Genomic DNA, 56,753 nt, shown 5'->3' with positions numbered 1-56,753 from the left:
TTGGGAGTAAGACAATCTGGGTTCAAGTTTCAGCTCCATCTTTTCCTTAATGGACAAGTCACTTAACCTTTCTGGGCCTCAGTTTCCCTACACATCAAATAGGCTAACCATAGTGTTTTGGAAAGTCTTGTTAAAAAAACAGGCATCGCCCATACACAACTCATAGACTGCTGCATCCCATATTACCTAGACTCATTTACAGGGTTACCCATTCATCCATCCCCATCTACCTATACCCTTCAATTCCAAGTAGCCTCACATCATTTATTCATTCCATCCATCCATCCGTCCATCAATCCATCTGTCCTTACTTTCTCTTTGCCAGACCCTAATTAGTCAGGATTGTTTTTCAATAAAGAAAATGAAACAAAGATTTAGAATACCAGGAGAAATCAATCAAAACCAATTCAACAAGTTGTTTTGTTTACTAGTCAAGATAATATTAAGTAATAATAATCAAATATTACCTGTGCTGGTTTATCAGACCCTTGCTGGTGAATGTGTGTGTGAGTTTTCAAAGTCTAAGATGTAGAGACCACTACTCACCCCAAATCTCTAGAGGGGAAGATCACCTCTAGCTAGACACATGGCATAGTCCCTAGAGAAGGACATCATACTTGGTAGAGGGTCAGCAAAAGGGAGGAAGACTCTCAATGAGGTGGATTGACATAGTGGCTGCAACAGTGGGCTCAAACATAGCAAGGATTGTGAGAATGGCGCAGGACCAGGCAGTGTTTCATTCTGTTGTACATAGGTTCACTATGAGTTGCAACCGACTCGAGGGCACCTAACAACAACAGCAAATAATCTAAGTCATTCTCAGCACTTTTTCTTTTTTTTCAAAAGATGGTAAATCTCCTTTACAGACCTGAAATGGAATTCCCTGGTATTATATCCTACCTACACATGTTATTAAACAAATTTCAATGCCCTTATCATGTCTCTGGATTCTCAGACACATTCTCTTGGAAATTGAATCCCTGAGGGAACCTGCAGGTTTTGGTAATAGGGCTTGGGTGGCTGGGCAATTCATCCTGTGTCCAAGAGAGACAGTGAGAATTCTGGAAAAACCAAATGAGTCATGCAGGTCAACCTTCTAGGTCTTGGATCTGCTCTATTGATGTGTTTTCTGGGACTAGAGACTCAGCTTTAGGCTGCCTTCTCTTTAACATTCCTAGCCTTCACCTCCTCCTTCCAATCTGACCCCACCCCCACCCACACACACACATACAAGCATTCATGACTTGTCTTTTACCTATCCTGTGGTGGTATTTACATGGTGGTGGTGGAGGACGGATAGTCTAGTCTTCCCATTTAGATAGGAAAGGAAGGAGCAAGTAGCTTTAGAACAGCCCCATCACCACCTCCACCTGCAATCAGGAGTGAAGGTGCTTAAAATAAAGTTTGGAAGCAAGTTAAAGAGGAAAAATGGCTGCAGAGAACTTGACTACAGAGAAATCCAGAGAAGGGCAGCTTATGTCAGACAACATGTGATAGAGATAGAGACCGAGACTGACAGAGATGAATAGAAAAGAGAGGTGAAGAGAAGAGAACCAAAGTCAGATGAAAATAGAGATGAGAGAGGGTGGGGAGGATTGAGATTCAATGAGTCAAAGATAAGGGCCCAGGTAGACACAGGCTTTTTTTTTTCCCCTAAAAAAAGGAAATACAAAGAAACAGAAAGAAGGAGATAGAACCAGAAGGAAAAATAAACAGAAAAAAAGTTTCATTGAGGACCAGATAGTGACTGAGAATGTGACACAGTTTTTAAAGAAGGAAACAGAAGAACTTAAGAGCTAGCTCTTTTTTCTTTTCCCTCTCTCACACACACACACCAAAAACATGACAGCAAGGACTCAGAGATAGAATTCAAAATAGAAAAAAAAAAAAAGGCAGAGATGGAGAATGACAGAGAGACAGAGGCAAAGAAACAGACACAGAGACAGAGACAAGGTCAGGGCTGAGTGAGAAAGTAAGAGAATGATTTGGACTCCATGGAGTGGGTACATGAAGTGCAAGATCGTTTTATGGCTACTCACACATCCCTCCTTATGGAACTAAGTGATGTTGTGATGCTGCCAAAGCTATCTGTACTTATTTATTATGCACCAGCTTTGTGCCAGGCACCAAGCTATGTGCTCGACAAGCAGAATATCTTCTGATCCAAACAACCACTTTACAAGGCAGGGCATGTGGTCAGAGGTGACTCAAGTAACCCTAACACATTGTTCTTAACCTAAGATGGCTAGATAGACTTGAAGGAGGTCTGTGAAATGCCCTGGAATGGTATGTACCATTGGACAATACCTTGCCTACCAGGAGAAATGCATTCAGATGTTTTGGAGTAATTGGAAGTAAAGTTCTCATGGCCATCTGGTTTGATACATCAATCTATGTATGATCATATTTGAGAAAATGTTTGTATTTCAGAGATATCTAGATGTCCCCCAATACCTGTTTCCCCCTTCTACCACAGTATTCGAATCATATCCAGACACATGGCTATCCAGAATACGACAATATTTCCCAGACTTCCTTTCAGCTGGGAGTGGCCATGTAACCAAGTTTTGGTCAATAGGATGTGAGTAGAGATGGTGTGTGTAACTTCCACATTATGCCCTTCAAAGGAGGGGGCAGGTTTTCCTCCTGAATATTTCCTGCTTCTGGTGGCTGGAATGATGATATGAAGGTGGAGAGGTAAACACCCTAAGGAAGGATGAGCAAAAATATGGAAGGAGCCTGAGTCTTTGACACCATTGAATGCAGATGCTGGAACTATCAAAAAAAAAAATTTTTTTTTTTAAATAACTATGATAAGTATATTAAAGGCTCTAATGCAAAAGGTAAACATCATGCAAGATCAGATAAGCAATTTCAGCAGAAGTGTAAATTACAAGAAGCAATTGAATGAAAATGCTAGAAATAAAAAACGAAGTAGCAGAAATCAATTTGACAGTTTCTCATAAATTTAAACATACATTTACCTACTGTACTCTTTGATATTTACTCAATAATTAAAAAACTTAATAACCAAAACAGGCAAAAAACCTCATTGCTCTCGAGTTGATTCAGACTCATAGTGACCCTATAGGACAGAGTAGAACTGTCCCATAGGGTTTCCAAGGAGCAGCTGGTGGATTCGAACTGCTGACCTTTTGCTTAGAAGGTGAAATTTGTATGTGAATATTTACACCACCTTTATTCATAGTCGTTAAAAGCTGGAAGCAGCCAATACATAGATAAGAGGATGATTTGGGCTCCATGGAGTGGATGCATGAAGTGGAATCAGGATTTTTTGACACCTAGTAACACATTCCTCCCTCTGGGACTAAGTGATACTGTGATGCTGCCAAGGCCATCTTTATTTATTTATGTACCAGCTTTGTGCCAGGCCCCAAGCTGAGTGCTTGCCAAACAGGGGTAAGAATTACCAACCTGTGGTACATCCGTACAATGGGATTCTCTTTGGCTATTAAAAGGAACAAGCTTTTGAATCTCTTAACAGCATGGATGATCCTTAAATGCATTAAACTAAGTGAAAGAAAGCAAACACCAAAGGCTAAATATTGTATGATTCCATTTATATCACATTCTTAAAAGGACAAAACTATAGGTGTGGAAAAAGAATTAGAAGTTGCCAGGAGTTAGGGGAGGGAGGAGTAGTTGACTACAAATGAGATTCACATGGAAAAATTTAGGGTCAAATAACTGTTATCTACTTTTTACCATACTGAAGGAGCCCTGGTGGCACAGTGGTTAAGAGCTGAGGCTGCTAACCAAAAGGTCTGCAGTTTGAATCCACCAGCCACCCCTTGGAAACCCTATGGGGTAGTTCTACTCTGTCCTGTAGGGTCACTTTGAGCTGGAATCGACTCAACAGCACTCAACAACAACGTATAAAATATTACAGCCAAGAAAACCCTATGGAACAGTTTTGCTCTGTAACACAGAGTTGCCATGAGTCGGGATCCACTCAGAGACAACTGATGCCAACAACATTACTAAAGAAAGAAGGAGTGAATAGATGTAGGGAAAGAATTCATAGCGTCTGACTTAGTAACTGACTGAGGGCTGGTGGGGAAACAGAAGGAAAACACCATGCAAAGAGCGAGGTTGATAGTTGATATTCAGCAGATGCATGTGTCCTTATGAAAGTTTGAGAGGAGGGCTGGGGTCCCAGAAAGCTACTTAGATGCAGCAGAAATAAATGCTTTTGGGCTTGCTGCCACTTTTGCTCATGTGATTCCTGATGGTCAGGAAACACAAAAAGGGCGAAGGCCCCACAAATCTCATTGGCACCAGGAGGAAGAAACCGTCCTTGGCCATGGGCCCTGGTTACAAAGACCCTGGGATTTAGTTTCTTCAGTAGCCTGAATACTTTTGGAGTAAGTTTCCTGGGGGTGGGTCCCACAAGGGCGTTTACCGAGGTTGTGAAGTTACAAAAGCTTCTAGTCACTGCCCTGAGCTCACCACTGAGCGCCGAGCTCTTGGGGCCATTCTCTTGTCTTCATTCCTACAGCACCTCCTGCACTCATGACCACACCCTCCAGTGTTGTCCTCTGAGAGCAGGTCTAAGGTTGCGGCTGAAAGCACACACTCTGGGGCCAGGTGGAACTGGGTTCAAGTCCTGCCTCAGCTACTTTCTTGCTGTGTGTGACCTTGAGCAAGACACGTCACTTCTTTGAGACTCAGTTTTCTGTAAAAAGAGAGTACCAGTAATAATACCTTCCTCACAAGATTGTTGTGTGGATTAAACATATTTAAAGTCATTAGTGTGGATCCCTGGTGGCAAAGTGGTTAAGAGCTCAGCTGCTAACCAAAAGGTCGGCAGTTTGAAGCCAGCGGGTGCTCCTTGGAAACTCTATGGAGCAGTTCTACTCTGTCCTCTAGGGTTGCTATGAGTCAGAATTGATTCGATGGGCTTAACAACAACAAAGTCATTAGCATGGTGCCATTATTATTATTCGACAACTGTTCTCTAACATAGGATCTTTACAAAAAAAAAAACCCAAACCCATTTGCCATCAAGTCGATTTCTACTCATAGCGACCCTATAGGACATTGTGGAACTGCCCTATAGGGTTTCCAAGGAGCAGCTGGTGGATTTGAACTGCCGACCTTTTGGGTAGCACCCAAGCTCTTAACGCTGTGTCACCAGGGCTCCATAGGTTCCTTAGCCCTTTGAAATATGTTCTCAGGGAAAAATTTATTATAAGAGGTGGGGAAGGGGCAATAGTTAGAGCAGGGAGGCTGAGTAGTCAGGCTGAGGGTAGACTGAGGCTGATGGCAATGGGTAGTGGATAGACTACAGCATGAACTTTCAATTGGGTGCTGGACCAACAAGGGAGGCAGGGAGAAGGAGGGGATTACCCATTCCTGAGCATTTCTTGTGTACCACACTGTGCTAAATTCTTTGGTTTGCTGTGGTGGAAAAACCACTAGTCTGTTTAAGTTTAAAAGCAGAGTTTTATTATGGTGAAAAAGCATTTTGCAAAATGGAAAACAGTGCCAGAACAATCTGAACAAAGTGCCCCAGAGGCTGCAGTAATACAGGAGCTTCTAAAGGAAAAAAAAAAAAAAAAAAGCAAACAGAAGGGTACAGCTAAAACATTTTTCATTGGTTGACATTTACGACGTTGCAGGTGGCAAAGTCTCAGCTAACGCCTTTGCAGGAGTTGGACTCCTTTGCAAGGTTGGCTCTCGGTGATAGATAGGATCTGGCTGACTATAAGTTTCCTGGAACATTTAAAATATACAGAACAGTGTAAAGGAATCAGAAAAAAAGTTTTTTAGGTGGTCTAAAGGAAACCTGGAGCCCTGGTAGTGCAGTGGTTAAGAGCTTGGCTGCTAACCAAAAGGTCGACAGTTCAAATCCACCAGCCGCTCCTTGGAAACCCTGTGGGGGCAGTTCTGTTCTGTCCTATAGGGGTGCTACAAGTCAGAGCCGACTCAATGACAACAGGTTTGGTTTGGTTTTTGGTTAAAGGAAACTTGGCTTAGCCACTGAATCACACATTTAACATCTTGTCTAACGCTTGAAAAAAAAAACAAAAATTTTTTTTTCTAATGCCTGTAAAGGTCTGAATTATCTTCTTCTGACATCGGCTATTTCTAAACACAAGCTTTTCCTTTAGCAGAGTAAGGTAGGTAAAATTGCATTTTTTCTGTAGAATTGCTTATTTCTAGGTCAGAGGCACAGTGGAAATTTTACAGGAGTGATAAACTGCATCATATCACAGAAGCTGCATTTAGAAATCTGAGATGGAGTCGCTTAGGACAAGAAGAGAGTTGGTCCAGACCCCAGCCAGAAGTTGCAGTCATGTCAATAGCTGTCGTTTTGGAATGCTCTTCCTCAAATTTCATGCCCTCATTGAATCTTCACGTGTTCGTGTGTCAGTCCCATTTTGCGCATGCACAGACAGAGACTTGCCCAACTCATATGGCTCTCAAGGGGCAGAGTTGGGATTGGTGTATCAGTTTGCACCTCCAGGAGCTATCTTCCACCAGGGGACAGTGACTTGCATAGGTCTCCTCTCCTCAGGCTGCCCTGGGGGTGGGGAGGGGCTGAGGGATGGGACAAGTTGGTATGTAACAGGGAGGGAGTAGGAAATGATGAGATATGTGGGTGGGATGTGGAGAAACCAAGTGCTGAAGTGTAGGTGTTGGGAGTCTGTAGTTGTTATCCTTGTTCTTGTTAGCTGCCGCAGAGGCAGTCTTTGACTCATGTGACCCTGTGAATACTGAAACGAAATACTGCCTGGTCCTGTGACATCTCCGGAGTCGGCTGCAAAATGGACCATTGTGATCCATAGGGTTTTCATTGTCTGATTTTCAGCGGTAGTTTGTCAGACCTTTCTCTTAGTCCATCTTAGTCTGGAAGTGCTGCTGTTACCTGTTCAACACCATTTTTCAACCTGTTCAACAATGTTGCTGTGTGCCATCAAGTTGATTCTGACTCATAGCAACCCTATAGGTCAGAGTAGAACTGCCCCGTAGGGTTTCCTAGGCTGTGATCTTTACGGAAGCAAACTGCCACATCGTTCTCCCTCCGAGTGGCTGGTGGGTTCAAACCACCAACCTCTTGGTTAGCAGTCCAGCACTTAACCATTGCGCCATGTGCAAGGCCTCCACTGACAGACGAGTGGTGGCTGTGCGTGAGACGCATTGGCTGGAAATCAAACCCTAGTCTCCCGTATGGAAGGCAAGAGTTCTACCACTGAACCACCAATGCACTGGTTGGGAGTATAAGCTGCTTAATATTTTTTTCTGGTGGGTAAGATGGTGATCTATGTGATTTCCTGAAGCACCATGGTGATCAAGACCCACTGGGAGGAGGTGGGAAGGAAAGCACTTCTTTCTTTGTAGGAACCCAGTACTGGGGAGGAGACCAGGCATTCTTCCTTCTGTTCTCAGGGGTCTTGGTTCTGGGAAACTGGATCCCCCAGGCCTCAACCTGGCTGATTTGAGTGACTTCCCAAAATTTCCACTGGCATCTTGGTTCCATAGCTTTGTGCCATTTCTGGGTGGTGGAAGAGAGCCCTGGCACCTGCCTACCTCTTATGGGAAGTCCACCCTTACTTCAACCTCTGACTCCCAGTCGACGCTCCTCACTCCTTCCTGTCCTGTACTGTTTATTCTGACTCTCCCCAGGCTAGGTGCAATGGGTAACTTTTATATGGTCTTTCTAGCCATGGCCTTGTAACTCTTGCCCAACTGATTGGCTGGACTGTTCAAATAAGGTTAATTATGGCCTACCAAGGGGATTGGTCAGTTTTGCCATCCCACTAGGCTTAAAATGAGCATCCCAGAAGCAGAAAGAGAAGATATCACCACCACCAAGAAAGAAGAGCCAGGAGTGGAGTGTGTCCTTTGGACCTAGGATTCCTGCACTGAGAAGCTCCTGGAACCAGGAGACTCAGAGAGAGAGAGCCGTAATACTGAAGATGACAAAAAGTGGTGGCAGAGAAACATGGCAGCAGAGACTGGCAGGAGAACACGCAGTGGGCTTCCCAACCCATGAAGTGAGAAAGCTGAGTGGCTTTGGGCAGGAGGCTTGCTGGAGGAGGAGAGTGCCTTTGGGCACTTGGTGGAGCTAGGTTTGCCAACCCATGGAGCTGGAGCTGAGCACCATCGGGCCAAGGCTTACTGGCAGAGTGGGATTCCTTGGGGGCACCTATCAGCAGAGCTAAAAGTGCTTTGTAACACTTGCCTGAGCAGGTAGAGGCTGCGGAGCCAGGGAGAGGCGTGCCCGCTGGCATGGCTGAGAAGAAGCTGTCCTGATGAAAGAACTGTATTCTCAGGGTTCCTGAACCTAAACTGTAACCTGTTACCTCCCTAATAGACGTCACAACTGTGAGTATGGTCTGTGAGTTCTGTGTGGCCATTGCAACGACTTATCAAACCCAGCAGAGAAGCAGAGTGCTGTGGAAGGAACGGTTAGTGTCAGAATTGGTAAAAAACGGCTGGAGGCAGTCTGACCTCTGCCTCAGAGGTATCAGCCTTGGGCTGTTGATCTTGATTCTCCATCCACCTCATGAAGTTCGAGGAGGTCAGACGCCTCTGTCATACAATTTGCACACCAGGTGAGGGGAGGGAGTGATATCTGATCTCTCCACTCAATCCTGGAAGAATGGAGCTGGGAGTTCTGTGAGGCCAGGTTGATGGACTAGGGAAATAAGAGGAGGCTAAGAAGGGCGAGAAGGAAGAAAATGTTCCCTCCTGGCCTCCTCCTCAACCCTCACCCCCCTGGGTTCATAACAATTACATAATCACTCCGCCTCACCCTCTCCCACAGGCAGCGAACCAGAATGAGGGGTATCTGGGCAATAAGCATAACAGAAGAGAGTAAGAGAAAGACTTCAGAGAGACAGAGCCAAAAAACAAGAGAAAGAAAGAGAGGCAGGGAGAGAGGGAAAGAAGAGGAAGGTGCAAAGAGATACAGACAGAAAAGAGAGATAAAAAGAGAGGGAGTCTCTACAAAGAGACATGAAAGAACCTAATGCCTAAAGCTAAGAGAAAGAAGCCAGTTTGGAAAGGCTACATCCTGTATGATCTCAACTACAGGACATGCTGGAAAAGGCTAAACTGGAGAGAGTAAAAAGACTCATGGTTGCCAGGGGTTGGGATGGGGGAATGAACCGGGGGGGGGGGTGAACACAGGATTTTTAGGGCTGTGGAACTATTCTGCAGGATGGTGTAATGGTATTATCCTGCATTTGTCAAAACTCACCACTGTACAACACGAAGAGTGAAAGGCTAATGTAAACTATCGACTTTAGATGATAATAATGTATCAACATTGGTCCATCAATTATAACAAATGTACCACACGAACATACGGTGTTAATACAGTAAAACTTGAAAAAGCCGGAACCTGTGTAAGGTGGAAAAATCTGCCAGAGAAGGAGAAAGCAAATATTTTCCACTCATAGAGAGCGATAGAAAAGTGCTAAGACTGCACCCTGTCGAAGGTGGAAATATTGCAAGACCTGGAAAAACAAGACAGCCCCATTGACTTCCGGCTCTCACGGGTTTCACTGTAATAGGAGAATCCGTGGGGGATGGGGAGAAGAAGATATGGGAATTCTCTGCACTTTCTGTGCAATTTTTCTGTAAGTTTCTCTAAAAAGAAAAAACAAACCCTTTGCCGTTGAGTCGATTCCAACACACAGCCTCCCTAAAGGGCAAAGTAGAATTGCCCCATAGGGTTCCCAAGGAGCAGCTGGATTGAAACTGCTGACCTTTTGGTTAGCAACCAATCTCTTAGCCACTGTGCCACCAGTTTCTCTAAAAGTGTCCTAAAAACGAAGTGTATTAAAGGAAAACAAAGGAGGAAAGAGGGAGGGAGAAGGAGAAGAAAGAGGGAGAGAATGAGTAATTGGGACCCAAAGAAACAGGGAGAAGGAGTCAGAGAAAGACACAGAGAGAGAGAGGCAGAGCCAGAGATGGAGAGACACATAAAGAGAAAGGAAGAGATGGACACTCGTTCAGAGATGTGTAGACAGAGACAAAGACTGAGAGAGAATCGGAGACAGGGAGAAATCTAGGGAAACAAGAAATAGAGATTTAGAGGAGAGAGCCAGAGAAACAGACTGAGACAGAGGCCAGAGAGAGGGACTAAGAGACAAAAGGAAAAGTAGAAACAAGTCAGCGAAGGAGCCAGAGACTTGCCTGGGGCAGAGAGAGATTGGCAGCAGGGAGGAGAGACCCATCCAATCAAAGGCGAAGGTGCCCTGGCTAAGACTTGCCAGCTTGGCCTGGAAAGTCTTGTGAACTGCCAGCATAGGCATTATTTTTCCAGCACCTCTTATTGCCAGGCCCTGACAGATCCGATCTCTTTTAATCCTGACAAGAAACCTCAGTGTTGAGGATGATTACAGCTATGGGTTATAGGGCACCACGAAAGGTCCCAGGCACACTCTAAGTACTTGGCACATAACACACCTAACCCTCACAGCAACCCTACCTGATAAGTGCTATGATTACCTCCATTTTACAGAGGAGGGAAACTGAGGCACACAGAGTGGTTAAGTCTCTTCTCAAAGTTGGATCCTAGCGACCGGGATTTAACCCCCTGGCAATCTGGCTCCAAAGCCTGGCATTTTAGCTCCTCTACACAGATGCAGGAGCCATCATGATGCAGGAGCCATCATGAAGTTGAGGATCAAAGAGAGTGGCCTGCAGAAGACACAGGGTCAGGGGTGCAGCCCTACACAGTGACAAGCCACCCCCATGCACTGGACAGAGCTCTGGAGACCTAGATTCCAGTCCAGCTTTGTCACTTTGTGCAAGTCACTTTATTTATGCCTCAGTTTCCACATTTGCAAAATAGAAATTGTAGTTCGTATGACTCTTCCCTCCTCACCAGAGTTTAAGGAAGATCAAAGATGACAGCGACATGCTAGTGCTATAAAGAACGCAGTAACTATTATTCTCTGTGTCCAGCTACTGCAGCCCACTCAGCTTTCCAGGCTCCACCCAGCTTCCCAGCCCGACTCTCACCTGGCTGTCTCCTCGTAACCCCATGACAGCCTCATAGGAAGGCGGGCAATCAGTAGGGTACAAGGGCGCTGGGCTGTCCATGGATCCATTGTAGGTGATGCTGGCAGGTTGAGGGAGAGTGTTAAAGCCTGGAAAGAAAACTCCTACCCCACCGAGATCCCTCCCCACCGGTCCAAACTCCAGCTACAGCCTCCTCCCTTGGTTTCCCCAGCAAGACCTGCCAGGCCTCACCTCTGTGCATCTGTTTCTGAGCTGCAGGTATACTCCAGGGGATAGTAGGGTGGTGGGGGCACAGGGGGTACAAATTCCTCCAAGTCCAGCATGGTGTGTAGAAAAGGGGCTGGGGGTGAGGATGCACAGCCCAGAGGCCCCAGGGGCCCGGAGACTGAGCGCTCAGGGGCCAGCTGCTGCAGGGCAAGCAGATCAGAGTGAAACCTTGGTGGCCTAGTGGTTAAGTGCTACAGCTGCTAACCAAAAGGTCAGCAGTTCGAATCCACCAGGCACTCCTTGGAAACTCTATGGGGCAGTTCTACTCTGTCCTGTAGGGTCGCTATGAGCCAGAATCGACTCGACGGCAATGGGTTTGGTTTGGTTTTTGGGTTTACTCTCAAGAGCTACCACCCGTCTGTCAGTTTGTTGTGCTGTGGTGGCTTTCGTGTTGCTCTGATGCTGGAAGCTATGCTGCTGATATTTCAAATACCAGCAGGGTCACCCATAGTGGACAGGTTTCAGCAGAGCTTCCAGGCTAAGGCAGACTAGGAAGAAAGGCCTGGTGATCTACTTTCAAAAGTTAGCCAGTGAAAACCTTATGGATCACAACGGAACATTGTCCAACTAACTGCTTTGGACTCATCATCAGGAGGGATCGATCGCTGGAGGAAGACATCATGTTTAGTGAAGTAGAGGGTCAGCGAGGGAGAGAGAGATCCTCAGAGAGACGGATTGGCACAATAGACATGCCGGTGACTGTGAGGATGGCGCAGGACCAGGCAAAATTCCATTCTGTTGTACATAAGGTTGCCATGAGACAGCAACTGTCTACCTACTCCCGAGAGAGATCTGGGGACTCTAGGGATGTGGCCCCCAAATTTGGAGAAGTGGGGGCTTTAGCCTGGAGTCCATGGGTCACCAAAACGAGCCTTGTGAATGCCCCAAAATGGTCACACAACACAGGGCCAGGTCATACCCCGAGAAGCTGTGTACAAGTACTGTAGGCCCCTGGAAGGTACAGCTCTTTTTAATTTTATCGTGGTAAAATACATATAAATTTTTTCATCTTAGTCATTTTTAAGTGAACAATTAGACATTAGTTGCATGTACAGTGTTGTACAACCACCAACACTATCTATTTCCAAACGTTTTTCATCAACCCAAACAGGACCTCTGTACCCATTGTCTTTGCCATCTAGTGCTGCTGTAACAGAAGTACCGCAAGTGGATGGCTTTAACAAAGAGAAGTTTGTTTTCTCACAGCAAAGTAGGCTCAATGTCCAAATTCAGGGTGTCAGCTCCAGGGGAAGGCTTTCTCTCTCTGTGGGCTCTCAAGGAATGTCCTGGTCCTCAATCTTCCCCTAGTTGAGGAGCTTCTCAGGCACAGGGACCCCAGGTCCAAAGGATGTGCTCTGCTCCTGGCACTGCTTTCTTGGTGGTATGAGTTCTCTGACTCTGCTTGCTTCCCTTTCCTTTTATCTCTTAAGAGATAAAAGGTGGTGCAGGCCACACCCAGGGAAACTCCCATTACTTTGGATTAGGGAGGTGACCTGAGTAAGGGTGGTGTTAAAATCCCACCCTAATCCTCTTAACATTAAATTACAATCACAAAATGGAGGACCACCACACAATACTGGGAATCATGGCCTAAACAAGTTGATACACACATTTTTGGGGGGACACGATTCAATCCATGAAACCCACTAAGCAATAACTCTCTACTCCCCATTCCCTGCACCCACCCCTGCCCCAAGCCCCTGATAACCTCTAAAATACTTTGGTTTCTATAAATTTGCCTCTTCTAGATATTTTATATAAAAAACCAAACCAACCTCGTTGCTATTGAGTCCATATTGACTCATAGGGATTATGCAATATCTATACAAATATTATACAATATTTGTCTTATTTATTCCGCTTGTTTATTCTACAAAAAAAAAAAAAAAAATCTAGCTCTTATTTATTCCACAGACATTTATTGTAATCCATAGTATATATCAGGTACTGCCCTAGGAGCTGGAAAGTCCTCAGAGACCAAAGCAAACAACCACCAAAATAAGTAAATGAGAATCCTTACCCTCACACAGCCGCTGTTTTAGTAGGAAGGGAAGTCATCAGAACAAATGTCTGATAACTCTTGGAGTTTGTCAAGCCTGCGCTGGCCTCAAGGGCTTTGCCCTTGCTGTTTGTTCTCCTGGGAATGCTTTTCTCCAGACCTTCCCATGACCGACTCTCAAAAGTCACCTTCTCAAAGAAGCCCTCCCTGACTACCCAATCTAAAGTAACCCGCACCAGTCAGTATCCATCACGTTTCCTTGTTTAAACTTCTTCATGGTATTTAGCACTAGCTGAGATCAACTTGGAACCCTGGTGGCACAGTGGTTAAGTGATACGGCTGTTAATCAAAAGGTCAGCAGTTTCAATCCACCAGCCGCTCCTTGGAAACCCTACGGAGCAGTTCTACTCTGTCCTATAGGGTCGCTATGAGTTGGAATCTACTCTGCAGCAACGGGTTTTGGGTGTTTTGAGATCATCTTGCTCATCCAATGTACTGCTGGCTTTTAGTCATCTCTCGTGCTTGAATTTACAAAATTTATTCAGGGAGGAGCCTTGGTTTTCTTGTTCTTTGCTATAGGCCCTGTGCTGACTGTACCTGCCATGTAGTATGTGCTCACTAAACCTTTGTTGAGCCAACGTGGGAAAGAGTTTGACAGTTCTTTAAAAAGCTCAACATAGATCTATGACCCAGCAGTCCTACTCCCAAAAGAGTTGAAAGCAGAAAAACAGATACTTGTATACCAATGTTCATGACAACATGATTCACAGTAGTCAAAAGGTGGAAACAACCCAAGTGTCTATCAACAGACGAATGGATATACAAAATGTGGCATGTCCATACAATGGAATATTATTCAGCCATAAAAAGGAATGAACTTCTGATACATACTGCAACATGAATGGACCTTGAAAACATTATGCTGAGTGAAATAAGTCAAACATACAAAAAAACAAATATTGTGTGATCCCACTTACGTGAGATATTTAGAATGGGCAAATGCATAGAGACCAAAGTTTATTAGTGGTTGCCAGGTGTAGGTGGGAGTAGGAGATGGGGATTTATTGCTTAAAGGGTGTTGAGTTTCATTTAAAACCCGCTGCCATCGATTCCAACTCATAGCGACCCTGTAGGGTCTTCAAGAGATGGCTGGTGGATTCGAACTGCTGACATTTTGGTTATCAGCGGAGCTCTTAACCACTGCCCTACCTATCTGGGGTGATGAAAAACTTCTGGCAAACTTTTTGTTATATATGTTTGGGATGGTTAAGATTATGTGTCCACTTGGCTGGGCCATGATTCTCAGTGTCTATATGTGATCACCCCCATGATGGGATCTGTGAGTAGCCAATGAGTTGAAGGGAGTTTCTCTGGGCACGTGGCCTGAATCCAAATATAAGTGGACATTCTGGCTTTCGCCTCCTCTGGATCCTGTGGCTGCCTCCTGTTCGTCTGACCTCCGGTTCTTGGAACTTGAGCTAGCAGCATATCTGCCAATCACAGGATTCCTCAGTCTTCACAGCCTGTGAGCAAGAGCCCTGCTCTCTGACCTGCCAATCTTGGGTTCACCGGCCCCTGTGGCTACATGCATCAGAGAAGACTCTATCTTAATTCACAGACTTGGGAAGTTCCAGCCTCCACAATCGCGTGAGCCATTTCCTTGATATAAATCTCTCTCTCTCTCTATATATAGGGCCGCTATGAGTGTTTTATGAGTCAGAATCGACTCGATAGCAAAGGGTTATATATACATTTATACACTTTACTGTTTTGCTTCTCTATAGAACCCAGCCTAAGACAATATTTTACCACAATAAAATAAACAAAACCTTTGTTCTTCAGTAATGATGACTAACTCACGCAGTACTCATAGCCCCGTAGGCTTTCCAAGGCTGTAAATCTTTAGGGAAACAGACTGCCACAACTTTCTCCCGTGGAGCAGCTGTTGGGTTCCAACAGACCTTTTGGTTAGCAGACAAGAGAGTGCTTAACCATTGCGCCACCACGGGTCCTTTATATAAGGAAAGTGGGAGAGTAAAGGAGAGAAGAGAAGAGACAGCCAGGAGGGGAAGGACACCAGGCACACGTGTCAGAAGTCCAAAGGCAGGAAAGACAAGAAGACAGGGAGGAAGGTAGAGAGAGGAGGGAGAGGCTGGCTCCCCAAATCCTAGCTAGATCCCTCTGCCTGCACCTCTCCCATCCAGGCCCTAATTCTGGACTATCCGTGTTTGAGGACAGGTTTGTGACAGCCACCGGACTGTGTGCTCTGGGAGGGCAAGGTCCCAGGCTGTCGCAGCCATTGTTGTGTCCCCTGCCCCTTGAGAGGCTGCTAAGTAAATATTTGCTAAAGGACAGCTTAAAAAGACAACAGGCTACTGCAGTAGTCCAGGTTCAAGATGATGAAACCAGAGCTGAGGCCGGAGAGAGTGCCCAGGGGAGGGTGACTGAGCCCTCTCTCTGCTTCTTCCTCCCCGCCCCCCACCCACATGCTGTCCCTCTCCCCAGCCCCACCCTCAATCAGCTCCTGCCTGACCTGGATGGGCATCGGATTTCTCAACCTCAGTTCTGGTTCATGTTGTTCAAACAGTTTCCTTTCCAAACAAAACAAGCTGCAACCTTGGCAGGGTCTATGCCTGCGGGGCGATGGATCACTTTCATGTGGCCTTTCTCACCATGGTCTTCTAACTCCCACCCAAGTGATTGGGTGGGACTGTGCAGATAGGGTAATTGTGGCCCACCAAAGAGATTGATCAGTTTTGCTTGAGGTGAGCCATGCCAGGACAGATAGGATCCCACCACCACCAAGGAAGAACAGCCAGGAGGAGAGAGTGCCGTGGAAGGGATGGTTGGTATCAGAATTGGTAAAGATGGCAGAGTGAGGAGAGGAGGCATGTCTGACGTTCTCCCTATAGGAATCAGCCTTGGGCTGTTGATCTTATTCTGCTTCCCCCTCATGAAGTTAAAGGAGGTCAGATACCACCCCAGGCTGTTTTCACAATACCCTTCTCCGCTCCACCCTCAGAAGAAGAAGAGTTGATTTGTGGGAATGGTGGAGTGAGCAGGACAGGGCCCCCTGGCCAGGTGACTCTGTAGGGTCAAGGCTTGGAGTGGGTGCTGTGGTCCTGGAGGTGGTAACCCTGGGCTTGTATGCCCCCTGTGGGAGAAGCATTGAAACTGTACTGTTCAGCTGGGAGGTAAGAAAGCCTGCTGGGAGATTGTTAATGGGGAGCTCCAGAGATGGCAGCCCCGCCAATCTCTGGCTGAGAGAATCTGCCCTGAGGGCATCACCGTATTTGCTGTTCTTCCGTAATGTTCCAAAAGGTCCATACCAGACCTCGCGTTCTGGCTGTCAGGCAGTTAGAATCTTGAGATCTCAATCTCTCTTTCTCTTCCCTTCCCTCTGCCTCTCATTCTCTCACCCTCTCTCTACCTCTCACATCTGTCTTATTCTCTCTCCCTGTCTTTTCCATTCTTCTTCTCTGTGTGACTCTCATTTTCTCTTTTCTCTACCTCTCTTCTCATCTGAGCAACCCCTTTCCTCCTCTTCTCCCTCTTTCTGTCTCTACATCTCTTTCCCCTCCTATCTCCATCTCTCTCTCCTCTCTCTCTTTCTTCTGTCTCTGCTAGCTCTCTCTCTTTGCTGTTCTTTATTATTTATTTATTGTGCTTTAAGTGAAAGTTTACAATTCAAGTCAGTTTCTCATACAAAATCTTATACATACATTGTTATGTGACTCTAGCTGCTCTCCCCCTAATGTGACAGCACACTCCTTCTCTCCACCCTGTATTTCCCATGTCTATTCAACCAGCTCCAGTCCCCCTCTGCCTTCTCATCTTCCCTCCAGGCAGGAGCTGCCCACATAGCCTCACGTGTCTACTTGAGCTAAGAGGCACACTCCTTGCCAGTATCATTTTATGTCTTATACTCCAGTCTAATTTTTGTCTGAAGAGTTGGCTTTGAGAATGGTTTTAGTTTTGGCTAACAGAGAGTCTAGGGGCCATGACCCCTGGGGTCCGTCTCTTTGCTGCTCTTTAAATCACTCTCTATTTCTCTCCCTCCTCACCCTCTTTTTTTCTCTGTTTATCCTCTTTTTCTCAGGGCCTATCTTCCTCCTTGATTACTGAGTGAAAGAGGCTTTGGGTATCCAATTTGTCAGCTGTGGTTATTTTAGTGAGGAAGTAGGGGAGGGAGAAGCTGGCAGGTGAGTGGTAGGTGAGTAACCTTATGCTATAACTGCAATAGAACCCAATAAAATTTTTTAATATAACTTATTTTTTATTGTGGTAAAATATTTTTAATAGAAAATTTACCATTTTAACCTTTTTAAAGTATACAACTCAATGGCATTAAGTATATTCACAATGTTGTACAAGCATCACCACTATAGACTTCTAGAAATTTTTCACCATTTCAGATGGAAACTCCATACCCATTAAGCAGTCACTCCTCACTCCCCCTTTCCCAAGCCCCTGGCAAACACTAATCTACTTTCTGTCTCGATGGATTTGCCTATTCTGGACCTTTCATATGAATAGAATCATATGATATGTAACCTTTTTGTCTGGCTTTTTTCACTTAGTGTAATGTTTTTGATGTAATGTTTCATCCATGTTGTAGCATGTGTCAGTTCTTCATTTCTTTATGAGGCTGTACAGTGTTGCATTGTATGGTGTCTTAGGCTGGTTCTCTAGAGAAGCAAAACCAGTAAAGCGTATAAATACATACGTATATAGAGAGAGAGATTTATATCAAGGAAACAGCTCACGCAACTGTAGAGGGTGGAACATCCCAAGTCTGTGGATCATGATAGAAGCTTCTTCTGATTCACATAGCCGCAGGGGCTGGTGAACCCAAGATTGGCAGGTTGAAGAGCAGGGCTTTTGTCATGGGCCGTGAAGATCTCCGAATTCGAAGATCAGCAGGCAGGACTGCAAGCCTTGTCTTGATTCACGTAGCTGCAGGGGCTGGCAAACCCAAGATTGGCAGGTTGGAGAGCAGGACTCTTGCTCACAGGCTGTGTAGATTGATGAATCCCAAGATTGGCTCGAGTCCCAAGAACCGGAGGTCAGATGAACAGGAGGCAGCTGCAGGATCTAGAGAGGGCAAAAGCCGGAACGTCCACTTATATTCAGATACAGGCTACGGGCCTGAGAGAACTCCCTTTGAACCAACTGGCTACTCATAGCAGATCCTATCATGAGGGTACTCACATATAAACACAGAATCATGGCCCAGCCAAGATGACACATAATCTTAACCACCACATATGGGTATGCCAAATTTTGTTTATCCGTTCATCAGTTGATGGACATTGTTGTTGTCAAATTATTGTTTCATGGATAGTGCATGTTATGGATTGAATTTTGTCTCCCCTTCCCCAAATATGTGTTCTAGATCCTAACCCCTACAGTGGTTATAGGTGCCCTGATGCTGCAGTGCCTAAGAGCTCCAGCTGCTAACCAAAAAGTTAGTAGTTTGAATCCACCAGCTGCTCCTTGGAAACACTTTGAGGCAGTTCTACTGTGTTCTATAGGGTCTCTATGAGTCAGAATTGGCTTGATAGCAATAGGGTTTTTTATAGTGGTTATAATCCCATTTGGGAATAGGTTTTCTTTGTTGTGTTAATGAGCCAGTATTAGTATAAAGTGTGTCTTAGTCAATTTCTTTTGAGATATAAAAGAGTATATTAAACAAGCATCAAGGAAGCAGAGATGGGGAAGATAGATGCCAAGCATAAGAAGATTGCTGAGGAAAAGAAGCTGAAAGGACCTTCTTCCAGAGTCAACAGAGAAAGCCGTCCCCTAGAGCTGGCACCTGAATTCAGACTTCCAACCTCCTAAACTGTGAGAAAATAAATTTCTATTCATTAAAGCCACCCATTTGTGGTATTTCTTTTATAGCATCATCAGATAACTAACATCAAGCTTCTGTTGGGGTGATGAGAAAGTTTTAGAAACAGTGGGGAAGGTTGCATAATGTTGTGAACGTAACCAGTGTCATTGAATTGTACACTTAAAAATGGTTAAAATGGCAACTATCATGCTATGTATATATATTTGACCACAATAAAAAAAAATTTTTAAGTTAACCATGCTGTATTAACACGCATATATTCCAACAAGAGAATATTCCATTTCCTTAGTTATCTAGTGCTGCTATAACAGAAATACTACAAGTGGATGGCTTTAACAAAGACAAATTTATTCTCTCACAGTCTAGGAGGCTGGAAGTCTGAATTCAGGGTGCCAGCTACCCGGGAAAACTTTCTCTCTCTGCTGGCTCTAGGTGAAGGTCTTTGTCATCAATCTTCCCCTGGTCTAGGAGTTTCTCAGTGCAGGGACCCTGGGTCCAAAGGATGCACTCCCCTCCTGGTTCTTCATTCTCGGTGGCCTGAGGTCCCCCTGTCTCTCTACTCACTACTCTCATATCTCAAAAGAGATTGACTTAAAATACAATCTAATCTTGAGTCCTGCTTCATTAACATAACTGCCTCTAATCCCGCCTCATTAACATCAAAGAGGTAGGATTTACAACACACAGAAAAATCACATCAGTTGACAAAATGGTGGACAATCACATAATACTGGGAATCATGGCCTAGCCGAATTGACGCATGTTTTTGAGGGACACAATTCAATCCACAGGACCTGCTATTGTGTGTGTGTTTAGATGTACATTCAGGACATGCCTACCATGTGCTGTCTGTGATGTATCTGTCACTTTGTTCTGTGCCATCTCTGCTTCGTACAACATAGAAGAAGCCATAGAAGGAAATCGGAGGCATGATTCTAAGATTTGATGCAGTTTCAAATGCTTTTAAGACCACTGTGTTGGTTAATGTTATGTGTCTACTCAGCTGGACTATGGTGCTCAGTTTGGTCAAATACTAGTCCAGACGTTATGCAAGTGTTCTGTAGATGTGATTAACAGTTATAATCAGTTGACTCTAAATAAAGAAGATTGCTCTCAATAGTGGGAATGGGCCTCATCCAATCAGTTGAAGACCAGAAGAGCAGAAACTGAGGTTTCTGGAAGAAGAAAGAATTCTGCCTCAAGACTATAACATAGATATCCTGCCTGAATTTCCAGACTGCTGACCTGCCATATAATTTCAGACTCAAGACTGCAACATCAAGTGGTTCCTGAGTTTCCAGCCTGCCCTACAAATACTGGACTTGCCGACCCCCACAATCATGTGAGCTGATTCCTTAAAATAAATCTTTATGTACTCAAGTAAGCCCAAGTGAGCTGTGCCAAGAACATCCCACCCATACTGTTTTCCTGTCGGATCCTGGGTGATATAAACAAACTGTAAAGCCGTACGAAATATGAAACGGCTGAGACTAGGTGAACTGGGTAGCTATGATACAGGTGAAACTTGAGCATCAACATGCAAAGAAATGTGCTGGACGGACACAGCTACATTGCACCTGTGTGACCCGCAAACCCAAACCCATTGCTGTCTAGTCTATTCTGACTCATAGCGACCCTATAGGACACAGTAGAACTGCCCTATAGAGTTTCCAAGGAGTGGCTGGTGGATTTGAACTGCCAGCCTTTTGGTTAGCAGCCATAGAACTTAACCATTACGCCACCAGGGTTTCCACAAGCATGGTACACCACTTTTATTTTCCAGTTAATCACTTGAGGCTTCACACGCCTGTGTCTGTCCCAAACTGCCCAAGAATCCAGGGGCTTATTTGGTCCAAAGATGTCAATTTTGACTCCAGAAGGCAGGTAGAGAGAGAGTGGCACAGTCTCCTGGGTTCACATATGCCTTCACTTCCAGATGATGTTTAAATTGGGTACTGCCCCACCCACTCCATTGGCATGGCAATGCCCTCTCTTGTTGCATCCAGCAGAGCATAGATGACACACTCACAGGGTTGAACAAAAGGGAGGTTAATGGAAGGCCTATCTACAGAGGGGGACAGTGGTGGCTCAGTGGTAGAATTCTTACCTTCCGTAAGGGAGACCTGGGTTCATTCCCAGTCAATGTGCCTGAAGCACAGACACCACCAGTCTATCCTCGGAGGCTTGCTTGTTGCTATGGTGCTGATCAGGTTTCAGCAGAGCTTCCAGACTAAAGCAGACGAGGAAGAAAAGTCTGGTGCTCTACTTCCAAATATCAACCAATGAAAGCCTTATGGAGCACAAGAGTCCAGTCCTGGGGTCACATGGGTTGGGGCCAACTCAGTAGCAGCTAACAACAACAACATCTACAGAGGTGTAGGCAGGGTCAAGGGAACCATCAAGGGATGGTAATAGTGAGAAGCTGTTCTCACCTCTAAGCCTGAAGGGACAAGAGGAACATGAGCTATTACCGGATCCATGGAAAAGAAGCTATGGACCAATGGCTGGACAGGAATGCAGCCATTGCCAAAAACATGGTGAGGCAGAAAGGAACCTCTCTCTTATTCTGGGGCCTTCTGTTGGTTGAACCCAACCAGAAGTCAAAAAACAACGGATCCTTCAGGTTCATAGAAGTCAACCCCACCCTACCCCAGAGCCCAGAGTTGGGCAGAAAATGGGGCTGGGGGAGGGGGCCAAGAGAATATCCAGCACACTTCACCAAATGTCTAGACAGAGTGTTTTGGTACAACACTTTGCCTCCATAGGTCAAACTCATATCCTCTGCCACTGTTTCTCAAAGCATGCTCACCATGCAACAGCAATGATTGGGTTGGTAATTAACTCAGGCCCATCCTGGATCATCACCCTTTCGATGAATTCAAAATCAACTGATTTGGGACCTTAATTACCACTTCTCCTTTGTCATATTCTACTGGCTCAAAGCAGGTCACAGGTTCTGCTAACACTCTGTTGAGAAAGAGAAAAGAAGTCCCTGGTACCAAGGAACTGGTGTGGTACTCTCCGCTAGGCTGTGGTGTTGCTGTGAGATAGCCTGGCACTCACAGCTAGGTCTTAGTGCTCTCTTGTTGAACATAAACAGTTTCATAGAACATCAACTTCAGACAGGGCCATAGACAAAATCAAGACTATGTCGTGATCATGCCTGAGCACAGACAAAACATGAACATTGTCCAAGCCACAAAGTACCAAATATCCTCTCTCTCAGCTAGTATGAGTGGCTGCCGCTTCTTTTGTAATTACAGCTTTAACCTCTGTGGAGTCTACCTTCTCTATAAATAAATTACATGTGGAGGAAGGTACTTCTCCTCAATCTTCCCCTGGACTAGGAGCTTCTCCTCACAAGAACCCCAGGTCCAAAGGATACTCTCTGCTTTTGGTGTTTCTTTCTTGGTGGTATGAGGTCCCCTCACTCTCTGCTTGCTTCTCTTTCCTTTCATCTCTTGTAAGATAAAAGGTGGTGCAGGCCACACCCCAGGGAAACTCCCTTTACATTGGATCAGGGGTGTGACCTGAGCAAAGGTGTTACGTCCCACCCTAATCCTCTTCAACCACAGGCAGAGATTATGATTTATAACACATAGGAAAATCACAAAATGGAGGACAACCACACAGTACTGGGAATCGTGGCCTAACCAAGTTGACACATATTTTGGGGGAATACAATTCAATCCATGACAGTGCCCAATAACATACATTTATAAATGTTTTTATGCATTTGTGTTTTAAGTCATGTAGGTTATAACAACTAGAGTTATAAACCAAAAATACAATAAGCTAGGCCTTTATATTTGCCCATAAAATTATCTTTACCAGAGATCTTTATTTCTTCATATAGCTTCAAGTTACTGTCTAGTGTCCTGTTACAATCCGAAGGACTCTCTGTAGCATATTTTCTGGGGCAGATATACTAGTAATAAAACCCCTTAGCTGCTGTTTATCTGATAATGTCTTAATTTCTCCCTCATATTTCTAGGACAGCTTTCAGGAAAGGCCTGCTGCTTTTACACCCTGCATGAATTCTGAGATAGGCAAAATGGAGATGAGCACCTTGTGTCAGTCCTTCAGGTAACCCCCAGATAGATTGGAACAGACACACAATAGTTTGTGAATAAGATCTCTGTTTCCCTATCTAAAGTATGAGAAAACATTCCTCCCTGGGAATGTAGGCTGCCGCAGCTTTTTTTTTTTTTTTTAATAATTTTATTGTGCTTTAAGTGAAAGTTTACAAATCAAGTCAGTCTCTCACATAAAAACCCATATACACCTTGCTACACATTCCCAATTACTCTCCCCCTAATGAGACGCTGTCTCCCTCCACTCTCTCCTTTCCTATCGTTTTCGCCAGCTTCTAGCCCCCTGCACCCTCTCATCTCCCCTCCAGGAAAGAGATGCCAATATAGTCTGAAGTGTCCACCTGATCCAAGAGGCTCGCTCCTCACCAGCATCCCTCTCCAACCCACTGTCCAGTGCAATCCATGTCTGAAGAGTTGGCTTCAGGAATGCTTCCTATGCTGGAGCAACAGAAGGTCTGGGGGCCATGACCACCGGAATCCTTCCAGTCTCAGTCAGACCATTAAGTCTGGTCTTATGAGAATTTGGGGTCTGCATCCCACTGCTCTCCCGCTCCCTCAGGGGTTCTCTGTTGTGTTCCCTTTCAGGGCAGTCATCGGTTGTGGCCAGGCACCATCTAGTTCTTCTGGTCTCAGGATGATGTAGACTCTGGTTCAATGTGGCCCTTTCTGTCTCCTGGGCTCGTAATCACCTTGTGTCCTTGGTGTTCTTCATTCTCCTTTGATCCAGGTGGGTTGAGACCAATTGATGCATCTTAGATGGCTGCTTGCTAGCATTTAAGACCCTAGATGCCACTCTTCAAAGTGGGATGCAGAATGTTTTGTTAATAGGTTTTATTATGCCAATTGACTTAGATGTCCCCTGAAACCATGGTCCCCAGACCCCTGCCCCTGCTACACTGGCCTTCGAAGCATTCAGTTTATTCAGGGAACTTCTTTGCTTTTGGTTTAGTCCAGTTGTGCTCACCTCCCCTGTATTGTGTGCTGTCTTTCCCTTCACCTAAAGTAGCTCTCATCTACTAATTAGTGAATGCCTCTCTCCCACCCTCCCCCCTCTCGTAACCACAAAAGAGTATTTTCTTCTCAGTTTAAACTATTTCTCAAGTTCTTATAATAGTGCTCTTATACAATATTTGTCCTTTTGCAACTGACTAGTTTCACTCAGCATAATGCCTTACAGGTTCCTCTGTGTTACCAAATGTTTCACAGATTCCTCACTGTTCTTTATCTATGCGTAGTATCCCATTGTGTGAATATACCATAATTTATTTATCCACTCCTCTGTTGATGGGCACCTTGGTTGCTTCCACCTTTTGGCTATTGTAAACAGAGCTGCAATAAACATGGGTGTGCATGTATCTGTTCGTGTAAAGGCTCTTATTTCTCTAGGATATATTCCAAGGAGTGGGATTGCTGGATCGTATGGTAGTTCTATTTCTAGCTTTTTAAGGAAGCACCAAATTGATTTCCAAAGTCGTTGTACCATTTGACATTCCCACAAGCAGCGTAGAAGTGTTCCAATCTCTCCACAGTCTCTCCAACGTTTATTCTTTTGTTTTTTTGGATTAATGCCAGCCTTGTTGGAGTGAGATGAAATCTCATTGTAGTTTTGATCTGCATTTCTCTAATGGATAATGATTGTGAACATTTCCTCATATATCTGTTAGCTACCTGAATGTCTTCTTTAGTGAAGTGTCTATTCATATCTTTTGCCCTTTTTTAATTGGGTTATTTGTCTTTTTGCAATTGAGTTTTTGCAGTATCATGTAGATTTTAGAGATCAGGCGCTGATCGGAAATGTCAAAGCTAAAAACTTTTTCCCAGTCTGTAGGTAGTCTTTTTACTCTTTTGGTGAAGTCTTTGGTGAAGTGTTTGATTTTTAGGAGCTCCCAGTTATCTAGTTTTTCTTCTGCATTCTTTATAATGTTTTCTATACTGTTTATGCCATGTATTAGGGCTTCTAACTTTGTCCCTATTTTTTCTTCCGTTGTCTTTATCATTTTAGATTTTATATTTAGGTCTTTGATCCATTTTGAGTTAGTTTTTGTGCATGGAGTGAGGTATGGGTCTTGCTTCACTTTTTTGCAGAAGGATATCCAGTCATGCCAGCACCATTTGTTAAAAAGACTGTCTTTTCCCCATTTAACTGATTTGGGGCCTTTGTCAAATATCAACTGCTCATATGTGGATGCATTTATATCTGGATTCTCGATTCTGTCCCATTGGTCCATGTATCTGTTGTTGTACCAGACCAGGCTGTTTTGACTACTGTGGTGGTATAATAGGTTCTAAAATCAGGTAAAGTAAGGCCTCTCACTTTGTTCTTCTTTTTCAGTAATGCCTTATTTATCTGGGGCCTCTTTCCCTTCCATATGAAATTGGTGATTTTTTCTCCATCTCATTAAAGAATGTCGTTGGGATTTGGATTGGAATTGCATTAAATGTACAGATGGCTTTTGGTAGAATAGACATTTTTATAGTGTTAAGTCTTCCTATCCATGAGCAAGGTATGTTCTTCCACTTTTGTAAGTCTCTTTTGGTTTCTTGCAGAAGTGTACTGTAATTTTCTTCGTATAAGTCTTTTACATCTCTGGCACGATTTATTCCTAAGTATTTTATCTTCTTGGGGGCCACTGTAAATGGCATTGATTTGGTGATTTCCTCTTCAATGTTCTTTTTGTTGGTGTAGAGGAATCCAACTGATTTTTGTATGTTTATCTTGTATCCCGATACTCTGCTGAACTGTTCTATTAGTTTCAGTAGTTTTCTGGAGGATTCCTTGGGGTTTTCTGTGTATAAGATCATGTCATCTGCAAATAGAGATACTTTTACATCTTCCTTGCCAATCTGGATGCCCTTTATTTCTTTATATAGCCTAATTGCTCTGGCTAGGACTTCCAGCACAATGTTGAATAAGAGTGGTGATAAAGGGCATCCTTGTCTGGCTCCCTATCTGCATGGGAATGTTTTCAGGCTCTGTCCATTTAGGGTGATGTTGCTGTTGGCTTTGTATAAATGCCCTTTATTATGCTGAGAAATTTTCCTTCTATTCCTGTTTTGCTGAGAGTTTTTATCATGAATGAGTGTTGAACTTTGTCAAATGCCTTTTCTGCATCAATTGATAAAATCCTGTGATTCTCGTCTTTTGTTTTATTTATGTGGTGAATTAGATTAATTGTTTTTCTAATGTTGAACCATCCCTGCATACCTGGTATGAATCCCACTTGGTCATGGTGAAATTTTTTTGCTATGTTGTTGAATTCTATTGGCTAGGATTTTGTTGAGGATTTTTGCATCTACATTCATGAGGGATATAGGTCTATAATTTTCTTGTGGTGTCTTTCCCTGGTTTTGGTATCAGGGATATGGTGGCTTCATAGAATGAGTTTGGCAGTATTCCGTCCTTTTCTATGCTCTGAAATACCTATAGTAGTAGTAGTGTTAACTCTTCTCTGAAAGTTTGGTAGAACTCTGCAGTGAAGCCCTCTGGACCAGGGCTTTTTTTTTTTGTTGGGAGTTTTTTTTCTTTTTTTTTCAATCTCTTCTTTTGTTATGGGTCTATTTAGTTGTTCTACCTCTGTTTGTGTTAGTTTAGGTAGGTAGTGTGTTTCTAGGAATTCATCCATTTCTTCTAGGTTTTCAAATTTGAGTATAGTTTTTCATGGTAATCTGATATGATTCTTTTAATTTCAGTTGGGTCTGTTGTAATATCGCCCATCTCATTTCTTATTTGGGTTATTTGCTTCCTAATCTGTTTTTCTTTTGTCAGTTTGGCCAATGGTTTATCAATTTTGTTGAGTTTTTCAGAAAACCAGCTTTTGGTCTTGTTAATTCTTTCAATTCCTTTTCTGTTTCCTATTTCATTTAGTTCAGCTCTAATTTTTATTATTTGTTTTCTTCTGGTGACTGTGGGTTTCTTTTGTTGCTCTCTTTCTATTTGTTCAAGTTGTAGGGATAATTCTTTGATTTTGGCCCTTTCTTCCTTTTGGATGTGTGCATTTATTGATATAAATTGGCCTCTGAGAACCGCTTTTGCTGTGTCCCAAAGGTTCTCATAGAAATTGTTTTCGTTCTCACTGGATTCTATGAATTTCTTTATTCCATCCTTATTGTCTTCTATAATCCAGTCTTTTTTGAGCAGGGTATTGTTCAGTTTCCAAGTGTTTGATTTCTTTTCCCTACTTTTCCTGTTATTGATTTCTACTTTTATGGCCTTATGGTCAGAGAAGATGCTTTGTAATATTTCAAAGTTTTGGATTCTGCTAAGGCTTGCTTTATGACCTAATATGTAGTCTATTCTAGAGAATGTTCCATGTGCACTAGAAAAGAAAGTATACTTGGTTGCTGTTGGGTGGAGTGTTCTGTATATGCCTAAGAGGTCAAGTTGGTTGATTATGAATTTAGATCTTCTGTGTCTTTATTGAGCTTCTTTCTGGATGTCCTATCCCTCACCGAAAGTGGTGTGTTGAAGTCTCCTACTATTATTGTGGAGCTGTCTATCTCACTTTTCAATGCTGTTAGAGTTTGTTTTACTTGTCTTGCAGCCCTGTCATGGGGTGCATAAATATTTAATATGGTCATTTCTTCTTGGTGTATTGTCCCTTTAATCATTAGATAGTGTCCTTCCTTATCCTTTCTGATGGATTTAACTTTAAAGTCTATTTTGTCAGAAATTAATATTGCCACTCCTGCTCTTTTTTTGGTGGTTGTTTGCTTGATATATTTTTTCCATCCTTTGAGTTTTAGTTTGGTTGTGTCTCTAAGTCTAGGGTGTGTCTCTTATAGCCAGCATATACACAGATCTTGTTTTTTAATCCATTGTGCCACTCTCTGTCTCTTTATTGGTGCATGTAGTCCATTTACATTCAGGGTAATTATGGATAGGTATGAATTTAGTGCTATCATTTTGATGTCTTTTTTTGTGTGTTGATAGTTTCTTTTTCCCACTTGATTTTATGTGCTGAGTAGATTTTCTTTGCATATTTTCCTTTCCTCATATTTGTTGTTGTTCATTTTCTTTCTGCGGAGTCTGTATTTTTCCCTTGTATTTTATTTTGATGAGTAGGATAGTTTGACTCCTGTGTGGTTACCTTATTATTTACCCCTATTTTTCTAAATTTATAACCAAGAGTGGGCAAGACCAAGGTGGCCTCTGGGCTGGAGGGCAATTTGGGCTGCATCCTGTTGACTGCAGCCTCAGTGGAAAAGGGAGGGGCCCAAAGAACTGCCTCTTGCATGGTGGTAGACTATATAATCATTCACAAATATTCATGGCACATCTCTGGGTGGATTAAACAGCTCAGTGCTGAACTTGAATGTTGGACTTGCTTTGACCAATGGAAAGAAACAAAAAACAGAAAAACGAAACCAGTTCCCGTCAAGTCAACTCCAACACGTGGTGACTCCGTGTGTGTCAGAGTAGACCTGTGCTTCGTAAGGTTTTCAATGGCTGATTTTTCAGAAGTAGAGCACCAATCCTTTCTTCCAAGGCACCTCCAAGTGGACTTGAACCTCCAACCATTCAGTTAGCAGCCAAGTGCATTAACCATTTGCACCACCCAGGGACTCATGGAAGTGAAGGCTAAATTGCTGTGCTGCTTTCCCTGTTTCTGCCTGAGTCAGGATGGAGCCCCATCAGCCTGAGTCTGTAGGTGATTGTGATGAATGTTGTCCGCCTGCTGCCCTGCATGGAAATGTTGCATGTGCATGAAATGAACCTCTTGTCTTTAAGCTGCTGACATATTCAGGCTGTTTGCTCTTGAACCCTAACCTGCCCTAACGAGCACAGACCATGACTCCCTAGGGAGGCTTGGTCAGATCCCCTGCCTTCCCTGGGCCTCTCTTATTCCAGCTTTAGTAAGGAGTGTGTGATTCAACACTAAGACAGCTATTATTTCTAAGAGGTCAAAAGAGAAAAACAATTCTAGCATCTTGACAGGAGCTGAAAAGATACTTAAGACAACTCAATACCCAATCCTGATTTAAAAAAGAAGAACCTGTTGTAAAATGGGGGAGGGGGGGGATTTTTTTCCTAATTTGAATTAAAATTGAAAAAAGGGTGTGGTAGAATAACCTAAAAATATCTGGAAAAGACAGATAGCCAGCATTAAGTTTAGTAGAGAAAATGGAAAATAGTCTCCCTAAAGCGAGGAATAAGGAAAGATTGCTCACTAACACTACCATTATTTAAAATAATACTGGAAGTACTAGGTCAGGGTCTTAGAGGAAAATTGACACAAGGATTTAGTGAAAAAAGGGATTAGGTTAAAATATCATCATTTGAAGAGGCTAAGACCAATTATCTAGAAAACCCAAGTGAATCAATGAAAAACTGTTAGTAATTAAAGCATTACCTGGAAGTTGCCCAGTCACAACAGAAATACACAAAAAATCTGGCCACCTAAGATACAACTGGTGAAGAATATTGAATATACATGGACTGCCAAAAGAAAGAAAAAATCTGTCTTGGAAGAAGTATAACCAGAATGCTCCTTAGAAGCAAGGATGGCAAGACTGCGTCTCACATACTTTGGACACATTATCAGGAGAGATCAGTCCCTGGAGAAGGGCATCATGCTTGGTAGAGTAGAGGGCCAGCGAAAAATAGGAAGACTCTCAACAAGATGGATTGACACAGTGGCCACGACGATGGGCTCAAGCTTAGCAACTATTATGAGGATAGCACAGGAGCAGGCAGTGTTTGGTCCTGTTGTACATAGGGTCCCAATGAGTTAGAACCGACTTGATGGCACCTAACAACACCAAGATACAATTATTGGTCTCTTCCCATCTGGAGCAAAGGAAAGTGAATGAAACCAAAGACTCAAGGAAGAAATTAGTCAACAGGACTAATGGCCCATGTGAACCACAGCCTCTCCTAACCTGAGACTGTAAGAACTAGATGGTGCCCAGCTACTACTACCGAGCATTCTGACCAAGAACACAATAAAAGGTCCTGGTTAGAATGGGAGAAAGATGTAGAACAAAATTCAAATTCATAAAAAAGACCAGAATTTACTGAACTGATAGAGGCCAGGGGAATCCCAAGACTATCACCCTAAAATACCCTTTTAACCTGGAACTGAGGCCACTCCTAGGGGTTACCTTTCAGCCAAATAATAGATTGGCCTATAAACAACAACACCCATGAGGAATGTGCTCCTTTAAACAATTAACTATTTGAAACCAAACAGTCAACATTTACACAAAAGCAAAGATGAGAAGGCAAGGAAGGGTAGGGAAACTGGATGGACTGAAACAAGTCAGGCGGGATGGAAATAGTGAGTGCTGACACATAGCAGGGATTGTAGCCAATGTCACGGAACAATTTGTGTACGACTTGTTGAATGTGAATCTAATTTGCTGTGTAAACGTTCACCTAAAACACAATTAAAATGTTCAAAAATAAATAAATGAAATAAATACACAAAAATCAATGGTTTTCTAATAAACTAATTGAAACAATTAAAAATATGTTACAAGAGGTTCTGTAAACAATAGCAACAACCCCTTCCCATGTATCTTAGGAACAAATTTAGCAAGAAAAATGTAAAACCTAGTAGAAAAATGGAAGCAAATACACCCTCAAACAATATGAGTCAACTCAATGGAGAAACACACTATTTTTTGTCTGGGATACCTCAAATTGTAAAGTTGTCAAGGCGATCCAAATTAATCTACAAATTTAAATTAATCCTAATAAAATCCCAGTGGGCCTTCGAGACCTTGAAAAAATGATTCTAAAGTACATTTGGAGAAAAAATGCCTCAGACGATGTTAGATGAGCCATGAAGATATCGGATAAAGAAGAGCAACAGAAGGAGACTAACAACAACAACAAAAAACCCTAGCCATTGAGTCAATTCCTACCCATAGCGACCCTAGAGGACACAATAAAACTGCCCCATAAGGTTTTCAAGGAGCAGCTGATGGATTCGAACTGCGCCACCAGGGCTCCAGAGGAAGACTAAAACCTGTTGCCATCCAGTTGATTCTGACTCATAATGACCCTATAGGACAGAGTAGAACTGCCCCATAGGGTTTCCAAGGAGCAGCTGGTGAGTTTGAACAGCTGATCTTTTGGTTAGCAGCCGAACTCTTAACCACTACACCACTAGGGCTCCAGAGGAAGACTAAAACTAAAAAATTTAAAAACTAGCCCCTGTAAAATATTAAAACATATTATACAGGTATAATAATGCCAAAGCATTATGGTATAGCCAGAAGAGACCAACAGATCCATGGATAAACCAGAAATAGACCCCAGGAGATTTAAGAATTTAGTATATCATAAATCTCAAATCAGTGGGGAAAAGATGAATTGTTTGATACATGATTTAAACAGGGCATCTTCACTATTCTGTGAGTGAATACTCCTCAAATTTTTGTGCTCCTTTGCCTCATCCTTGGATTTAAACAACTGGCTAGCAGAAAAAAAGTAAGCAAATTAAATTTTCTTGTGTTCCCGTCCCTTCCTTTTCTTTTCTCCTTCCTACCTTTCTTTCATCTAGTTTCCTACCTATCATCTGCCGACTCACCTATCAACTACCTCTGTGTGTGTGCACATATTAATAAAAATTTTGGAAGGATGCACTCCAAAATATTAACAGGTCTGTTTCTGTGTGGTGAATCTCACTTCCAACTTTATTTCAAGTATAAAAGTTAGCAGGGAGAGGTAAAAAAAAAAAAAAAAAAAAAACCAACAAAGTTATTTTCATTTTGAAAGGAAAAAAGAAGGGGCTGCCTTTCTCATTTGTTTGTATATAACAGATGCTCAGTAATGGATCATTTATCTGTGCTCTGTGTATGTGTGTGTGTCTGTTTTTCACTTCATCTATCATCAACTTAGTTTCTATCTTTCTCCCCTCTTTCCTTCCCTTTCAGACTATCTTTGTCTATGTAGATGTCTTGCTTACTGTTTCCTTCAGAATCCTTGGTGTTTTTTAAAAAAAAATGTTCACCCTGCATTTGAGGTGCACAAAAGGAGAATATCACAGGCAGAAGAGGGGATGAGCACTTGTTCCTTGTGGGGAAGGACAGAGCTTACCCACAGAGAATGGGATGAAGGATTCCTGCTTCCTGAAGTTGCTGTCCCCATCCAGGAAGTGGCCAGGGTGGAAGGCGTCTGGTTTCTCAAAGTGCCTTTGGTCAGGGAGGACGGAACTCATGATAGCGTACGTGGTAGTGCCCTACAAGGACATCAAAGTTGAGGGAACTCAAGTGGCCATCAATATGGAGTGGCTGAATCAATTATGGTGCGTCCACAACTGACAATCACAGCACCCACTCTGTAGCTCTACAGTTGGTAGACAAAATATTGAAATAATTCTTCTCACTGGGTTAATAGTTGTGTCCCAAACCTTCTAGATACCTCCAACCATCCGCCATGATCTTTCTTCCCCAAGGCCCTCTGGACTTGTCCACTATTTCTCAACTGTAAGGTTCATATCTGGATCAGCAGAGGCCTCCAAGAACCCAAGTCCAGCACTAGGGCTGAAATTTAACCTGATGGGTTGGTGCCCATGGGGTGATTAGATACTGTGACTATCACCCCTAGGTACATCCATATTCAGGAATACTATGCAACTATGAAAAAATGAGTTAAAGATACGCCTATGAGGTACTGTTACATTAAAAAAGGAAAGCCCCCCAACATATACAGAGACACACACACAGAGCAATAAAAAACAAGTGGCAAAGTGTGTTGGTATGAACATATAGACAGTTGGGGAAGGAGACATGCCACACTGTAAGCGCAAGTTGCAAAGTGATAGAAATCGTGTGAACTATTTCTTGGATATATGTAGACATATGCTTTACATGTTAATATGAAATTAAAGTGTGAAAGGAGAAACATGAGACTGTGAACACCTTCTCATGAAGGAGGGAGGTAGGGGAGATGATTAAACAGATTTTTTTAAAAAAAAAAAAAAGCTTATTGTATAGCATGGGGCCCTGGTGGCTCACTGGTTAAGCATTTGGCTGCTAACCAAAAGGTCAGCAGATGAGCCCACCAGCCACTCCTCAGAAACCCTATGGGACCGTTCTACTCTGTCCTATAGGGTCATTATCAGTCAGAATCGACTCAATGGCAACAGATTTATTGCATAACAAGTTTCAATAAATACGCAGTACTTTTTAAGTAAAAGAAAAATCTAATATGCCTATGAATTGTGGTGTTGGCAAAGGACATTGAACGTACCATAGACTGCCAGAAGAATGAACAAATCTGTCTTGGAAGTACAGCTAGAATGCTCCTTAGAAGCAAGGATGGAACGACTTCACCTTATGTACTTTGGACATGTTATCAGGAGGAATCAGTCCCTGGAGGAGGACATCATGTTTGGTAAAGTAGAGGGTCAGCGAAAAAGAGGAAGACCCTCAACAAGATGGGTCAAACATAGCAATGACTGTGAGGATGGTGCAGCACTGGGCAGTGTTTCATTCTGTTGTGCATAGTGTCGCTATGAGCTGGAACCAAGTTGACGGCACCTAACAACAACAACAATAGAGGTAAAATAAATAAATAAATAAGATAGAATAGATCGGAGAGGGCTTTTCTGTATTTCCAAAATCTTCCACCCTCCACAGAAATCTGAATGTAAAAATTCTGATTGTAGTCCAAGGACCAGAGACATGAACCCTAAGACTACAGGCGGCCAGAACCTCTGTCCAAGATTCTGTTTCCCTGCAGGTCTCACCTTAGGGAAATGGGTGTCCCTGAGGACACAGTGGTAGATGCCAGTGGGGGTGAGGTCACTGTATCTGTGAATCTCATGGATGACGGCATTTGTGTAAGAAATTTTGTCCCTGTCTTCAAGGGCTGGGAGGCAGTGTGGGCCAAGCACCCTGTCGATCTCTGCGTGGACCTTCTCTGGGGGGTAAGGGCAGGGTTTCATCAGTGAATGCCTATAACACTAGACTCAATCAAGGGACCCATGAAAGGACCTGCAAGAGGGAGTGGGGAGGGTTTTATGAACTCTAATAAAAGCTTGGGTTGTTGCTCCTTCTCAGTGAAGAGAGAGGGAAGTAAAGCCAATGCTTTCTTTATGGGGAAGTCTCGCATGATGTCTCCACTTCAGGGAGGTACACTTGGGGTAGAGGTGTTGCACAATGAGATCAAACTGTTGTGGTTCACTGGGTTTTCACTGGCTGATTTTTTGGAAGTAGGTCACCAGGCCTTTCCTCCTAGTCTGTCTTAGTCTGGAAGCTCCACTGAAACCTGTTCAGCAACATAGCAGCACGGAAGCCTCCACTGACAGATGGGTGTTGACTGCACTTGACGAATGGGGGGAAGTTTATTCAACACTTAAGGTCAACTTTTCCTCTTTCATTCTCTTTCTCCCTACCTCCTTTCCTTCTTTCCTCCCTCCCTCCCTCCCTCCCTTTTTCCTTTGTTTCCCTTCCTCCCTCTTTCCCCCTCTTCCCTTCATCCCTTTCTCTCTCCCTCCCTCCCTTTTTACACTAAGACTGAGTCATGGCTGGGATTGGTGTCAGATCCTGTTCACTAACTGGCTCTGTGATCTTGGATAAGTCACTTCCCCACTCCGGGCCTTCAATTTCTTACCTGTAAAATAGATGAGAGTTTCTCAAAAATCTGGTCTGCATACCACCAGCATGAGAACCAACGGAGGGGTTTCTAAATTTGTTGTAAACCAGCAATATACTCAAAATAGTCAAGTTCTTTGTCCATTTCAAAGTGCATGGTCAAGAGCCATGTGCTTTTGTAGACTACAAAATGCTTTTTGAATAGTGATGGTTTGTAAACTGTAAGGCACTTTGCAGTTGCCAAGTCCTCCGCAAATGATAAAATACTTCAAGCACACAAAAGCCCCTTCTAAAATGAAGGGTGCTTCCTTGAATGAAAATTATTTTGTAAACTGTGAAGTGTCTTATCAGCTTCAAAGGGCTGTGTCAGTGGCACAGGTTTATTATAAATTACAAATCTCTGCAGGGTTTTTATTTTTCAGACACGCCAAGACGGAGTTTTCTGTCTCACCCATCAATCTACCTACCACCTTCCACCATAGCCACAGAGACCCTCCCTCCTCCCCTGGCCAACCCACCAGAAGCCCAGCTCACCTAAGACGTCAGGGTTCTTGACAAGGAGTAGAAGCCCATGGCACAGGGTGGTGCTGCAGGTCTCAGTGCCAGCTAAGAAGAGTGAGAGGACGGTGTGGACGAGATTCTTATGGTGGAACTCACTCTTAAGAATGGAGCATTCCTGGGGGTGATGTGTCTTCTTTTCAACCTACCCCCATGTTTCTCTGTGCCAGTTTTCTTTTTCTTTTTCTCTATTCAAGGCCAATAGAGTGGCCAAATGCGTGAGCTGTGGAGCCAAACTGCTTGGGTTCAAACCCAGGCCCTACAGTTTCTTAGCTGTGTGTCTTTGGGCAAAAAACTTAACCCCTCTGTGCTTTAGTTTCCTCATCTGGAGTAGTTTTAATAAAATGTATATAAGTGCTCAATAAACATCAGCGATTAATATCTTTATTTTATAATTGTTGTTATCCCTCTCTGTCCTTGGGTGTTTTTGCCCTCCTGATTGGCCCTTGCAGCAACTATCCGGGAGTGATATTAAAAGTATTTAATTAGTGTGGCACTTCCCAGAGGCAGTGGTGTTTTAGTGGTAGAATTCTCGCCTTTCATACGGGAGACCCAGGATTGATTCCCAGCCAATGCACCTCACGCGCAGCCACCACCCGTATGTCGGTAGAGGCTTGTGTGTTGCCGTGATGCTGAACAGATATCAGTAGAGCTTCAGACTAAGACTAGAAAGAAAGGCCTGGGGATCTACTTCTGAAAATCAACCAATGAAAACCATATGGATCACAAAGGTCCTATCTGCAACCAATCATGGGGATAGCACAGAACCACGCAGCTTTTGTTTAGTTACACATAGGATCGCCATGAGTTAGCAGACTCCATGGCAGCTAGCAACAACAACATGGCACTTCCCAAACCAGTTAAAAAAGACATGGGCCTCCAACCAATCAGAATAGGCACGGGCCTCCAACCAGCCAGAATGGGAAGAAGAAGAGAGGAAATCAGGGTCTCAGAGGCCCCTTGCTGGGTCAGATGTTAATTCTTTAGTTGCTGCCTCTTAGCTGGCATTGGGTGGGGCCTGGTTTGTCTGAGGAAGGAAGGGGTAGATGGAAATCTTGGGCCAGTGGCTGTTTATCAATCCCTAAAGAGGTATTTCAATACATCAATGGAGGTATAACAATACATACATCATACCCAAACATACTAACTCAATATCAGTGCTGTGTCCATCACTCTCTTTCCCACCTACCCCCAATCCAGCTTGGCCCTTGCCTTGTCCATGCAGAGCAAGAAGGAATCAATGAAGTCATGGGGGGGCACTGAGGCCCAGGGATTTCTGGTTCTTCTTGATGTTCTCTGTGATAAAATCATTCAGTTCTTCAATGATGCTGTACAAAAGTTTGTGGGTGCCAGGAAAGTGTTTCAAAATGGCAGAGAAGAGCTCAAACACCTAGAGGAGTAAGCAAGGCTTCAGAGTCTGTTCTACCCTCTCTAGACTGCGAGTCCAGGGCTTCCACTATGAGGTTGTGCCCTGCACAAGGGAGCAACATCCAAGGGGCACCATTCACTCTGTAGGCTTGGGGAATGTGCCTCCCAGCTGAGCGTGCACGCACGTATGCACATGTGCACAAACACACCCAATGGTACACTTTCCAATCACCCTCTTAAATCCACTGAATTTTCTTCTCTTACCCTTCCACCCTTTTCAGAAGCCCAATTCTTATCCCCAACCTGACTCATCTAGAAAGGTGTAGGGAGTGAAGTGCGCTCTGGAGTCTGGGGACATGAGTGTGTGTACAACTATGAAAAAATGAATTAGAACATAGGCATTAACCTGAAGATATGTCCACAACATACTGTTAAATAAAAAAAGGAAAGCCCCTCCCCATTCACACAGTAATAAAAACAAGTGGCAAAATATGTTGGTATGAAGGGGAAATATCAAACTGTAAAGGCCTTCTCATGAAGGAGGGAGGTAGGGGAGATGAGGCTAGGGGAGTGTGTGTGTGTGTGTGTGTGTGTGTGTAAAAACATGAACACATGTGTGCATGTAACTGGGACTTGGAAAGCTCCCCTGGCAGAGCTATTGGGGTTGCGTAATAATAAACTAACTTAAACACGGTTTTTCCTTGAAGTAGGGGCACAATTTTCTAATTTCCACAAAGGCACTACATAAGCTAGCAGCAATCTTTTGGGTGTTATTGTTCCTCTGATGCAGGGAAGACACTAAAATAAGCTCCTTCCCTTTCAGAAAAAATGAATTCTTTGTGCTCTCTTCATTCCATGCTCAGGACAGGCAGAACCTGGCTCCTTACCAGGGCCCGCCCATCTGATTCCAGACTCACCTGGCTGTAGAAAGAGCTGAGGAGGGCAAAGGCATTGCTCAATAAATGTAGCAGTCGTAAGAACTTGGGGTCCTGGTAATGAAAGCGCTCACCAAAGATGATGGAACAGATGATGTTGGCTGTGATGGAGTGAAAGAGGACAGTGGGTCCAGATAGGCCCCTGGGGATGAGAGGTCTGTTATAGGGGGCTCAATGCCCCCTGCACTGGACTTGCTGGTAACTCTGATCTGACTGGTACCATCTTATTTTATTTTATTGGTTTCCCTGTATCTGAGCTTTTCTCTCTGGGCACCTCCTTCCCTGTGTCTCTTGTCAATTACTCAGTCTTTGTCTTGGTGCGATTTTGTGTGTGTCTGACTTTCTCTGGCCTTGTCTCTCTTTCTTTGAGACTCGGTCCCTTCTTTTCAATTCTTCTTTGTCTCTTTATGCCCCCTCTTTCTTTCGGTCCCTGTTTCCTCTACTTCGGAAACCCTGATGGCACAGTGGTTAAGTGCTACAGCTGCTAACAAAAAGGTCGGCAGTTCGAACCCACCAGGCGCTCCTTGGAAATTCTATGGGGCAGTTCTACTCTGTCCTATAGAGTTGCTATGAGTCGGAATCGACTCAACGGTAAAGGGTTTTTTTCTCCTCTGCCTCTTTGACATTTTGTGTCTCCCCATGACTCTGTTCTATCTTTACCATTTTATTTCTCAATCTTCTCCTTCAAATTTCTGTTTCTAGGTCATTCTTTGTGTTCTTTCAGTTCCTTCCACACCTGCCTTCCTTACCCCCCTCCCTCCTAGTCTTTGTTTGTTTCTCCATTCTCTTTTTCAGTCTCTGCCTCACTTTCCTCTCTTTCCCTGAACCCATCTCCTCATCTGTCTCTGTCCCTGTGTCTCTCTGTCAGTCGTGTTTTCTTTCTCCCTCTCTCTGTCCCCACCTTGCAGACCCCCCATTTGCCCCTCCAGCACTCTGCCCCAGCCCCACATTCTGGGGCTCACCCTGGGTCTTCTGCAGCTCCTCTACCAGACACTTTGCCTCCTCCCTGATCTGCTTCTCAATGCTCTGTATCCCCATCCCAAAGTCCTTCATGGTAGCCACAGAGAATAGTTGAAGGACTTTCCAAGGCTTTCCATTGGCGAAGGCCATCCTTGGTTTGGTGGGAGGGGGTTTGTGGAGGGAAGGTTGGGAGGGCAGATTGCATACTCCCTTGCCCTCTCTCCAGCATCCGCCCCTGCCGCTACTCACCTGTTTCCTGGAAGATGGGTTCAAGGATGGAGATATGCCCTCAGCCTAAGAAAGCCTCGGCCTCGTCCACCAGGGCCTCCCAAATTGCCTCAAACCAGAACAGGGTGACAGCTGGCCGAGGCCACAAGTAGAGGGTGAACACACCCCCATATTTCTCCCGCAGCTGTGGGGACAGGATGTAGATCTGTCTCTAACTCAAGAGAAGGGCTGATCTTCCACTTCTCACATCTGGGCCACACCTTCATGTTCAGCTCCATCAGGGAAGAATAAGGGCTTCCACTTGCTGGCCTCAATCAAGCCTCCCACTCACAGTCTTGCCCCAAGTATTCTCATCTCTCAGCACTCCCAAGAACCCACCTAGTTTTGAATTTTAAGAATTACAGAGAGTTCCACACCTGATCTCCAGCTATTTCTTCCCCAACTCACCACTCCAACTCGAAGCCTAGGGTCTACCAGAATTTCCTTCTGCAACCTACCTTGCCTCATAAAAATTCCAGAAGCTTCACTAGTGAGCACACTGGACCAGGTTGTGGCTGGAAGAAGTCCCACCCAAAATTAGACTCCCAACTGCCTTGCTCCCTGTTTCCCACCCACCCACCTCCTGCCTTTCCATTCCGTCCTTCCCCCATCTCACCTTCTGGAAGGACTTGAGAAGGACTTTGTGGCCTACTAGTAAAATGTTCCCCAGGAAAGGCAGTGGCGGGGGTCCAGGTGGGAGGTGGCTCCTGGAGGTGGGGCGTTCCCAGGCCCAGAGTAACAGGAGGCCAGTGAGAATTAAGAGGAGCAAGAAAATGGAGAGCACCATGGTCCTCAACGTGCCTGCCTTCCATGCCTCTTAAAGGCAGGCTGCCCAGTTTGTTGTTTTGTTCCCGTGGTTTGGGGGAGAGGCCATGCCAGATGTCTACCTTGGCAGAGCTCCTGGGGACTCTCCAGAGGTTACAGGATCCCCAACGTGGCAGGAGCTGTGGAAACCAGGAAGTTTAGCGTCTCCGGGTCGGGGTCCAAAGCCGGCTTCCCACTGGCTGGCTAGAGGCATCTCAATGGGCCGTGCCATTGACTGAAAAGCATTTCCCTCAGGAAAGAGTGGATGCAAGCTGGTGGAATGTGTGGAGGTTGGGCTTAAGGTGATTTCCCTGTACAGGTGGCTGGCTCTCAGGCAGTTTTGTCAAAGGGTGGCATGGTGGTATGAGATCCTAACTGGCAGGCAGAATTGGGGGCATCCTGTGCCCACTGGGAAACAAGGGTTTATTTCGGGCATCCGAAGAGAGTGAGACATGGAGAAGGAGGCAAGGTCTAATGGGACCTTGGCCTTGTGGGGGACTGATTTAGCCAATTGTTCATTGATTCATTCATTCCTCAGCAAATATTTTGAACACCTGTCTTATATCATGCGTTGCTCCACGTGTTGAGCGTACAGGGACGAATGAAACAATAGCACTGAGGTGAGAAAGAGGTTTTTTCAGGTCCCTGTGGACCTGACAATAAATGAGTCCCATGCAAAATGCGAACAGATTGCCACCTGGCTCCGGTATGTCAGGCTTTGGATGTTTATTTGAATCTCAGGGGATTTGAAGAGAGCATCAGAGAGGACAGGGCACCCGAATCCCACAAAGGAGAGGGTATGGGTTGAGGAGGGCCTTTCATGGAGGGAAGAAGTAGACAGCTAAGAATGAGGGTAGGGGAGGAAGATTCCCAGGTCAAGACGTTGCAAGGAAGAGTGGGTTCTAGAGCCAGACAGGCAGCCTGTGAATCTTACTCCTCTGATCACTAGTGATGTGCCCTTGGACAACTGACGCCATCTCCTGGCCTCTGTTTACTCATCTGTAAAATGGGCATGTTCATTGCACCCACCACACAGGGCGAATGAGAGGAGAATTGGAGTGAGCTCATGTATGCAGAGCCTTTTAGCACAGCTTATGGAGTACAGGAGTTAACAAATGGAGGCTGTGACTGTCCTGTGCAAAGGGAGAAATCATTCAGCATGAGTGGTGGCCGGGGAGGCACAACTACACAGAAATCCTGAGCCAAGTTTCCCCCTTGAGCCCTGGTCTCCTTAGCCACACCAAGGAAGGGGTTGGGCTGTCTTCGAGGCTGCTTCCAACCCCTGAAATTCTATTTCTAGGGAAAGGAAAAGACCTTCAGGACTCTTTAGAAAGACTGAAGTATGATGGAAGTGAGACTGCAGAAAGAACTTTCCAATGGAAGTGGCCACCAAGGAAGGGGAAGAGTGCTGGCTTGTACCAGGTCTCTCAGAGGCAGGAAGACTTGGAGGAAGTCAGGGTCCATTCTCTAGAGGTGGGGACACTGGATGACCCTGAAATCTTCTGATCTCTGCCCTTGCCCCCTCAGCGGGCCAGGAAGCGGATCTGGTACACGGGGGGCATTTTGCCAAAACCACTCTCCAGCGGCATGAGGCTGACGTCCTTGGGGGCCACAGGGCTGGCCACAGAGAAGTTCTGGAGGATAGTGGTGAAGAAGAGGAACAATTCGGCCCGGGCAATGCCTTCACCAAGACAAATGCGCTTCCCTGTGGGTACAGAGGAGGGAGAGATTACCAACGTGGGCATACGGCAGGTGCACATTCCATGGGGAATCCTTTGTCCTGTCACATCCCAAAGCCCAGACACCTGTATCCATTGCCAGAAATTTGCATGGAGTTGGCCTGTCATCTGCGGTTCAGGGTGGACTTTTGAGAGTTCCTGAGCCCTTTGAAACAGGGGGCAAATCTTTGAGTGGGTATGACATGTGCATCTTTCCAGGAGAGAATTTGTAACTTCTATTAGATTCCCAAAGAGGTCAGTGGTCCCAGAGAGGGCAAGGACCCAGTTCTGGCTCTGTGTGTGTGTGTGTGTGTGTCTGTGTCTGTGTGTGTGGTGACTCCACATATGTAGATGTGTGTATACTTCCGACTTAACATCTTTAATATTTTTCTTTTCTAATATGGGGATAATGTTACCTACCTCATAGGGCTGTTGAGAGGTTAAAGGAAGAAATTAATGTTTGGTAAGTGACTTAGAATAGCATCTGGCCCATATCCAGTGTAGCTATCGCTTTGTGTGTGCCTCTGGGTGTCGGGGGCAGAGTGTATGTTGTGTTGTGGGTATCTCTGGCATTCTGTGTATACCTATGTCTTTCTCAGCCTGAAGCTCCTGGACTTCAAGAATTCTGAAAAATCCTGAATTGTATATAAAATTTCAGGGTGAATGAGGGTGACGCACATGAAGAAGAGATTCATGGCTTCCCTTGGACTCTCAAGGGGATAAGGAACCTCCATTAGGTTATAAGCCATGGGCTCGGAGAGAAATGAGAACAAAGGGATCCAGAAAACAGAAGCAGAGACACGGAGCAGCTCTCTCCCTTTACTTCAGGGATTCTTAATTTGCAAACTGACCACCTTTGAAAGGTCATATCAAAAATGGGTCTCCACCCCTGGACACTCTGCTAACCCAGAGCTGGAACCATTCCCAAAGCCTACATTTCAGACAAAGATAAGACAGGCCTATAACACACGTGAGAAACGTACTTCTTAGTTCAGTCAAATATATGAGACCAAGTGGGCAACTCCTGTCCAAAAGCAGGATGAGAAGGCAAGAAGGGACAGAAACTGGATGAACAGACATAGGGAACCCGGGGTGGAAAAGGAGAGCCTGCTGTCACATTGTGGGCATTGCAACCACTGTCACAAAACAATACGTGTGTAAATTTTTGAATGAGAAATTAACTTGAGCTGTAACCTGTCACCTAAAGCACAATAAAAAATAAAAAAAGAATAGATTTCCAGTAATTCCCAAGGCCTTCCAAATTGTTGGAAGATTATTCCTGCCTGGTATCTAAGGAAGGATCCACACATCTTTTTGGCAGATCCTTAGAGGAGGTGGGAGCCTAGACGTGCTCAGGGCAAGTCTCAGGCTGGTTCTTCTCCTGTAACTGGTTCTGTGACCCACCTCTTCCCAGGACAAGCTGACAGGCTAATTAATGCCTTCTGCCTCCATCCCAGTGTGCCCTTCTCATCCCTGGGGCTGTCCTACTGGCTCCATCTTAACACCCTGTGGCTCCAGTTGTTTTCTTTCTGCCCGTGGCAGTCTGACTGTCTGTCTTCTTCTCCGTCTATACTTTTAAAAAAAACTGTTTAACTCTTTCTTTTCTCTCTTTCTGCTTTCTTGTCACATCTTGCTGAGCTCCCTGCTTCTCTCTCATTCATTCTGTCTCCCTCTTTTCATCTCCCTCTAAAGGTCTCTCGTCTTTTGTTCTCTCACTGTTTCGGTCTCTACTATGCCATTCTCTTTCTCTGTATCTCTTATTCTGTTTTTCTTACTCTTCTTCTATCTTTTTCTCCTCTTCCTCCTCCCTCTCTCTCTCTTATTCATTGCCCTCGAAGTCGATTTTCTCACATTCATTCTTTGTATGTTTTCGTCTCTGTATCTTTCTGCCATTCCCTCGCCTTATCTCTGTCGGTCTCTCTCTCAGTGTGTCTCTCTTTGTCCCTCACTGTCCTTATTGCTCTGTTCTCAACCTGTCTTTGTTTTTATTTCTCTGCATCTCTGCCTCTCAGCCAAAAAGAGAAAGACCCTCAATGACAGTGACTGCAACAATGGTCTCGAGCATAACGATGGCGCAGGACTGGGCAGTGTTTTGTTCTGTTGCACAAAGGGTCTCTAGGAGTCGGAACCAACTTGACTGCACCTAACAATAACAACAACTGCCTTTCTCTAAACTCAGGATAGGACGCTCAGATGCAGAGATTGATCCCTATCCCACCTCCCCATGTGTTCCCTGACTCTCATTAAAGATGAAATGAAGGGAGGCCATTGACACTAAGCAGGGCCAGGGTCTGGGTCACTGAAGTCTCTGATGAAACTCAAGACTGGAATCTGGGCTCTTCCATTTTCCCAAAGGATGAGAACCCTGGGTGTTGGGATTTTCTCTGGATGGAGGCAAAGAGTGGAGGATGGGGTCAGAGACAAGTCAGAGCATGTCAATCTCCTCCCCAGGCTCCCCAGTGCCCGAAGAATAAATCCTTATTCTTCCCCCAGGCTTCAAGATGCCCAGCTGAGCTCTTCACCCTTATCCCATCCCATAAACTATATACTAGGCTCACTGGATTTCTTATAGTTTCTCAAACATACCATGCCATCTCCACCTTCAGGTCCTTGCTGTTCTCTCTTCCTGGAACATTCTTTCAGTGGTTGACTAAGATTCACCTATGATGTCTTAGTTTAGATGCCAATTCCCTAGATAAGCTTTTCCTTATGGTCCCCCAAGATTAGTCAGTACTTCCTGCTTTATGCTACCAAAGCCCCCAACTGGACTGTGAATTTCCTGGGATGAGGACTGTGTCTGTCTATGTGACTTGTCTTTTGTGTTATATTTAGTCCCTAATAAAGCATTTTTTTTTTAATAAAGCATTAGTGCCCTGGTGGAGCAGTGGTTAAGAACTCAGGTTGCTAACCAAAAGGTCACTTTTCAAATCCACCAGCCACTCCTTGGAAACCCTATGGGATGGTTCTACTCTGTCCTATAGGATCACTATGAGTTGAAATCAACTTGATGGCAATGGGTTTGATTTTTGTTTAATAAAGCATTGGGTTCAGAATTGTGACAAACAGATATTTTTTAAAGTATACATTGAGGGTTTAAAGAAAAAAAAACAGTTGCCATCAAATCAATTCTAATTCATGGTGACCTTATGTCTGTCAGAGCAAAACTGTGCTCCATAGGGTTTTCAATGGAGCATTTTTGGTAAGTAGATCTCCAGGCCTTTCTTCTGAGTTGCCTTTGCGTGGACTCGATTCTCCAGCGTTGGCTGCTAACCATTTTCACCACCCAGGAAGAGGTTAAAATCATTGCCCAGAGTCCTGCTTACCAAGGTGTGTCTTCGGGACACAATCTCATGTCTCATCCCCCTCTAAGGCTGTAGTGAAATGGAATGGGATAACACAGGTAACTGGCATCTAGTAAGTGTTCAACAAACGGCCTATCATTGTTTGTCTAGAAGAGGGGATGGAACCTGCACTCTGGTGTCTGGGGAAAGGAGAATGGGTCCAGCTTACCTACAGAGAAGGGCATAAAAGCGTCATTCTTCTTCAGTGCCCCCTTGTCATCCAGAAAGTGATCAGGATTGAATTCATCTGGTTTTTCAAAGTAACGTGGGTCATGAAGGGCAGAGCTTAGGATGGGGAATACTTTAGTGCCCTGAGGGAGGGGTAGAAGAAACCAATCAAAAGATTTCACTATCTCTCTGCCCACCCCCACTCAAGAAAAACAACAACAAGGGAACCCTAGTTATAGAAGCGGTCAAGTATTGGGATTAAGAGAACCCAGGATGCCCACACAGGAGAGATGCAGGAGCTCAGCGGACCTCACCTTGGGGATGATGTACCCTCGGAAGTAAGTGTCTTTGGTGACCATGTGGGGCACGCCAATGGGGAGGAGATCCCCAAATCTCTGCATCTCATGAATGACTGCGTCGGTGTACGGCATTTTGGCTCGATCATCGAGAGCTGGAGGGCGATGTGAGCCAATCACCTGTTCAATCTCCTTTCGGACTTTTTCTGCACAGAAGAAGGGACCGATGAATCCCTTACTTCACTGGAGCAGGCATTTCAAAGAGGCATTCAGTGGGGACACTGCTTTCTATGGGTCAATAAGCCAGGGAAAATCTACAGTAAAGGGTAAGACCATGGACACCCCTCAGAACAACCAGTTGAGAGAAGGTGGAGAGGGAAGCAACAAAGATACATACCCTTTGAAACGTTATGGATTCCCTTTTCACATGTGCAAGTATACACACACACACACATATACATGTCTTCAATCTAAAGGGAAATCACTTTTGACTTTCCCTTGTGGGTAAATATTCTTGCGGATTCAGGTTATCTCTAAAAGAGTTTTTTGTGGAATTTCTCCCTCTAAGATTAGTAGAAAACAGACTAATATTTATTGTTTGTGTTATATGTGAGGTACTGTGCTAGGCCCTTAGGAATATAACAGTGGAACAGATGAATAGATTAATTCTTGAATAGCTAAATAAATAAGTGAATAAATACACCAATCAATCAATCAATAGGCGGATTTATTCACAACTGGAAAGGTTGATGAGTGAACAAATCAATGAATGGATTATGTATTCATGTGTCAGTCAATAGATCAATTAATGAATCATGGATTAAGAAATGATCCATAGACGAATGAAACCAATGAATGAATAATTCAGACAAATAGATGAATGGCTTGATTGATAGAGGAATAAATGAACAGATCAATTAATGAATGAACGAGTATATAAAGAAATAAATGGATGGGTGGATTGAATGATTAATAAATCTATGATTGCATAAATAAATAAATGACTTATTAAGTAGATAAATGAAACAATGGGTGGATGGAGGATGAATTTAAAGAACAATTGATGGAAAGATTAAAGAATAAAACATAATTCATAGACGGATGAGTCAATCTATAAGTGATCAAGGATGAAACTATTGAGAGGACAGATCAGTGGATTATCCATCCATTAACAAGGCCAATTCAGCTGGAAACTATTCTAAAGCCTGCAGTGCCCCTGAGGTCAGAAGCCAGCACTACTTCTCTTATCCACCCAGGACCCCTAGTTCCACTTCTGCAGCCCAAAAGGGGGTCAGAAGGTCCCTCTGGGATTGTCTGTCCCCACTCTGCCCACCTGCGACGTGGGGGTATTTGAGCATGAGCAGGAATCCGTAGCGGAGAGTCGTGCTGGTGGTCTCAGTGCCAGCGAAGAAGAGAGACAGTGTGGTGAGAATGAGGTTCCTGTGGTGGAACTCGGTGTCCGGGTTGGACTTCTCCTGGGTAGGAAAGCAGGGCTTAGGTCAGGGGAGGCTTGTGCCTTGCAGCACGCACATCTCTTGGCTCCCTTCTCCTGTTTCTGGGCCTCTCCCACTATCTGGCTTTGTGCAGTGTGTCCAGCAGTCTCTGTTCCTGACTCTCTCAGTCTATTTTCTCTCTGTCTTGCTCTGTTTTTATCTTTCCAGCCTTTTAGCGAGCTGGTCTGTGTCTCCCAACCTGTCTCCCTCTCTCTCCTCCATTTCCATCTCAGTTTCTCCTCCTTACCTTCTTCCATTCACCTCCATCCTCTTTCCCTTCCTCATCTTCTTTTCTCCCCTTTCCTGTTCCCCTCTCCACAATCTCTGTTCTTGATGCCCCCTCCCCACTCTCCTGCTCTTTTCCTTTCCTTTCCCTTCTCTCCTCACACCTTCTCTTCCTTCCCTTCCCTCCCTCCCCTCTCCCCGACCCCACTTTGTCCATGCGGAGCAGGTAAGTATCAATGAAGTCCCGAGGGGCGCTGGGGTCCAGGGTTTCCCGGTGCTTTGCCACACTGCAGCTGATGAAGGCGTTGACTTCCTGCAGGTTTTTGTAGACTTGCCGGTGTGGGCCCGGAAAGTGCCTCAGGAAGTCCTGGAAGAGCTCAAACACCTGAGAGAAAGGAGTGGCTGTGATGTGAGGTCCACCTGGGGCTAAGCTAGTGGGGTCACAGGGAGAAGGCAGCCCTCCTGAGTCCTAATACCTCCCCAAGGAATCTCTTTCTCTCTTTCTCTAAAAGAGCGATGATTCAGAGATATAGAGATAGATCTGACTCTTTGTCATCCAATATCTATGTTTTGACTCCAGTTCTTTGCATTTGTAGTCTGTCTCTGTCTCTTTATGCCCTCCTGTATCTTTTAACCTATTATTGATCATTTTATCGGTTCATTGATCTGAGCCCCTCACTTTGATTCTATGTCTCCATTGAGCTAGTTTCCTCATATTTGTCTCTTTCTGCATCTTCCTACCTCATCCACATTTCTTTTTGTTTGCCTCACCTCCCTGACTCTCTCCTTCCCCCCTTCTTTCTCCCTGAGTGTCTTGTTTCCAGCTCTCCGTGCATCTCATTGTGTACCTCAGCCTGTTTAACTGCTTTTCTCAGACTTCTCCCTGCCTATTTCCACCTCTCTGCGTCTCTCTTGCTGGGTCCTGCATTGATGAATTGGTGCTTGCACAAGATGAGCCTGCTGACTACTTGGAACCATTTATTTATTTTGGAGCATATTTCTCCTGCTTTACCTGATGATAAATGTAGCTAACAATTGCCCTGAAATGCAGAACTGTATAGGATAAGATGTAAGATTCATCCTTAATCTCTCCTTTCAGAGATAGTCATTGTTAACTATTCGGTGGGTCTCCTTCCAGACCTCTCTGTCTCTCTCTTTATAGTCTCAGTGGGAGGAGCACACTGGAATCACCTATGGTGCTTGTCTCAGGTACTCAATCTGGACCCCTTCCCAGACTTGCTAGATCAGAGGCCCCGGCAGGAGGTCCTGGGAACCTGATTTTGTGACAATCCCATACACCAATCTGATATACACCCCTGGTTAAGAACTACTGCTGTGTGTGCTATGCAGTATAATTTTTTTTTTTAGTGTCGTAAAAAATAGAGATAACACAACACATTGCTAATTCAGCATTTGTCACTTATACAGCTCAATGAAACCAATGGCACTAATCACATTGTGCAACCATCACCAATATCACTTGCCATATTTTACATCCCTGTAAACTAAATGCAATGTTAGCTAAACACAATTTAATTTTTTTAAATATGCAATGGATGTATTTCCAGGTTAGTCAATAAAGAGAAGTTTCATTATATTGTTCTAGAAGAGGAACATATTAGTTTATAATCTGGGGGTTGTGGGGAGAGAGTTTAAAAAAACAATAACAGAAAGAGGGAGAAGGAGAAGTGGGAAACAAAGGAAGAAATGGGGTTTCTTATTTTCATGTATCATTAAATTTCTTCAGGTGAAGGAAGGGTTTTGCCAAAGGCAAAGATTCAAAGTCAGAGCACATCAGACGAGTAGAGACTTTGAAAGCCTGATTCTTTCTCTCATTCTTTTCACCACTGCCTCTCAGGATCTCTTTATCTTTGCCCTTCTTTGTCTTGCTTTCTCTCTGTCCTCTCTCATTTCCTATTCTCTTCCCTCCCTTCCAAGACCTCCTAGTTGTTTGGTCTCTCTCTCTCCGACTCTGATGACCCCTTGGTGGTGCAAATACTTAGAATGCTCTGCTACTAACAGGAACAATGGTAGTTCATGTTCACCCAGAGGTGCCTCAGAAGAAAATCCTGGTGATCTACTTCTGACAAATCAGTCCCCGAAAACTCCATGGAGCACAGTTATGCTGTGACACACATGGGGTCAGCATGAGTTGGAACTGACTCAACTGCAACAGTTTGGGGAGTCCCTGGGTGGTGCAAATAGTTAATGAGTATGGCTGCTAGCCAAAAAGTTGGAAGTCCCCACCCAGAGGTGCCTCAAAAAACAGTTCTGGTGATCCACTTCTGAAAAGTCATACACTGAAAACCCTGTGGAGCACAGTTCCACTCTGGCACACATGGGCCACCACAAGTTAGTGTTGACTCCAGGGCAATTGGTTTTTTCTCTCTGACTCTACCTCTCTCTACTTCTACCTCCCCCATCACTCTCCCTTCTTTCTCTTAGTCTCTCATTCCCTCCTCACAGTCTCTCCCTCTCTCTAGGCTCCCATGTCTCTCTCTGTGTTGTCTCATCCCATCTCCCAGTCCTACACTGCATTCCTGTGCCCTAAAAGAAGATCAGTCCTCTCCCTGCCCTGGATGCTCACCCTGTCCCCACCCTCCCTCCCTCACTTCCTGACCTGGCTGGAGAAGGAGCTGACAAGTGCAAAGGTCTGGTAGAATGCATCCAGCAACCGAAGGAACTGGGGATCTTTGTAGGCAAAGCGTTCTCCAAAGACAATGGAACAGATAATGTTGGCGGTGATGGCATGGAAGAAGAAGGTGGGGTCCAGGAGAGCTCCTAGGAGGAGAAGAGGGCAGATCAGGCAACAGGAATTCAGGGCCGAGGGGTGGGCATTTACCTGTTGCCTGTCTCTGTGTAACTGTCCTCCACTGCTGAGGAATGATAGCATCTAATACTCACTAGGTCTTCTCATGCACCCTGACCCATTCTAAGCACTTCACCCATTGTATCATTTAATTCTCACCACAACCCTGTGACACAGACTCAGTTCTTTTAATTTCTCCATTTTATAAATGGGCAGACTGAGAGGTTAAGTTATTTGACTAAGGTTGCTCAGCTACTAATTGCTGGTGCCAGCGTTCAGACCTAGGCAACCTAGTGACAGAATCCTTGCTGTTGGTTGTTACCCACCGTCTCCTTGGAGACCTCAGCTCTGTGTATCTCTACACAGTTCTGTGAACAAGCGAAGTCCCAGGGGCAGAGGATGTTCAATTGATTGATTGTGTAGATTAAAAAGACCTGATCTCTCTACCCCTATCTATGGCTCCACCTTCAACTCCTCTCCCCACCTCTAGGGCACTCTGGTCTTCACTTGCCTGTTGATGCCTCGATTGGCCAGGTTCTGCCCCGTCCCTGTTTGAAGGACGTGGTGGTGTGTTGGGAGACCAAGAATATCCAGTTGCTGCAGGCTCTCCCTCTCTGGGTCTCGCCTTGTCTGTCTTCCCTAGTTTCTTTCTGTAGAACTTTTCCTGAGCCTTGTCTGTCTGTCTATTTTGCTATATGTAGCAAAACAATTGCCATTTCAGCATTGTTTACATGTACAGCTGAGTGGCATTACCTTACGTTCATCATGTTGTTCGACCATCACCCATATCTGTTCCCATATATTTCCACTGCCCTTAACAGAACCTCGGTGTCCTCTAAGCATTGAGTTCTCCTTTTCCCTCCCTCTGCCCACCCCTGGTGACCACTAATAAACTTTGTTCATATACTCTTGTCTATTCTAGATATTTCATATAAGTGGGATCATACAATAGTTGTCCTATCACTTTATGCCCACTAGGATGTCTACGATTAAAAACAAAACAAAACAGAAAACAACAGATGTTAGTGAGGATGTGGAGAAAATGGAGACCTCACACATTGCTGGTGGGATTGTAAAATTGTATAGCTGCTGTGGAAAACAGTTTGGAAATTCCTCAAAACCATTTTTTTAAATAATTTGTATTGTGCTTTAAGTAAAAGTTTACAAATCAAGTCAGTCTCTCACACAAAAACCCATATACACCTTGCTACACACTCCCAATTACTCTCCCCCTAATGAGACAGCCCCCTCTCTCCCTCCACTCTCTCTTTTCGTGTCCATTTCGCCAGCTTCTAACCCCCTGCACCCTCTCATCTCCCCTCCAGGCAGGAGATGCCAACATAGTCTCAAGTGTCCACCTGATCCAAGAAGCTCACTCCTCACCAGCATCCCTCTCCAACCCATTGTCCAGTCCAATCCATGTCTGAAGAGTTGGCTTCAGGAATAAAACATTTTTTTTAATGTTATATTATCTTCTTCAAAAATTTAAACATAAAACTACCATGTCTCTCTAATTTTCTCTGTCTCAAATTCTCTCTGCCTCTGAGTCTCTTCCACCATCTGTTTTGGTCCTTACTTGTATCTCTCTTTTTCTTGCTCCCTCCATCTCTGACTCTTTCTCCTTCCCAGTCTCTCTGTCTTTGTCACTCTGTATCCCTCTGCCTTTCCACCTCAATCTCGCTGCTTCTGTTTCGTGATTGCTCCCTTTGACTCTGCCCCTCCTGTCTGGTCTCTACATTTATGCTTCACAATCTCTGGAGAGATTTTTAATAAGGAAAATGGCAAAGACCTGAAATAAATGAGATGGAGGTGTACACAAAGGACTGTTAGTTGCTGTTAGGTGCCATTGAGTCAGTTTTAACTCATAGTGACTCTATAGGACAGAGTAGAACTGCCCTGTAAGGTTTCCAAGGAGTGGCTGGTGGATTTGAACTGCTTTTGGTTAGAAGCCAAGCTCTTAACAATTACTCCGCCAGGGCTTCACACAAAGGACTATCACCTATATGTTCCAGCTAAATACCTGAGCTCCTTTGGAGAATCCAGAAACAACTGAATGTTTCTTTGATGACCCATCCACTACTCAAGGCCAGGATACTTCAATTGGCCTATGCTCACTGCTAGCTCATGAGCAGTTCAATCAAGGAAAGGAAAACATGATTGGTTATTTCCAATATATCTGTAGTTTTCCCTTTTCTTTTTGTTTTCTTTTATATAAATATTATATTGTACTACACCATACCATACCATTAAACCCTGTTGCCATAGAGTCGATTCCAACTCATAGTGACCCTATAGGACGGAGTAGAACTGCCCCAAAGAGTTTCCAAGAGTGCCTGGTGAATTTGAACTGCCGACCTTTTGGTTAGCAGCAATAGCACTTCCCCACTGCGCCACCGCTAACCCAAAGGTTGGCTGTTCGACCCACCCAGCATTTCCATGCAAAAAAAACCTGGCCATCCACTTCCGTAAAGATTACAGCCCTGAACACCTTATGGGGCAGTTCTGTTCTGTCGCGTGAGGTTGCTATGAGTAGAAATTGACTCTATGGAAAATAACATGTGTTAATCCATGTACTGTTTCCCTTGAATACAAGTAAATAGTCTGTGCCTTCGAGTTATTCTTTGACACCCTATAGACCCCCAAATCTCTCTCTCGTTCTGTGTTTCTCTCCTACCCATCTCTATTCCCCTCTCTCTCTGTCTCTCTATCTGATAGTCTCTCGGTCTCCATCCTTCCCTATCGGTACCTCTGTTGATCTGCCCACATATACATCTCTGTCTTTCTATTGCTATGTACCCCACCTCTCTCTGTGTTTCACTATCTTTCTTTCCTACCCATCTCTCTCTCCAAGGCTCACCCTTGGATTTCCGCAGCTCCTCCATCAGACACTGAGCCTCCTCCTGGATCCGCTCCTCCACGCTCCGCTTTCCCATCCCGAAGTCCCTCATGGTGGCCAGGGAGAATCGCCGGAGGGCCTTCCAGCGATCCCCGTTGGCAAAGATGACACCTGGGGGCATGAAAGAGGCTTGGGTTGCAGAGGAGTTTGGAAGGAGGTGCCGAGCCGCTCTTCACCCCTTGTCTTCCCTTCCCAGCCTCATTCTCCCTGATTCCCATCCTCCACCCCACCCCTCAGTGTGTTTGAGGCTCTCACCATATCCCTGGAAGACTTGTTCAACATAGGCGACATCCGCCCGGCCAGAGAAGGCCTCAGCTTGGTCCACTAGGGCCTCCCGTATGGCCTCTGTTCCACACAGCATGACCACAGGCCTGGGCCCCAGGTACACCGTGAACACATCCCCGTACTTCTCTTGGAGCTGCCAAGCATACCCAAACCCGGGGTTGCTAATTAGTCAGTATGCATCTCTAAGGCCATAAAAACAAGCAAACAAACAAACAAAAAACAGTTCCCTTACAGTAAGTTCTAACTCACAGTGACCTAATGTATGTCAGAGTAAAACTGTGTTCCATAGGGTTTTCAATGGCTGATTTTTCAAAAGTAGATCACTGGGACTTTCTTCCAAGGCACTTTTGGGTGGACTCGAATCTGCAGCCTGTTAGTTAGCAGCCAAGAGTGTGAACCATTTGCACCACCCAGGGACTCCTAAATCGTGAAAGCACTTACATATAGGTTGGTAATGAGTCACTGTCCCACAAAGCTCCTCCCTGGGCTCCTCTTCCCCCTTCTCAGGACCCACGAGACCTCCCCAGGACCCAGCAACTAAAGGATAACTTTTGGTGCAGCCAAGGTCTGCTGTGATCGGTTGATGCCCAAAGCAATACAGATGGTTAAGTATTTCTAATATCACCCCTGCCCATATCCTTGAGGCTGACCATATCTCCGTGGCATCACAACTAAAAAACCATCTTTCTTGTGACCCAACCTGCTATCTGCCTGCTGATAATTCCTGCAGAGAACAACCCACTTTGTAGACAAGAAGGCAGAGTACAGCTCTCTGATGGTGATCATGAAATATGAAAAATTCTGTCAGTACAACTGACTGGGGAACTGCTTGACTGCATTTACTGAGGCTGAGCAGACATATGCATACTCAAGAATCCAATAATTTCACTCCTAGATGCATGCCCAATGGAAAGGTGTACGTGTGGTCGCAAAAAAAGCAACAAGGACAGTCATAGAAGCCTTACTATTAAAATGCTCATCAGTATAGAAATGGAATCAATGGATAAATAGTGATGTACTCGCAATACCATACAGCAAAGAAAAATAACAAACTACTGCTATACACAACAACATGGATGACTCACATAGGCATAATATTGAATTAAAGCAACTAGACAGAGAAGGGTCCATACTTCTTAATTTGATTTATATAAAGTTCAGAAACAGGCAAAATTAATCTATGGTGTCAGGAATAGCGTGCAGGGTAGTGGCTAGAAAAGGTTGTGAGTGGACCAACATGTTCTCTCTTGCTATATACATTGATCACATGGGTGTGTTCAGTTTGTGACTATTCATTGAGCTGTGCACTTAAGAGTTGTGAAATTTTTAGGAGATGTTGAACCTGTGGAGTGGTGGGTCCATGGATGTTAATTACATTATTAATAAATAGAAAAAAATAATTAAAAATGAAATCATGGGTAGAAAGCAGTGATTGGGAGCCTAATAAATACTCCACAAGTGCAAGCTACTGTTATAGTGAATTATGTTCCTTGTTGATAATCACCCCATACCAAGCCTCCCAGCAGTCCTTCCCTTCCCTTTCTGCTCTCCCTCCTTCTTCCCCATTTCCCTAGCACTGACAGGAGCCAGTCTTTGGCAACTCTTCCTCTTTTTTTCTCTCTGCAAGTGTCAGGAAGCCACCCTGGGACTCTACAGACGGACGGGGAGAAGAGTGAAATACTATGGCCGTGGCTTGCACCTAGACACTTTCATAACCATTTGCCCACTCCACGGACAATGCCTACACACTTTCAATTGAGCAGGAAGACCTGACAAAGTGGCCATAATCCTCCATGCTTCACCTCCATGTACCCTACAGCACCTTACATACCAATCTTCATGTGTTCCACCCTGAACCTGAAAGGATACCCCACTCTTTCTTAGGAATCCTTGAGTGATCTCCAAGCACTGAGGCAGGGACCAGCCCAACATCTGACCCCGTCCATCTGGATCTCACCTTCAGGAAGGATTTGAGTAGGCCTCCTCTGTCCATCTGCAGAAGGTTCCCCAAGAAAGGCAGAGGACTTGGGCCTGGTGGGAGGTGGCCCTCTGCCTTTGGATAGCTCCTGGCCAGGAGAAGTAAGAGGCCTGTGAAGAGAGCCAGGAGGAGGAGAATGCTGAGCTCCATGGCCTTAGTCTGAGTGTCTTCCACCCCTCATCGAGTCAATTCTGAAGCTGGGGCTTTTATCTGAACCTGCCTCCCCCCACTCCCAATTATGTAACTCCTTTCATTCCTGCCTCTCCTCACATCATTGCCCAATAGTGTGAACTTAGAAGAGGTGCTAGGGAATCCATACTTACTGCTCAGGCAGCCTGGTAATCTGCTTACTCCCTCGTCCTCCACCCCTTCAGCAGGTGGCAAGAGCTCTGTGGCAGAGCTGCCAAGGTCACAGGGAAGTGTACAGGTGTTTGTTTTCGAGGGGGTTGGGTGAGCATCCACTAGTCAACTTGGCTTTGTTTGTGTTTGTGTATTTATGCCGGTATGCACTTTTCCATGCTTACTTGCCTCTCTGTGTGCGCTTGTATGATTTCTATATGTGAATATCTGTTGCCGTTGACCCAATTCTTACTCATAGAGACCCTATAGAAGAGAGTAGAACTGCCCCGTAGAGTTTCCAAGATTCAAACTGCTGATCTTTTGGTTAGCAATTGAACACTTAACCACTGCACCACTGGGGATCCATATGTGAATACCCACCCAAACCCACTGCCTCTGAGTCAATTCTAACTCATGGCAACCCTATGGGACAGAGTAGAACTGCCCCAAAGGAATACAAGGAGTGTCTGGTGCCGACTTTTTGGTTAGCAGCTGAACACTTAACCACTGTGCCACCAGGGCTCCACCATATGTGAATAAGAGTCAGTATTTACGCAAATGTGAAGGTGTGTGTTTCTGTTTATGAGTCTGGTTGTGCTTGTGTGTATGCTCTTGTGTGTCTATGGACTTATACATGTTTACATGATTTTAGATGAAAAGGTGTGCTGCATTTGGGTGGTGGTGGTGTGGCTTCCTGGGGCGATTCTGGGTGTGCTTGTGCGTGATTATGTTGTATGTGCCTGCTTGCCTCTGGGCACATGCTTGTATGTGCTTGCGTGGTTCCATATGGGAAGGTATGTATTTGCGTGGTGGTGGTGGTATATGTCCCTGTGTGTGAGTCTGCGTGTGCTTATCGTGTTTGCATGTGTGTGTGTGCATCTCAGGTCCCTGTCTGTGTACAGCTTACAGATTCTCAGGGTCTGTCTCTCCAGTCTCCCTGCTGATAGCCATGGCCAGAGAGAAACCAAGGGAGGAGTGAGAGACACAGAAGAGGTGAAACAAACAAAAGGAGGGCTCAGGTGGAGAGAGACATACCTGGCAGGTTGAGTGATCAGGTGTTTCTCAGTGTCTTTGATCGCTGGGGATCTCCACCCTTTGAGGTAGGAATTGCTGTCGTTCCCAATTTAGAGATGGATAAAGTTTCTGTTTCCAGAGGAAAGAAACTACAGAAATATTTTTCAAAATGTGTCACCATTCTCATTAATCTCGTTCTGGATGTTTCGTTGCCAGTAATCTGGTTTCTCTGTTCTCTTACCATTTTGTCTTTGCTTTACAGTAATTATTTATGACATGATAAACAGAAACTCCATACCTCTTAAGTAATACCTGCCCTATGCTCCCTTCCATCACATGAAACTTTTCTGCATACCCCTCCTACACTGAGAGGTGTCTCCACAATTCAGATCATTGAAACAGAGGAAAGAAACCATAGTAACAAAGAACAAATAAACCTGGCCAGATAGCATCTGATACTTTAAAAATAATATTTTATTGGGTTTTAGGTGAAAGTTTATACAGCAGATTAGGTTCCCAAATAACAATTACTACACAAAT

General features: G+C 44.5%; 2 protein-coding genes across 2 annotated transcripts; both read right to left on the bottom strand.

Moving 5' to 3' along the window:
• Positions 1-10,611: 10,611 nt before the first annotated feature.
• Positions 10,612-39,634, bottom strand: LOC126086298 (cytochrome P450 2B11-like). Its single transcript, XM_049902450.1, is given in 13 exon segments — positions 10,612-10,677; positions 11,002-11,101; positions 11,233-11,408; positions 21,554-21,561; positions 32,259-32,400; positions 33,913-34,085; positions 35,294-35,435; positions 36,530-36,574; positions 36,576-36,707; positions 37,603-37,762; positions 38,579-38,731; positions 38,826-38,992; positions 39,464-39,634. Coding segments are annotated over 13 exon segments (1,635 nt in total).
• A 1,540-nt stretch (positions 39,635-41,174) lies between these two features.
• On the bottom strand, positions 41,175-55,010 carry LOC126085274 (cytochrome P450 2B11-like). Its single transcript, XM_049900476.1, has 9 exons — positions 54,840-55,010; positions 52,853-53,015; positions 52,559-52,708; positions 49,513-49,673; positions 47,101-47,277; positions 46,508-46,649; positions 45,193-45,380; positions 44,880-45,021; positions 41,175-41,356 (listed from the first exon to the last, which is right to left on the bottom strand). Exons 1-9 carry the CDS (start codon positions 55,008-55,010, stop codon positions 41,175-41,177), a joined length of 1,476 nt encoding a protein of 491 aa, XP_049756433.1.
• Positions 55,011-56,753: the final 1,743 nt, after the last annotated feature.

The sequence above is a fragment of the Elephas maximus genome, chromosome 11, assembly GCF_024166365.1.
Source record: "Elephas maximus indicus isolate mEleMax1 chromosome 11, mEleMax1 primary haplotype, whole genome shotgun sequence".
Classification (NCBI taxonomy): Eukaryota; Metazoa; Chordata; class Mammalia; order Proboscidea; family Elephantidae; genus Elephas; species Elephas maximus.
The sequence above is the reverse complement of the archived record's forward strand: the minus strand, read 5'-3'. Positions and strand labels throughout refer to the sequence as shown.

Bases quoted from the DNA above. Each gene is read 5' to 3' on its own strand.
- LOC126085274 (XM_049900476.1), bottom strand. From the start codon at position 55,010: ATGGAGCTCAGCATTCTCCTCCTCCTGGCTCTCTTCACAGGCCTCTTA. The intron at 47,278-49,512 runs GTCAGGAAGTGA...CCTTTCTCTCAG, and splicing joins TCAGCTCCTTCTCCAGCCAG to GTGTTTGAGCTCTTCCAGGA. The intron at 45,381-46,507 runs GTGGGCAGAGTG...TCTTCTGTGCAG, and splicing joins CAAATACCCCCACGTCGCAG to AAAAAGTCCGAAAGGAGATT.